At 43.5% G+C, this 59885-nt stretch overlaps 3 protein-coding genes across 3 annotated transcripts; all 3 read right to left on the reverse strand.

Moving 5' to 3' along the window:
• Positions 1-12342: 12342 nt before the first annotated feature.
• Positions 12343-17962, reverse strand: LOC144616988 (keratin, type II cytoskeletal 6A-like). The gene is made up of 9 exons (XM_078450525.2): positions 17373-17962; positions 15965-16179; positions 15558-15618; positions 15305-15400; positions 15019-15183; positions 14397-14522; positions 13321-13541; positions 13066-13100; positions 12343-12954 (listed from the first exon to the last, which is right to left on the reverse strand). The coding sequence occupies exons 1-9, from the start codon at positions 17910-17912 to the stop codon at positions 12701-12703; spliced, it is 1713 nt and encodes a 570-aa protein (XP_078306651.1). The 5' UTR covers positions 17913-17962; the 3' UTR covers positions 12343-12700.
• A 14253-nt stretch (positions 17963-32215) lies between these two features.
• Positions 32216-34298, reverse strand: LOC144616816 (keratin, type II cytoskeletal 6A). The gene is made up of 2 exons (XM_078449185.2): positions 33709-34298; positions 32216-32515 (listed from the first exon to the last, which is right to left on the reverse strand). Exons 1-2 carry the CDS (start codon positions 34246-34248, stop codon positions 32297-32299), a joined length of 759 nt encoding a protein of 252 aa, XP_078305311.2. The 5' UTR covers positions 34249-34298; the 3' UTR covers positions 32216-32296.
• A 14290-nt stretch (positions 34299-48588) lies between these two features.
• KRT5 (keratin 5) lies at positions 48589-54965 on the reverse strand. The gene is made up of 9 exons (XM_060657524.3): positions 54308-54965; positions 53512-53726; positions 52657-52717; positions 52451-52546; positions 51710-51874; positions 51195-51320; positions 50743-50963; positions 49733-49767; positions 48589-49268 (listed from the first exon to the last, which is right to left on the reverse strand). Exons 1-9 carry the CDS (start codon positions 54857-54859, stop codon positions 48958-48960), a joined length of 1782 nt encoding a protein of 593 aa, XP_060513507.2. The 5' UTR covers positions 54860-54965; the 3' UTR covers positions 48589-48957.
• Between the last annotated feature and the right edge of the window lie 4920 nt (positions 54966-59885).

A 59885-nucleotide genomic window follows, 5' to 3' on the forward strand; every position in this document is an offset into this window, starting at 1 on the left:
CTGATTGTTGCAAACAAGGGATTCTTGGATGTGCACCTGATGAAGTGTCCTTTACAGGGACTTAGCAGCAGTGCAGTGAGTCAACAGTGTCTGGCACGTAGGAAAACCTGTGTTGGCTTTGTTTGGTGTTCCTTCGTGGTTATTGAGTTGTTTGGTTTGGATTTGTTGGTGTTGAGTGTTCTTCCCTGAGATTTGCAACTGTGGGCATCTTCTCTCTGAGTTTCTGAACAACTGTCTTGCATTTTTCTATGTCTGTGAGAATATTCTTCTATTTCTTTTAAGGTTTATATATTTTGAGAGGGTGCAAGAGGGGGAGGGGCAGAGGGGGAAGGGGACAAGGGATCCAAAGTTGGCTCTGGGCTGCAGCAAGACCCATGTGGGGCTCAAACTCACAAACCATATCATGACCTGAGCAGAAATCAGATGCTCAACCGACTAAGCCACCCAGGTGCTCCTTTTTTTTTTTTTTTTTAATGGATTTTAGATTGTTTCATGTTGGTTGAAGGTGGAGTTTGGTTTTATGTTTCTTGTTCTTCTTGTTTTGGGATAATTTTTGAGAAAGTGCACAAATTAAAAGAAATACAACTTGAAATAACCAATATTGTTTTAGCATATGTCCTTCATTTATTTCTCTCTGTCTCTGTCTCTCTCTTTCTCTAACTTAGTTGTTGTATAATTTTGTTTACAAATTTGGTATTAGTTAAAAATATGGCTGTCACTTTAAGCCCCACACCTTAAGCAGTTTTTGTCATAAACTTTTCATTTCAGAACAGTTTTAGATTTACAAACAGTTTCTAAAAGTAGTACAGAGAGGTCCTGTAGACCTCACACAATTTCTCTCTTATTAATACCTCATGTTAGTATGGTACATCTGGCACAATGAAGGAACCAATACAAATATATTAGTAATAGTTGTGTTTATTTGGATTTCTTTACCTTTTACCAATGTTCTTTTTTTTTTTTTCTTCCTGTTCTAGGCTCTCATCCAGGATACTACATTACGTTTAGTCATTATGTCTCCTTAACTCTTGTTTCCTGAGGCTGGTTGTCAGGTTTTGTTTTGATGACCTTGAAAATTTCGAGAGCAGTGGACTGATATTTTCCAGAATTTCAGATTTCGGCCTTATCTGATGATTTCTCAAGATAAGACTGAGTTACAGGGTTTTGAAAGGAAGACCACAGAGGTAACATTCCATTCTCATCACATCGTATCAAGGGTACATGCTTTGATGTGTCTTATTACTATTGTTGTTAACCTTGATCACCTGGCTGAGGGAGTGTTTGTCAGATTTTTGGAAAGTTATTATAAAGTTATTCTTTTACCCTTTTTCCTCCATACTCTTTGGGTTTTTTTAGTATGAAATGTATTGTCAAATTGGTTTCCATACAACACCCAGTGCTCATCCCAACAGTTGCCCTCCTCAATACCCATCACCCACCCACCCCTCCATCCCAACCCCCATAAACCCTCAGTTTGTTCTCAGTTTTTAGGAGTCTCTTATGTTTTGGCTCCCTCCCTCTCTAACCATTTTTTCCCTTCCCCTCCCCCATGGTCTTCTGTTAAGTTTCTCAGGATCCACATAGGAGTGAAAACGTATGGAATCTGTCCTTCTCTGTATGACTTATTTCACTTAGCATAACACTCTCCAGTTTCATCCACGTTGCTACAAAAGGCCATATTTCTTTCTCATTTCACGTAGTATTCCATTGTGTATATAAACCACAATTTCTTTATCAATTCGTCAGTTCATGGACATTTAGGTTCTTTCCATTATTTAGCTATTGTTGAGAGTGCTGCTAGAAACATTGGGGTACAAGTGCCCTTATGCATCAGTACTCCTGTATCCCTTGGGTAAATTCCTAGCAGTGCTACTGCTGGGTCATAGGGTAGGTCTATTTTTAATTCTTTGAGGAACCTCCACACTGTTTTCCAGAGCGGCTGCACCAGTTTGCATTCCTACCAGCAGTGCAAGAGGGTTCCCATTTCTCCACATCCTCTCCAGCATCTATAGTCTCCTGATTTGTTCATTTTAGCCACTCTGACTGGCGTGAGGTGATATCTGAGTGTGGTTTTGATTTGTATTTCCCTGATGAGGAGCGACGTTGAGCATCTTTTCATGTGCCTGTTGGCCATCCGGATGTATTCTTTAGAGAAGTGTCTATTCATGTTTTCTGCCCATTTCTTCACTGGATTATTTGTTTTTCGGGTGTGGAGTTTGGTGAGCTCTTTATAGATTTTGGATACTAGTCCTTTGTCTGATATGTCATTTGAAAATATCTTTTCCCATTCCGTTGGTTGCCTTTTAGTTTTGTTGATTGTTTCCTTTGCTGTGCAGAAGCTTTTTATCTTCATGAGGTCCCAATAGTTCATTTTTGCTTTTAATTCCCTTGCCTTTGGGGATGTGTCAAGTAAGAAATTGCTGCGGCTGAGGTCAGAGAGGTTTTTCCCCTAAAGAGATGTCCTTTATCCATTTTGGGTTTGTTTTTGTGAACGGTGTAAGAAAGTGGTCTAGTTTCATCCTTCTGCATGTTGCTGTCCAGTTCTCCCAGCATCATTTGTTAAAGAGACTGTCTTTTTTCCATTGGATATTCTTTCCTGCTTTGTGAAAGATTAGTTGGCCATACTTTTGTGGGTCTAGTTCTGGTGTTTCTATTCTATTCCATTGGTCTATGTGTCTGTTTTTATGCCAATACCATGCTATCTTGATGATTACAGCTTTGTAGTAGAGGCTAAAGTGTGGGATTGTGATACCTCCTGCTCTGGTGTTCTTCAAAATTACTTTGGCGATTCGGGGCCTTTTGTGGTTCCATACAAATTTTAGGATTGCTTGTTCTAGATTCGAGAAGAATGCTGGTGCAATTTTGATTGGGATTGCATTGAATGTGTAGATAGCTTTGGGTAGTATTGACATTTTAACAATATTTATTCTTCCAATCCATGAGCATGGAATGTTTTTCCACTTCTTTATATCTTCTTCAGTTTCCTTCATAAGCTTTCTATAGTTTTCAGCATACAGATCTTTTACATCTTTGGTTAGGTTTATTCCTAGGTATTTTATGCTTCTTGGTGCAATTGTGAATGGGATCAGTTTCTTTATTTGTCTTTCTGTTGCTTCATTAGTAGTGTATAAGAATGCAATTGATTTCTGTACATTGATTTTGTATCCTACGACTTTGCTGAATTCATGCATCAGTTCTAGCAGACTTTTGGTGGAGTGTATCGGGTTTTCCATGTATAATATCATGTCATCTGCAAAAAGTGAAAGCTTAACTTCATCTTTGCCAATTTTGATGCCTTTGATTTCCTTTTGTTGTCTGATTGCTGATGCTAGAACTTCCAACACTATGTTAAACAACAGCAGTGAGAGTGGACATCTCTGTCCTGTTCCTGATCTCAGGGAGAAAGCTCTCAGTTTTTCCCCATAGAGGATGATATTAGCTGTGGGCTTTTCATAAATGGCTTTCATGATGTTTAAGTATGTTCCTTCTATCCCGACTTTCTCGAGGGTTTTTATTAAGAAAGGATGCTGAATTTTGTCAAATGCTTTTTCTGCATTGATTGAAAGGATCATATGGTTCTCATCTTTTCTTTTATTAATGTGATGGATGTATCATATTGATTGATTTGCGAATGTTGAACCAGCCCTGCAGCCCAGGAATGAATCCCACTTGATCACGGTGAATAATTCTTTTATATGTTGCTGAATTTGATTTGCTAGTATCTTATTGAGAATTTTTGCGTCCATATTCATTAGGGATATTGGCCTGTAGTTCTCTTTTTTTACTGGGTCTCTGTCTGGTTTGGGAATCAAAGTAATGCTGGCTTCATAGAATGAGTCTGGAAGTTTTCCTTCCCTTTCTATTTCTTGGAATAGCATGAGAAGGATAGGTATTATCTCTGCTTTAAATGTCTGGTAGAATTCCCCTGGGAAGCCATCTGGTCCTGGACTCTTATTTATTGGGAGATTTTTGATAACTGATTCAATTTCTTTGCTGGTTATGGGTCTGTTCAAGCTTTCTATTTCTTCCTGTTTGAGTTTTGGAAGGGTGTGGGTGTTTAGGAATTTGCCCATTTCTTCCAGGTTGTCCAGTTTGTTTGCATATAATTTTTCATAGTATTCCCTGGTAATTGCTTGTATTTCTGAGGGATTGGTTGTAATAATTCCATTTTCATTCATGATTTTATCTATTTGGGTCATCTCCCTTTTCTTTTTGAGAAGCCTGGCTAGAGGTTTATCAATTTTGTTTATTTTTTCAAAAAAACCAACTCTTGGTTTCGTTGATCTGCTCTACAGTTTTTTTAGATTCTATATTGTTTATTTCTGCTCTGATCTTTATTATTTCTCTTCTTCTGCTGGGTTTGGGGTGTCTTTGTTGTTCTGCTTCTATTTCCTTTAGGTGCGCTCTTAGAGTTTGTATTTGGGATTTTTCTTGTTTCTTGAGATAGGCCTGGACTGTATTTTCCTCTCAGGACTGCCTTCGCTGCATCCCAAAGCGTTTGGATTGTTGTATTTTCATTTTCATTTGTTTCCATATGTTTTTTAATTTCTTCTCTAATTGCCTGGTTGACCCATTCATTCTTTAGTAGGGTGTTCTTTAACCTCCATGCTTTTGGAGGTTTTCCAGATGTTTTCCTGTGATTGATTTCAAGCTTCATCGCATTGTGGTCTGAAAGTATGCATGGTATGATCTCAATTCTTGTATACTTATGAAGGGCTGTTTTGTGACCCAGTATGTGGCCTATCTTGGAGATGTTCCATGTGCACTTGAGAAGAAAGTATATTCTGTTGTTTTGGGATGCAGAGTTCTAAATATATCTGTCAAGTCCATCTGATCTAGTGTATCATTCAGGACCCTTGTTTCTTTATTGACCAAGTGTCTAGATGATCTATCCAATATTGTAAGTGGCGTATTAAAGCCCCCTGCAATTACCACATTCTTATCAATAAGGTTGCTTATGTTTGTGAGTAATTGTTTTATATATTTGGGGGCTCCTATATTTGGCACATAGACATTTATAATTGTTAGCTCTTCCTGATGGATAGACCCTGTGATTATTATATAATGCCCTTCTTCATCTCTTGTTACAGCCTTTAATTTAAAGTCTAGTTTGTCTGATATAAGTATGGCCACTCCAGCTTTCTTTTGACTTCCAGTAACATGATAGATGGTTCTCCATCCCCTCACTTTCAATCTGAAGGTGTCCTCAGGTCTAAAATGAGTCTCTTGTAGACAGCAAATAGATGGGTCTTGTTTTTTTAATCCATTCTGATACCCTGTGTCTTTTGATTGGAGCATTTAGTCCATTTACATTCAGTGTTATAGAAAGATATGGGTTTAGAGTCAGTGTGATATCAGTAGGTTTCATGCTTGTAGTGATGTCTCTGGTACTTTGTCTCACAGGATCCCCCTTAGATCTCTTGTAGGGCTGGTTTAGTGGTGATGAATTCCTTCAGTTTTTGTTTGTTTGGGAAGACCTTTATCTCTCCTTCTATTCTAGATGACAGACTTGCTGGATAAAGGATTCTAGGCTGCATTTTTTTTCCTGTTCATCACATTGAAGATTTCCTGCCATTCCTTCCTGGCCTGCCAAGTTTCAGTAGAGAGATCCGTCACTAGCCTTATCATTCTCCCTTTATATGTTAGAGCACGTTTATCCCTAGCTGCTTTCAGAATTCTCTCTTTATCCTTGTATTTTGCTAGTTTCACTATGATATGTCGTGCAGAAGATCGATTCAAGTTATGTCTGAACGGAGTTCTCTGTGCCTCTTGGATTTCAATGCCTTTTTCCTTCCCCAGTTCAGGGAAGTTCTCAGCTATGATTTCTTCAAGTACACCTTCAGCACCTTTCCCTCTCTCTTCCTCCTCTGGAATCCCAATTATGCATATATTATTTCGTTTAATTATGTCACTTAGTTCTCTAAGTCTCCCCTCATACTCCTGGATTTTTTTTTTATCTCTCTTTTTCTCAACCTCTTCTTTTTCCATGATTTTATCTTCTAATTCACCTATTCTCTCTTCTGCCTCTTCAATCCAAGCTGTGGTCGCCTCCATTTTATTTTGCAGCTCATTTATAGCATTTTTTTAGCTCCTCCTGGCTGTTTCTTAGTCCCTTGACCTCTGTAGTAATAGATTCTCTGCTGTCCTCTATACTTTTTTCAAGCCCAGCAATTAATTTTATGACTAATATTTTAAATTCACTTTCTGCTATATTGCTTAAACCATTTTTGATCAGTTCATTAGCTGTCGCTACTTCCTGGAGTTTCTTTTGAGGAGAATTCTTCCGTTTTGTCATTTTGGATAATCCCTGGAGTGGCGGGGGAACTGCAGGGCTCTTCACCTGTGCTGTTTGGAGTAACTTGCGTTGGTGGGCGGGGCCGCAGTCAGACCTGATGTCTGTCCCCAGCCCACCGCTGGGGCCACAGCCAGACTGGTGTGTACCTTATCTTACCCTCTCCCAGGGGCAGGACTCACTGTGGAGTGGTGTGGCCTCTGTCTGGGCTACTTACACACTGCCAGGCTTGTGGCGCTGCTTCGATGGGATCTGGCGTATTAGCCGGGTGGAACCACGAGGTGCACAGGGGCAGGAGGCACAGGCTAAGCTCGCTTTGCCTTTGGTGGTGCGCTTTGGGAGGGGCCCTGTGGCACTGGGAGGGAGGCAGACCCGTCAGAGGGATGTATCCACAGAAGCACAGCATTGGGTGTTTGCGCGGTGCAAGCAAGTTCGTGAGGGGAACTGGTTCCCTTTGGGATTTTGGCTGGGGGATGGGCAAGGGAGATGGCACTTCCCAGTGCCTTTGTTCCCTGCCAAGCTGAGCTCTGTCTTCCGGGGCTCAACAACTCTCCCTCCCGTTGTCCTTTAGCCCTCCTGCTCTCCGAGCAGAGCTGTTGACTTACAACATTCCAGATGTTAAGTCCCACTGGCTGTCAGAACACACTCCGTCCGGCCCCTCCGCTTTTGCAAGCCAGACTTGGGGGCTCTGCCTTGCCAGGTGGGCTGGCTGCCCCTCCACCACCCTGGCTCCCTCCCGCCAGTCTGTGTAGCGCACACTGCCTCTCCACCCTTCCTACCCTCTTCCGTGGGCCTCTCGTCTATGCTTTGCTCTGGAGAGTGCATTCTGCTAGTCTTCTGGTGGTTTTCTGGGTAAATTAGGCAGATGTGGGTGGAATCTAAGCAATCAGCAGGATGCGGTGAGCCCAGCATCCTCCTACGCCGCCATCTTCCTCCACCCATTTCCTCCTCTATACTCTTTGGAACAAAGTTATTATGCCCAGTCTCCACTTGGGAGGGGAGGAGTTATTCACTACCTGCTGGAGGGTGGACCATGTAGGAAAATAATTGGGAATTCTTCTGCATAAGAGTAGTCTAGCTTCCTTCACTAATAAATCTAATCATTGATTCATATCAGTATGGGCTTATGAATATTTATTTTATATTTTGCATTACAACCCAGTCTCCCTCCCTTCCTCCCTTCTTTCCTTCTTCTGTCCCTCCCTCTTTCCTTCCTTCCTTCCTTCCTACTGGCATAAATTGTTCCAGTTTGGCCACTGGAACTCTTTCAGTGAGCTTCTTGATTATTTCCTAAATTTGGCCCTGAATGATGCAGTAGGGTTATCTTGTATATTTTCCACCCCAGTCCTACAATCAGTTATTTCTCCAGGAAGACTTCTTCGTTCCTAATTGTATTACTTGGGGTTTTCCAAAGAAAAAGTACCAAGGAGACAAGAAAATATATTTATATGCACATATATGTGCATATATATATATATATATATATATATATATATATTTATATATATATAAACATCCATGGATTTATAATATATACAATATATAATAGCATATAAATACATAATAATTATATATAATAAATCTATAATAAATAAATAGTTTTATATATATGATATACAATCAGGTGAGCCAATTACTTATGATAAATCTTCTAATACATAAACATTCCTTATAATAAATATGAATATTTATAATAAATAACTGTATATATATATTTCCTTTGTATGCATGTATATATATACAAAAAACAATTTATTTTAAGGCATTGGCTTGTGTGATTATGGAGGCTGGCAAGTCCAAAATCTGCATAGCTGTGTTCCAGTTCAAGTCTGAGGGCAGCCAGGCTGTTGCAGAGCCAGGAAGTGCCAATGTCCCACTTCAAAGGCCATCAAAACAAGAGAATTGCTTATTTAGGGAAGGGTCAGCCTTTTGTTCTCTGCAGGTCTTCAACGGATTGGGTGAGGACCACCCACAATATGGAGGGCAATCTACTTTACACAAAGGACCAATGTAAATGATAATCTCATCTGAAGTCCTGACAGAAACACACAGAATAATTTTTGCCCAAATACTGGCTACCTTGTGGCCTAGGCAAGTTGACACATAAAATTAACCATCACACTAATATTGGGTCACGGTATTAGAAACCAAGATCTGGGTGCTAGATGTGCTCACTGCTCCTGGAGTGTCATTGTTTCTAGGTGCCCTTAGGTGATAGAGCAAAAAACCAATGTATATATTCTAGCCCCTCCCTGTGTATACACACATCTTTAAATGTGACCATATGTAAAACCATCTGTATCTATCCTAAACTAGCCATAAGCTCATGTTGATGTCTACGGTTCCAATTCAATATCACAAGGACCTTTTTAACTTTTGCTTATATGTAAACTTGCACCAACAGTGAGAAACCAGGCTCCAACCATCTGCCATCCATTTACTTGATTTTCCAATCACTGTATATGTGTATAGTGGTATCCCAAGTATTACACCATACCTCTGTGGGAATCAACCTTATCAACTACAATGTTTGTGTACAGTTCCTGTTGCCTTTAGTCTTACAGATTCCACTCATTTCCAAAGTTACTTCGGTCAGCCTTTTTTATCCCCATTCCTTTCCATGAGGTTGTTTCATACATTTGTAATACAGTAGTTTTTTTTTAAATTCTACCTTCCAACCTAGGATTCCTCAATCTTAAGAATTATTCATTTTTAATTTCACATATTAAGGTTCAGTCTTATGCTACAAAATTCTGTGAGATTTGACAAATTCAGAGTTTCATGAACACACCATTGCAGTATCAAACAGGACTAAAGTCCTTCTGTGTACACTTACTTAACCTTGCAAAAGTCTTTTGCCTTTCCCTATAAACTTTGGAATCAACTTGTTGAAAATCTAAAAAACAGGTTGCTAAAATTTCAGTTGAGATTGTGTTGAATCAATAAGGCAAAATTGGAAAAATTGACATCTTAATAATATCAAATCTTCTAACTCATGAATATGCAGTATCTTTCATAAATATCAATATTTTATAATTTTCCACAAATAGGTTCTCGTCACATTTTATTAGATTGATGCTTAAGTATATTTAATATTTTGGTACTACTTATAAATGATAATTTTTTAAAATTTCAACATTAAGGGAAAAGATATTTACAAATAACATATCAGATAAAGGGCTAGCATCCAAAAATCTATAAAGAACTTACCAAACTCAACACCCAAAAAACAAATAATCCAGTGAAGAAAAGGGCAGAAAACAAGAATAGACACTTTTCCAAAGAAGACATCCAGATGGCCAACAGACACACGAAAAGATGTTCAATGTCACTCATCATCAGGGAAATACAATTCAAAGCCACACTGAGATGCCACCTCACACCAGTCAGAGTGGCTAAAATGAACAAATCAGGAAACTACAGATGCTGGCAAGGATGTGGAGAAATGGAAACACTCTTGAACTCTTGGTGGGAATGCACACTGGTGCAGCTGCTCTTGAAAACAGTGTGGAGGTTCCTCAAAAAATTAAAAATAGATCTACCCTATGACCCAGTAATAGCACTGCTAAGAATTTACCCAAGGGATATGGAGTGCTGATGCATAGGGGCACGTGTACCCCAATGTTTATAGCAGCACTTTCAACAATAGCCAAATTATGGAAAGAGTCTAAATGTCCATCAACTGAAGAATGGATAAAGAAGATGTGGTTTATATATACAATGGAATACTACTTGGCAATGAGAAAGAATGAAATCATGCCATTTGCAGCAACATGGGTAGAACTGGAAGGTATTATGCTGAGTGAAATAAGTCAGTCAGAAAAGGACAGATATCATATGTTTTCACTCATATGTGGATCTTGGGAAACTTAACAGAAGACCATGGGGGAAAGGAAGGGGAAAAAATTAGTTACAAACAGAGAGGTAAGGAGCCAAACCACAAGAGACTCTTAAATACAGAAACCAAGGGTGTGTGGGGTTTGGGGGAGATGGGAAGATGAGTGACGGGCATGGAGGAGGGCACTTATTGGGATGAGCACTGGGTGTTGTATGTAAACCAATTTGACAATAAATTATATTAAAACAAAACAAAACAAAAATAAAAAAGCAAATGACTTTTTAAGTAGTAATCTTGTGTACTACAACTTTGCTATACTGGCTTATTTGAAGAGGTTTTCAGATTTTCTACATAGACTGTCATGTCATTTGAGAATAAAGACAGCTTTATTTCTTCACTTCTAATTTGTATAACTTATATTGCTTTTTCTCATCTTATTGTGTAGTTAGAAATTCTAGTACACTGTTCAATAAAAGTGGAGAGAAGAACACATGCTAATCTTATTCTTGACCTCAGAACTAAAGGGTCCAGGGGCGCCTAGGTGGCTCAGTTGGTGAAGTGTCTAACTTCAGCTCAGGTCATGATCTCAGGGTTCGTGGATTGGAGCCCCATTTCGGGTTCTGTGATGACAGCTCAGAGCCTGGAACCTACTTTGGAATATGTGTCTTCCTCTCTCTATGTGCCTCCCCTACTCATGCTCACTCTCTCTCTCTCTCACACACAAAAATAAATAAACATAAACAAAAAGAAGTGAAGTGTCCAGTCTCTCATCAGTAAGTGTGATGTTAGCTACATGTTTTTTAAAAAATATTATTCTCAAATATGAGGAATTTGCCTCTATTCATTGTTTGGTGAGTTTTTCACTTAATCATGAATGGATATTGGATCATGTTATTTAATTTTTTTCTGCATAAACTATTACAATCATATGATTTTTTCTTCTTTAGCCATTTGAAATTGTGGATTAAATTGATTGATATTGAATGTTGAATTAGCCTCGCTTATATGCATTAAATCTCATTGATTGTGGTGTAGAACTCTTTTTATACACTGTAGGATTCAATTTGATGATACTTTGGTGCCCTTCATATCCATGATCTGGGATCACATATCCGATATTAAATAAATTCTGTGTAGTAAGTTAGTGCCAAAATGGAAGGCTGACACTGTTCCTTCCGGGAATGGTTACAAGTGAACACAGCAGGGTACTGATATAGTAGGATCCAGAAACATCTTTATAAATTAGCCAATCCATGAGAATTTCCCTTGTGCTGAGTTGGGGCTAGGGGCATGGGGAAAACAGGGACTGAAAACGGTGACTGGTGGTTGGGAAGCAGAAGTTAACAGACCATCCTTGCACTGTATCCTGAGTTTTCCCTTAACCATTCTTAGAAACCAGAGCAGGCCAGGGCACAGCTAGAGGGGATGCAAGATCATCTCATCGGGGCACAGAACTTGACTTCTTTGAGCCTCTGTTAAGAGGTCTAGGAGGTAAGGAATAGGGAGATTCCATTCTTGTTTTGTCTTCAGACTTCAAGAGGTCAGCATCTAAGATTTGTGCCTGAGTTTGTAGATCCTTAATTTGCTCAGATCTAGTGTTTTCAAGTTTTTCGTGTTGTGAAGATTATTGGAATTCACATCCGTGTACATATAACCTCCTGCATTTGTACTAGTTTCTTAAGATACATTTCTAGAAGTATACTTCCGGTTCAGCAGTATACACATATTAATTGCTATTGTCAGGCACGTTTCTGGGTCATGAAGGCAATTGCAAGTCAAATTTAATCTCTTATTCTCTTGTCGCTATTCTTTGGCTCTAACTGGACAGTACTATATTTCTCTGGGAATTATGGGTGGCTGCTGGGGCAGGTGGCAGAGAATCTTACAGACCAAGTCAAAGAGGCTAAGATGCTACTCCCAAATACAGGCAGTGCAAACACTTTACATTGATGGTAGACCAGATGCCTGCCACTCCACTTGACAAGCATTTACATGGAATCTAATCTGGCAAGGAATCCTGCACATCAGGATGCGAGACTGAGGTTTGATGAAGCAGTCTAGAGGATGGGAGTAAGTACTGGGGATTGGGAGTATTTTTCACATGATAAGGCATTTGGCTGATGAAAACACTCAGGACCCAAAGGTAATGAAGCAAGTCACTACTCCACCATGAATTATATTATAAATCTGCTTTATTGCATTGGAAGAGAGCAAGGAGAAGAACACATGACAGGGACACAAACCCTGTTTATCACAGAGCTGATCACTTATGCTTTCACAAGCACTGTGAGGGAAGGCCTCACTACTTGAGAGATGGGGAATTCATGGGCCCGTGGAAGCAAGAAGAAGTTGCTGTGTCCTGGAGTAGGACCCAGGCAGTGACCTTTGGATGGTGAGCAGTGGAAGCTCAGGTGGAGCAGGTATAGGCAGTGATGAGAAATGAAGGCACTCAGCAGTTTCTGCTCAGAGTCAGAGAGTAAGAAACCAGAGACGGGAGAGGAGAAGCAGCCTGAGAGAGGGCAATCCAGTTGCAGATGGGACAACGTGGGGCCAAGAGCTGATGGCAGGACTTAGTGCTTGTAGCTCTTCCTGCTGGAGGATGAGGTGGTGGTGTATTTGATGGTGGAACTGCTGCCCCCAGAGGAGCTGAAGCCACCCCCAATGCCTCTGCCGCTGCTGGAACTGAAGCCAGCTCCCAGGCTGTGGCCGCTGCCATAGGAGTAGCCGCTGCCTCCGCCCAGGCCTGCACCACTGCCCACACCGCTGGCACTGCCATAGCCGCCAGCGCTGCCATAGCCTCCGGAGACAGTGGACTGCACCACAGCTGTGAAGGGGAGGGAGACAAGGACACACAGGACACAGTGAGCTCATTCTGCCAGTCTGGGTCTCGTCAGAAGGGCTAAGGGCAAGGGAGAGGGGCAAGCCAAGTACTTACAGATGTTCACTTGTCCAACACCTTCCCCACTCAGCCTAGGAAGGGAGAAAACACAGGGACCGTGAGACCTCAGACAGCCACCACTGGACCAGAGTGGGAAGCCTCGATGTGAGGATAACCCATGAGCAAACTGCCTTTTAAGATTCTCTGAGAGTCATGATTGTGGCCATAACTAGAATGCCTTCAACTTGTGCTCATGGCCAGACATCATGGACATGTATTCAGAGGTTTGAGGAGCTTGTGTGAGTTACTCACCTGCACTCCTCGCCCTCCAGCAGCTTCCTGTAGGTGGCAATCTCCACGTCCAGGGCTAGCTTGACATTCATCAGCTCCTGGTACTCCTTCAGCAGCCGGGCCATGTCCTGCTTGGCCTTCTGCAGAGCATCCTCCAGATCAGCCAGCTTGTTCTTGGCATCCTTGAGGGCCATCTCCCCACGCTGTTCAGCATCAGCAATAGCGGACTGCAAGTTGGCACACTAGAGCAAGAAGATAGGCAGAAGGAACTCGTAATGTAGTTCTCCAGGAGAGTAGCCATACTTCTTTCTAGTGAGGAACAGTTCCAGAGCCCAGATACGATGGTAAGGGACTTCTACCACATTTTTTCCCAGTCTTTGTCTGTTCTGCACAATTTATCTAGTCTGGGAGGCACATGAGGACATATATGCCTTTTTTAAACCACCTTCTCTGAGGGCTGGGTGGGAGACCCTATACTGGACCAAATACCAGCATAGTTGAAAAATGGACCCACTCAGTTTGTTTTGAGTGCTGTCTCCAAAGCCAGACCAGAACCTTTTCTCATGATTCATGGGGATGCCCCCTAATTTATACAAAATTACCAACATCTTCACTTAAGGCTATGAGTTTCATTTCTGGCCATTGGGATCTTGTCCTCCTCACTCCTAAGGTCTTCTAACATGCTTGGGCAACACCGATCTTCATCCTGGGTCACTGCTCAACTTGTGTTTCAATTCGATGTTGAGCAGATTTAGAACAATCTTGCCCCCCCCCCTTTGGACCTCCCCTTTTCTTTCCCCACTTGTTTCTTGTATTCCTAAACCAAGCATTCTCCTTAAGTAATCTCTTTCAAAAGTCCCTGGATGATCTTTCTACACTCTGACTAATTGAGATTGCTCTTGTCATGCGGTTGTGTCATTCTGTAGGGTTAGCACTCATCTGTCCTCATATGTGGAAACTCACTGAGGGTGGGAGCCACATGCACCCCTCTCTTTGCTCTTCCCCCAATTCCCAGCATTTCCCAAATGGTGGCTGATGGCTGCCTGGTGGTTGAGTGAGGAAGCGATGCTTGTCTTCTCCAGAAGCCCCCACCGTACCTGCTTCTTGACATGGTCGATCTCGGATCTCAGCCTCTGGATCATGCGGTTGATCTCAGCAATCTCCTGCTTGGTGTTGCGCAGATCATCCCCGTGTCTACCTGCGGTGACCTGCAGCTCTTCATACTGGAGTCCAGAGGGAGAGAAGGTGGTGCATGTGGGTTTTCACATGCTAATGGTGACCTGACTTCTCAATCTGGCATTTAACACACCCAGAGCTAGTGACTTCTCACCAAGGCATTTTAGAGAAAGTTGACAGGGCAAGGTCACTGAATACTGTACACTGATCACAGCCCCTCTTTTTCATGCAATGCTGGCTGCCTAGTTCAGTTGGAGGCCCTCAATGTTCTGTATTATGTTTCCAAGGGAGCCGACTCAGGGTGAAGACAAAAGCAAGGATCACTAGATCCCTATCTATGTAGCTAGCCTCCTGCAGCGGGGTTCTTTGACTTACTCAAAAAGCACATAAATTCTGTGAATGCCTGCTCTGTGAGTGCAGGGTTCACACCTGTGAGAAATCATCAGCTTCCTTGAGGTGATTTTCCCAGCGAAGGGGGTAGGCTTGCTGGTGTCTAGGAAGAGGACACAGGCAATCCTGGGCACCTGTCAACTCAAGGCTCACCTTGCTCTGGTACCAAGACTCAGCCTCAGCCCGGCTCTTCTGAGCGATCTCCTCATATTGGGCTTTGACTTCAGCGATGATGCTGTCCAGGTCCAGGTTACGGTTGTTGTCCATGGACAGGACCACGGAAGTGTCTGAGATGTGGGTTTGCATCTGAGCCAGTTCCTGCAGAGCATAAGATCATCAGATCATCTTTCCCTTGGCCTTACAGACGTACCCCACTCCAGGATCCTCCACCCTTGGCAGAGCCCCATCACAACAAAAAAAGAGGAGTGGGGATGCTTACTGCTTCATACAAGGCTCTGGTGAAGTTGATCTCATCCATGAGAGCATCTACCTTGGCTTGCAATTCAACCTTATTCATGTAGGCAGCATCCACATCCTGGGGAACAAGCCAACACCTTGGAGTCAGCTGAGCCTTCCTTCCCAGTCTGAACACCTTTTAGTCTCCCCATCTACTCCCCTCTTGGATGTGTGCAGGGGCCAAGAGTCCTTTCTTTCTAGAAAGGAACATGAACCCCTGATCTTCAGCAGCTCACCTTCTTTAGAGTCACAAATTCATTCTCTGCTGCTGTGCGCTTGTTGATTTCATCTTCGTATCTAGACACAGAAGAGGGTAAGACATAATTGAGCCAGTGGCAAGGATGATACAGAAAAAGTGTCCTGGAATCCCAACTTTCCATAAAAGAGATATACCCAAAAAGAGCTTCCTGCCAGTGAGCCACAAAAATGATTTTTGGGGGTCCCTAAATTGTTTTTATCTTTTTCTCTCCCCATGCACCTCTATGGCCTTTTTGCTATTTTGGGTTGTTTTCGGCAACAATTGTGAGTTTCATTTCCATGCACATGTTTTGCTATGGAATCAGGCCCACATCTTGACCTAGTCACCCAATAGTCTTGATGTGTGCACTTCAGGGAATGGAGCCCTTTCTGTCCTTGTGCTCACTTGTTCTTGAAGTCCTCCACCATGTCCTGCATGCCCCTGAGCTCTGTGTCCAGGCGGCCCCTCTCCCCCAGGATGCTGTCTAGCTGTCTCCTGAGGTTGTTGATGTACTGCTCAAACAAAGGCTCCAGGTTCTGCCTCACGGTCTTGGTGCCCTGCTCCTGGAGCAGAGTCCACTTGGTGTCCAGGACCTTGTTCTGTTGTTCCAGGAATCGCACCTGGAAGAAGACAAGATTGTTATTTGCCAGAGAAAGCCAGGGAGAAAGAGATGTAACCTGACAGGTGCCCACGCACTTTGGGTAGTCGCCCAGGTTGGGCTATTACAGACCACGTACAGAGGGTCAGGCTGATAGTGTTGCACCCCCAACCCTATTTCGTTCCAACCTCACTGGTCTTAGTGTGAAATTCTTCCATGGACCTGTGACATCTTCTCACCAACTAAGCTATTTGGCCTATCAGCGTCTTTCAACATTTCTTCCCTTTTTATTGAAAAGCACAACCACACATCTAGTGAAAAATATTTCTGGGGTGCCTGGGTGGCTCATTCAGTTAAGCTTCTGATTTTTGATTTTGGCTCAGGTCATCATCTCAGTGTTGTGAGATCTAGCCCCTGTCAGGCTCTGTGCTGTCTCTCTACCTGTAACCCTCTCCTGTTCTCTTTTTCAGTTTCTCTCTCTCTCTCTCTCTCTCTCAAAATACTTAAATAGACATTTAAAAACATAGTATTTCTCTGTTACAAAGTGGAAAGTTATATTTAAATTGTACCTCAGGTAAAGGACTGTTAAATGTGCAGAAACTAGCGATTTAATCCAATTCAGTTAATTACTGGATTCCATTAACTTCTGCTTTAGTGCATGATTGCCCTGTATAACAAATGCCCTAATGGTCATGCTCTAGTTCTACACATTTTGCATTTCTATATTTATGTAAATGTTTGTGAGACTTTTTTCTAATTCAGCCAGAAATCTTTTTCTTATTTCTATCTTTATGTAAATATTTCTGACCCTTTTTTTTAATTCATTCAGAAATCTTTTTCTTTTCTTTCACCTTTTTCCTCATGTCCAGAGCCCTAGAACAGTTTTCCACTGGAATTATTATTTAATCTCTTAGAATGTTCAGCAGGTAAAGCTGACCGATTCTATTCTCTCATTGCCTTATTTTGCTTCATGGATAACACAAGTTGAGTATTGTTCCCTGGCTGGGATGAAGGACAATTAAGAGACCCAGTGGTTTCAAGTGATTTCCATCGCCTTCTGCCTGTTGTCAACATGGAGGCCATCTGACATCCCAGGGGAGAGCTCCTCTGAGTCCCCTTCTCCCTCCCTCCTGAATCTCACCCCAGTAGGACATTCACTGATTGTCTAGTCTGGGGAGCCTGCCATCCCAGTGGAGGCAGGTCTTCCTGGCTCACCTTGTCGATGAAGGAGGCGAACTTGTTGTTGAGGGTCTTGATCTGCTCCCGCTCCTCAGTCCTCACCCGCTGGATGGTGGGGTCGATTTGCAGGTTCAGAGGAGTGAGGAGGTTCTGGTTGATGGTGACCTCTTGGATGCCTCCAGGGGGGCACACAGGGAAGCCAGAGCCCCCATAGCCACCAGCAAAACCAGCTCCACCACCGAGCCCAAAGCCACCACCAGCTGCGGCACCAAAACCAAATCCACTGGCAGCTCCACCTCCATAGCCAAAGCCACCTCCAACTCGGCCACCATATCCGCCACTGATGGCACAGCTGCCCCCTCCGATGGAGATCCTCTTGGAGCCGCCCAGGCTATAGAGGCTCCTGCTCCCAAAGCCAGCTCCTCCACACACTCCACCGAGGCCACCAGTGCCCCTGGAGCGGGACACAGAGACACTGCTGAAGCCAGAGCGGCAGACCCCTGGGACTCTGGCTGAGCTGGTGCTGAAGCCACGGTGGCTGACGCTTTGGCTCCTCACGGTGGATTTGCTAGACATGATTCCTGAAGAGGGAAGGCTGAAGAAAGCGTGAGAGGCTGGAGGGTAGAGCTGAGAGGAGCAGATCTGTGAGATGAGCCTCCCGGCAGCAGTTTATATATGGTGAAAATGGGCTGGGCTCTGTCCTGGAAGGTGAGCTTGCAGATTGGGAAGGGTTGGGCTTTACAAACAGTGATGTCACATCTGGATTATTAGAAAAGTTATGAAATAAGAAGATTGCATTTTTGGCTTCCTTTAGTCAGGGAAAATATCTCCTGTCTTCCAGCTTTGACTTGATCTCAATACAATGAGACTATTCTCAATTCACTGAGCTAGGAGTTAGTCACTGTCTCAAACAAAGGATCTGCATGTTATGCATGTGTATCAGAAGTTAAGTGCTCTCCTCTCCACTTATGTTGTACCCAGCAGAGATAGGAGACTGAAATAATCTATTTCATATGCCTTCATAGTAACATTCTCATTCTTTTTCTTTATTACAATAGTTAAATATGACTTTTTTTGCTTTTACTTGAAATATCACCCACATAAAGGAGTAACATAACAACATAATCAGTCCCTATATTCTTATCACTCAGCTATATAAACAGCATTATCTCACGACCAATATGATAGCTTCCATATTCCTACTCTATTCCATAACGACTGTAAATTATCGGAAAATAAATGTCAGAGATCATGTTGTCTCATTTGTATATAATTTTGTATTTATGTCTGAACGAGAGACTCAAAAATATAACCAAAATATCATTTTCTTATCTTGAAAATTTACATATATTCATTAATGTCACCAAGTGTCTATTCCATTTTCAAATATACCTGTTGGTGTTATTTTTTATATTTTGGTTGTCCAAATCAGGATCCAAATAAGCTCAATCCATATTATATGTGTGTGCAATGTCTTTTAAATCTTGTAAGTCAGTATATCCTCCTTCATATTTTCCATACAATTTATTTGTTAAAGAGACTGGGTTCTTTGTCAGGTGCAGTGTTTCATTCCTTGGATTTTTCTAGTTGCATGTTCATGGTGCCTCATTGAACATCTTACTGTGTCCTTTGTATATCCTGTAAAGTGATAGGTAAAGCTAGAAACTTAATGTGCTATCTGTTTAAACATTCCAGATGTACATGTATAGACTGCCTACTATATATTGAATATTGTTACTTATACACTTTCTTCAATGTTTAGATGTTGAAGGAGAACGTTGAAGACATTCAAGGAACAAAATGCATGTTCAAGGGCATTCCCCAGGCAGCCAATTCCTATACATGGAGGCAAGCAGTGTTCTCAGTTCCTGTGCATCTTTGTAGTATCCTTATTTGGGTGTTTCTGTGTTTTTCCTGGGGTATGTGGTGTGTGTGTGTGTGTGTGTGTGTGTGTGTGTGTGTGAGAGAGAGAGGGAGAGAGAGAAGAAAGAGGTAGAGAGAGATATTGGGGCGAGTGTATATGTACAGAGGGTGCCCATATTGTTAAAAAGTATATATTTTATGCATATCCATGTTTGTATAATATCCACCTTTATATTCTCTTTTCAGTTACGCCTGTGTTGTATTTCTTATGTGTTTTCTCCTCGTCCTCCTTTAATGTTCAGTGATGGCTGTTTCATGCCTGCAGGCTCTTCTCCCCCTCTGTCTACCTCCCTTTCCATGTCCATTACTGCCCATTCAGCAATGCCTTCACCTCCCTGTCTGCTTTCAGCGTGGCCTTCATTTCTAGTGTGGTTTTGTCTTGTTTCTTGGCTCCTTTTCTGAGCTCCTCCAGTTCATTTTCTCCTTTATTATCTCATTCAATTGCCCCATTTGTTCTCTGATTTTATCATGGTGTCTATTTCATTGAATTTTGGGAAATATACTATTGGAATTTTTTTCTGTTGAGTGTTTTTCACATGCCTCTTGTTTGTCCCTGTGTTACTTAATGGAAGGTGCCTATTGTGATCCTGGAATGCTTCCTTTATCTCTGCCTTTGTTTTTTAATGAGTGTTAATTTATTTTTGAGAGAGAAGAGAGAGAGAGAAGAAGAAGCAGGGGAGGAGCGGAGAGAGAGGGGGAGACACAGAATCTGAGGCAGAGAATCCAAAGAAGTTTCCAGGCTCTGAGCTGTCAGCACAGACCCCAACACGGGGCTGGAACCCATGAACCGTGAGATCATGACCTGAGCTGACGTTGGACGCTTAACCAACTGAGCCACCCAGGCTCCCTGGAATGGTTCCTTTCTGACCAGTGCTCATCTGTGAATGAAGCAAGCCCTTTCTGGCCCTGCCATTTGCAGGAGGTATTCTGGGAGGGGGTCAGGGCCATATCCAGGCGAATAGGATTTCTCATTATGACACAGGGCTGTGTGAATAATTCCTCTAAGCTTTAACTCTGACAAGCCAACAAAGGTCACCACAGAGTGGCTCACAATTTCGTCTCTGCTTTCTTTGCTTCACCAACAAAATGCTGCCAATAAGCCTGGACGGATTCCTTATTCAGCCCAGCCTTCACAGGTTTGTGAAACTTCATGACAAATGGGGTCCTGCCTCCAGCCCACACACCCAGTTCTGATTGTTGCAAACAAGGGATTCTTGGATGTGCACCTGATGAAGTGTCCTTTACAGGGACTTAGCAGCAGTGCAGTGAGTCAACAGTGTCTGGCACGTAGGAAAACCTGTGTTGGCTTTGTTTGGTGTTCCTTCGTGGTTATTGAGTTGTTTGGTTTGGATTTGTTGGTGTTGAGTGTTCTTCCCTGAGATTTGCAACTGTGGGCATCTTCTCTCTGAGTTTCTGAACAACTGTCTTGCATTTTTCTATGTCTGTGAGAATATTCTTCTATTTCTTTTAAGGTTTATATATTTTGAGAGGGTGCAAGAGGGGGAGGGGCAGAGGGGGAAGGGGACAAGGGATCCAAAGTGGGCTCTGGGCTGCAGCAAGACCCATGTGGGGCTCAAACTCACAAACCATATCATGACCTGAGCAGAAATCAGTTGCTCAACTGAGTGAGCCACCCACATGCTCCTTTTTTTTAATGGATTTTAGATTGTTTCATGTTGGTTGAAGGTGGAGTTTACTTTTTTGTTTCTTCTTCTTCTTCTTCTTCTTCTTCTTCTTCTTCTTCTTCTTCTTCTCATTTTTGGGTATTTGAGAAGGAGGAAGTGCTTCCCATTTGTCTCTACAATTAAGTTCAGAAGGCTCCCATTCACACATTTATATTTAAAATATCATACAAACTAAAATATCAAGCTAATCAATTTAAAATATTATTTTTTCCTCTCTCACACTTAATGAAAACAATTTTATTCTAAGCGGATGTCCTCGTCCTAAGGGCCTCTCTACCCTAGAGCCATGCTGGGAGTCATCTGAAAGCTTTCTGGAAGACATCACATTTACTGTCAGTAGAAATGTAATCCTCAATTAAATGCTCTCCTCGGTGTGATGATTTACTTAATACTTTAAACAAAATTTGTATCCTTGAACATTTCAAGTGGATACAATTGCAGAGAATAGCATATAAACCACCATGTACCAATCACCCAGATTAAACATTTATTAACATTTTCTCATGATTGTTTCATCTAATCCCTTACTTCTTATATCTAAATCCTCTACTACTCTTGTTGAAGTGACTTAAAGGAAACCCAGACAGCAAGTCATTTCACTTGTAAATATTTGCAGGTGTGTCTAAGCAATAATGACTTTTTAATCCAACTGCATAACACTACTATAGCTTTCCTAAGAAACAGCTTTTTTTTTTAATGATATCTAATACCCACTTGTATTTGAATTTCTCAGGTCATCTCAAAGATGTTTTTTTAATCCTGGTTTGCTTGATGCAATATCCTAACTAGGTTCACATATTGCATTTAACAGGTATGTCTCTTAAGATTCTTCTATTTGATAACAAACTCCTTCCTTTTCTATGTGTCACTTATTTGTGGAAAACTTATTTTTTCTACAGAATGTCTACCTCCAGGCTGTGTCTCATTGTGTCCCATCAGCATCACATAACTTCTTCCATCCTTGGTTTTCTGTGTACTAGAGTTTGTATTGAGTTGATTAGATTTACTTCCATTATTTCAGGCAAGAGGCATTCTGGCTGTGCTCTGTACTCCTGAGTGCATTGTATCACGATGTACGTAATGCTAGTTGTCTAATTCTTAGTGATGTTAAGACAGATCAGGGGACTTTTGTGGTTCAGCCCCACCCCTCCACTGAAAGGTACAGGATAAAATTTCATCTAAGATTGTAATATTCATTGAGCACTTCCTAGACTCACTATTTCATTAGGGGTTGCAAAATGGCACCTTTCCAATTTTATCATCCTGTGTCTGCATTTGTTAGTCAGTACTCATCTATAAAGAAGGAATCTTAATGTTTACTTTTTAGGTAACCTAATACTAACTTCATTCAGGAGAGTCAAACAAAGTTCTTGATCCTTCCCTGTTTTTTTTTTTAATGTTTATTTATTTTTGAGAGAGAGAAAGACAGAGCACAAGTAGGGGGGAGAGGCAGAAAGAGAGGGAGACACCAAATCTGAATCAGGCTTCAGGCTCTGAGTTGTCAGCACCGAGCCCAACTCGGGACTGAAACCCACGAACCCCAAGATCATGACCTGAGTTGAAGTTGGACACAACCAACTGAGCCACCCAGTGGCCCCCATCCTTTCCCCTTTTAAATCACTTTTTAGAGTAACGGATTCAGAGTTTAGCAATTAGAAATGTAATCAAGATTTTTAGTTTGGTCATTTGTTTTGTTTGAATTTTTGGTATAATTATAAACTCACAGTTTAAAATATCTATGTATTTGATATGTTTTTGTCCATTGCAGCCATTAGTTCTTTAGGTGCTTAAATTGTCCCATCTTAAGCCAATGGGAGTTCTTCAGATTGGCTTCTGTGTTCTTTCGACAGGACCCATTCAGCTTCTACAGCTTCCTTGTTTTCTGAGACGATCTGTCTCCAGCTTACCTTGTACTTACCTTGTCACTGACATGGGACCAACCATTCTGCCAAATAGCTCCAGTTCCTTATATTGGGAAATAATATTCATAAAGTACAATTTGGATGAAAAGAGTACTCACTTTTACTGGGTTGTCTTTGCTTTGATGTCGTTGCAATGGTCAGAACTAGGAAAGATGTTAAGAATATATTTAAAAACAAATCAGAAGCTGGGGCGCCTGGGTGGCTCAGTCGATTGAGCTTCCAACTTCGGCTCAGGTCATGATCTCATGGTTTGTGGGTTCTAGCCCCACGTCCGGCTCCATGCTGTCCATCTCTGTGTTGTCTGGCTCCATGCTGACAGCTCAGAGCCTGGAGACTCCCTCAGATTCAGTCTCTCTCTCTCTCTCTGCCCCCCCCCCCTCGCACTCTGTCTCTTTGCGTCAAAAATAAACATTAAAAAATATTAAAAAAACCAATCAGAAGTTATGCTAATATTTTCAATTTAAAAAGAATGCTACAGAATGGTTTTATACCTTATTTATTATTTCTCACACTGAAATCTTGGCCCTGAATGACATAAATATATTACGTATTTGCTTTATCCTGCAATATACCTATGGTAGTATCAAAAGAACAAAATCAATGTTAGTATTAAAACTAAGTCTACTGAATACAGGTTAAGATTTCTTTGTGACTACTTTCTCCAAGTGCTGTGAAGAAAAACAAGTTAGGCAAAGGGCATGGAGAGAAAGTGGTGAAAGAAAACTTTCATGAGCATTCAGATAAATTCTAGGCTGGCAGTTTCAGACAGAAGCAGAACACAAGGGCCTCCGTTATCACAATGGATGGAGCTGAGTCTCTTAAGTGGAAGGAATACAGATACAGATGACAGCGGCCTTACAGAAGGGGCTGCTAAAGGGGCATGAGGAGAGTGGGGACTGCAACAGTGTTGGGGGAAATGGAGCCTCTGAGTGGAGCCTCCAAGACCAAAAGAGGATGGTGTTCCTGCCCCGTGACTACTTTTTAGTGTCAAAGGGAGTCCAGTAAGTGAAAGCATTGAGAAGGAACTGCCCAACAGGAGTCATGGTCAAAGAGGGATACAGCTACTTCCAGAGATGGACACCTCAAACTCTTTGTCCTCTCATCCTTGGATCTACTGCCAGTTTTTCATAAGGCCAAATACAATGACTAGTTAGCAAGCAAGGAAGTCTGTAGGGATTGCTTCCTGGGGCATGGAGCAGAGCAGAGAAGAGCAGCATGCTCTTAACCCCTCTCTGAAACATTCCCTCCCCTGACTGTGCTGCACCCCTGCCTCACCATGAGATGTGATTCCATGCATTGGGACATGCTCAGGATTCCATGTTTCCTCTCTTCCTTCCTTCCCTCTTTCCTTCCTTCCTTCCTTCCTTCCTTCCTTCCTTCCCTCTGTCTTTCCTTCGTGGTACAAATTATTCCAATTTTGCCACTGGGAGCTCTTTCAGTGGGCTTTTTGATTATTTCCTAAATTTTTGTCACTGAAAGATGCTATAGCATTATCTTGTGTATTTCCCATCCCAGTCCTACCATCAGTCACTTCTCCAGGGAGCCTTCTTAATTCCTAATGGTATTAGTCAGGGTTTTCCAAAGAAATAGAACCAAGGAGACAGAAAAAATATATACACACACACACACATGTATATACATATGTGTACAAAAAATCATTGTAGACTTATGATATATACAATACCTATAATTAAATACATACATATAATTACATAGATCATAAATCTATAATAAATAAATAAATGTTTTATTATTTAATGTATATAATCACATGAGCCTTAAAATAAATCTTTTTTGTATATACATGTGTGACTTTTGTATGCACATATGTATACATATATATATATACAAAAAGAAACTAATTTTTATTTTTTTAATGTTTGTTTATTTTTTGAGAGAGAGAGACAATGTGCATGTGGGGGAGGGGCACAGAGAGAGGGAGACACAGAATCCGAAGCAAGTTCCAGGCTCTGAGCTGTCAGCACAGAGCCTGACGTGGGGCTTGAACCCAGGAGCCGTGAGATCATGACCTGAGCTGAAGTTGGACGCCCAACTGCATGAGCCACCCAGATGCCCCAAAGCTTGCTAAAATTTCAATTGAGATTATGTTGAATCTATATAGCAAAATGGGAAGAAATGACATCTTAATAATATCAAATCTTCTAATCCATGAATATGCAATATATATCCATATATTTACACTTTTGACTTCTTTCATCAATATCAATATTTTATGATTTTGCACACATAGATCCTCTTCACATTTTATTAGATGGATGCCCAAGTAAATTTAATATTTTGATACTATTATAAATGATACTTTAAAAATTTTCAACATTCAGTTCTTTACTACTGGTCTATAAAAAAGCAAATGATTTTTAGGTAGTGATCTTGTGTACCACAACTTTGCTATACTGACTTGTTTATTTGAGGAGGTTTTTAGATTTTCTACATAGACTATCATCTCATCTGAGAATAAAGAGCTTTATTTATTCACTTCTAATCTGTATCACTTATATTGCTTTCTCTCATCTTATTGCACTAGTTAGAGCTTCCAGTACACTGTTGCATAAAAATGGAGAGAGAATACATGCTTATCTTATTCTTGACCTCAGAAGAAAAGGGTCCAGTATCTCACCAGTAAGTGTGATGACAGCTATAGGATTTTTTTTTTATTAAAAATTTTTTTTAATGTTTATTTTTTTAGAGAGAAACAGAGAGGCAGAGAGAGACAGAGTGCAAGCTGGGGAGGGGCAGAGAGAGAGGAAGACACAGAATTCAAAGCAGGCTCCAGGCTCTGAGCTGTCAGCACAGAGCCTGATGCGGGGCTCGAACTCACCAACTGTGAGATCATTACTTGAGCAGAAGTCAGACACTTAGCTGACTGAGCCACCCAGGCACCTCTATAGGATTTTTTTTAAATGTTTTTTTTTTTTTTAAAGTTTTTTAAAATGTTTATTTATTTTTGAGACAGAGCTTGAGTGGGGGAGGGATAGGGAGAGAAAGGGAGACACAGAATCTGAAGCAGGCTCCAGGCTCTGAACTGTCAGTACAGAACCTGACGTGGGGCTCAAACTCGTGAACTGCAAGATCATGACCTGAGATCATGATCTGAAGTCTGCCACTTAACTGACTGAGCCACCCAGGCTCTTCAACTTAATGTTCTTTTCTAAGATGAGGAACTTGTCCTCTATTCTTTGTTTGGTGAGAGTCTTTTCCTTTTTTTTTAAATCATGAATGGATGTTGGATTGCATTATATAATTTTTTCTGCTTTAACTAATACAATCATATGATTTTTCTCCTTCAAAATTTTGATATGGCGAATTACATTGAATGATTTTGAATGTTGAATCAGCTTTGCGTATCTGCAATAAATCCCATTCATTGTGGTGTATAACTCTTTATACATCGTAGGATTCAATTTGATGATATTTTGTTGAGCACTTTCGTATCCATGGTCATAAGAGATCATAGAGTTTCTCTATCTGGTTTTAGTATTAGAGTAATGCTGTCCTCATAGAATGAGTTAGAAAGTGTTCCTCCTGCTTCTATTTTTTATAATAGATTGTCAAGAATTGGTACCATTTCTTTTTTAATTGTTTGGTAGAATTAACCAATGCAAATATCCAGGACTTGTGCTTTTTAAAAATTTTTTTAAAAAGTTTACTTATTTTTGAGAGAGACAGAGACAGAGAGAGAGAAAGAGAGAATGAGTGGAGGAGGGGCAGAGAGAGAGGGAGACACAGAATCTGACACAGGCTCCAGGCTCTGAGCTGTCAGCACAGAGCCCAATGCAGGGCTGGAACCCATGAACTGTCAGATCATGACCTGAGCTGAAGACTGGAGCTTAACCAACTGAGCCACCCAAGCACCCCTAACTTGTGCTTTCTTTTTTGGAGGCTTATATATTATTCATTCAATTTCTTTAATAGATTCAAGGCTATACTGATTATAAATTTCTCCTTGTGTAAGCTTCAGCACTTTTCTGTATTTCTATTTTGGCCCATTTCATCTAAATTATCAAATTTATGGGGCACCTGGGTGACTCATTTGGTTAAGTGTCTTACTTCAGCTCAGGTCATGATCTCACAGTTCTTGAGTTCAAGCCCTGCATCAGGCTCTGTGCTAACAGCTCAGAGCCTGGAGTCTGCTTCCGATTCTGTGTCTCCCTCTCTCTCTCTGCCGCTCCCTGCTTTTGCTCTGTCTCTACTATCTCAAAAATAAATAAACATATAAAATTTTTTTAATTATCAAATTTGTAAGTATACAGTTTGTTGGAGTTTTTCTTGATTATAATTTTGATGTCCAGGCATCAGAAAATTTTAATTTAAATCCATATAGTTTTTTAGTGTCCTTTTAAAAAGAATTTTTTTTTAACTTTATTTATTTATTTTGAGAGAGACAGAGACAATGCTAGTGCGGAGGGGCAAAGAGAGAGGGAGACAGAGAATCCCAAGCAAGCTCTGTGCTGACAGTGCAGAACCTGACACTGGGCTTGAACGCATGAATCCTTGAGATCATGATCTGAGCCGAAACCAAGTGTCAGACATTTAACCAACTGAGCCACCCAGGAACCCCTTTATCCTCTTTTTGTGTATTGCTGTATCCTAGATAAATTTCTTTGTCAATTATTTTACTTTCCATTATTCCACATGGGAATATTAGTATGTGTGGTGAGTGGGATTAGATTTTGGAAAGCAATCATCACATATCCGGTATTAAATAAATTCTGGGCAGGGAGTTATGTCAAAATGAAAGGCTGACATTGTTCCTTGCAGGAATGGTTACAAGTGAACAGAGCAGGGTACTGATATAGTAGGATCCAGAAACATCTTTATAAATTAGCCAATCCATGAGAATTTCCCTTGTGCTGAGTTGGGGCTAGGGGCATGGGGAAAACAGGGACTGAAAACGGTGACTGGTGGTTGGGAAGCAGAAGTTAACAGACCATCCTTGCACTGTATCCTGAGTTTTCCCTTAACCATTCTTAGAAACCAGAGCAGGCCAGGGCACAGCTAGAGGGGATGCAAGATCATCTCATCGGGGCACAGAACTTGACTTCTTTGAGCCTCTGTTAAGAGGTCTAGGAGGTAAGGAATAGGGAGATTCCATTCTTGTTTTGTCTTCAGACTTCAAGAGGTCAGCATCTAAGATTTGTGCCTGAGTTTGTAGATCCTTAATTTGCTCAGATCTAGTGTTTTCAAGTTTTTCATGTTGTGAAGATTATTGGAATTCACATCCGTGTACATATAACCTCCTGCATTTGTACTAGTTTCTTAAGATACATTTCTAGAAGTATACTTCCGGTTCAGCAGTATACACATATTAATTGCTATTGTCAGGCACGTTTCTGGGTCATGAAGGCAATTGCAGGTCAAATTTAATCTCTTATTCTCTTGTCGCTATTCTTTGGCTCTAACTGGACAGTACTATATTTCTCTGGGAATTATGGGTGGCTGCTGGGGCAGGTGGCAGAGAATCTTACAGACCAAGTCAAAGAGGCTAAGATGCTACTCCCAAATACAGGCAGTGCAAACACTTTACATTGATGGTAGACCAGATGCCTGCCACTCCACTTGACAAGCATTTACATGGAATCTAATCTGGCAAGGAATCCTGCACATCAGGATGCGAGACTGAGGTTTGATGAAGCAGTCTAGAGGATGGGAGTAAGTACTGGGGATTGGGAGTATTTTTCACATGATAAGGCATTTGGCTGATGAAAACACTCAGGACCCAAAGGTAATGAAGCAAGTCACTACTCCACCATGAATTATATTATAAATCTGCTTTATTGCATTGGAAGAGAGCAAGGAGAAGAACACATGACAGGGACACAAACCCTGTTTATCACAGAGCTGATCACTTATGCTTTCACAAGCACTGTGAGGGAAGGCCTCACTACTTGAGAGATGGGGAATTCATGGGCCCGTGGAAGCAAGAAGAAGTTGCTGTGTCCTGGAGTAGGACCCAGGCAGTGACCTTTGGATGGTGAGCAGTGGAAGCTCAGGTGGAGCAGGTATAGGCAGTGATGAGAAATGAAGGCACTCAGCAGTTTCTGCTCAGAGTCAGAGAGTAAGAAACCAGAGACGGGAGAGGAGAAGCAGCCTGAGAGAGGGCAATCCAGTTGCAGATGGGACAACGTGGGGCCAAGAGCTGATGGCAGGACTTAGTGCTTGTAGCTCTTCCTGCTGGAGGATGAGGTGGTGGTGTATTTGATGGTGGAACTGCTGCCCCCAGAGGAGCTGAAGCCACCCCCAATGCCTCTGCCGCTGCTGGAACTGAAGCCAGCTCCCAGGCTGTGGCCGCTGCCATAGGAGTAGCCGCTGCCTCCGCCCAGGCCTGCACCACTGCCCACACCGCTGGCACTGCCATAGCCGCCAGCGCTGCCATAGCCTCCGGAGACAGTGGACTGCACCACAGCTGTGAAGGGGAGGGAGACAAGGACACACAGGACACAGTGAGCTCATTCTGCCAGTCTGAGTCTCGTCAGAAGGGCTAAGGGCAAGGGAGAGGGGCAAGCCAAGTACTTACAGATGTTCACTTGTCCAACACCTTCCCCACTCAGCCTAGGAAGGGAGAAAACACAGGGACCGTGAGACCTCAGACAGCCACCACTGGACCAGAGTGGGAAGCCTCGATGTGAGGATAACCCATGAGCAAACTGCCTTTTAAGATTCTCTGAGAGTCATGATTGTGGCGATAACTAGAATGCCTTCAACTTGTGCTCATGGCCAGACATCATGGACATGTATTCAGAGGTTTGAGGAGCTTGTGTGAGTTACTCACCTGCACTCCTCGCCCTCCAGCAGCTTCCTGTAGGTGGCAATCTCCACGTCCAGGGCTAGCTTGACATTCATCAGCTCCTGGTACTCCTTCAGCAGCCGGGCCATGTCCTGCTTGGCCTTCTGCAGAGCATCCTCCAGATCAGCCAGCTTGTTCTTGGCATCCTTGAGGGCCATCTCCCCACGCTGTTCAGCATCAGCAATAGCGGACTGCAAGTTGGCACACTAGAGCAAGAAGATAGGCAGAAGGAACTCGTAATGTAGTTCTCCAGGAGAGTAGCCATACTTCTTTCTAGTGAGGAACAGTTCCAGAGCCCAGATACGATGGTAAGGGACTTCTACCACATTTTTTCCCAGTCTTTGTCTGTTCTGCACAATTTATCTAGTCTGGGAGGCACATGAGGACATATATGCCTTTTTTAAACCACCTTCTCTGAGGGCTGGGTGGGAGACCCTATACTGGACCAAATACCAGCATAGTTGAAAAATGGACCCACTCAGTTTGTTTTGAGTGCTGTCTCCAAAGCCAGACCAGAACCTTTTCTCATGATTCATGGGGATGCCCCCTAATTTATACAAAATTACCAACATCTTCACTTAAGGCTATGAGTTTCATTTCTGGCCATTGGGATCTTGTCCTCCTCACTCCTAAGGTCTTCTAACATGCTTGGGCAACACCGATCTTCATCCTGGGTCACTGCTCAACTTGTGTTTCAATTCGATGTTGAGCAGATTTAGAACAATCTTGCCCCCCCCCCTTTGGACCTCCCCTTTTCTTTCCCCACTTGTTTCTTGTATTCCTAAACCAAGCATTCTCCTTAAGTAATCTCTTTCAAAAGTCCCTGGATGATCTTTCTACACTCTGACTAATTGAGATTGCTCTTGTCATGCGGTTGTGTCATTCTGTAGGGTTAGCACTCATCTGTCCTCATATGTGGAAACTCACTGAGGGTGGGAGCCACATGCACCCCTCTCTTTGCTCTTCCCCCAATTCCCAGCATTTCCCAAATGGTGGCTGATGGCTGCCTGGTGGTTGAGTGAGGAAGCGATGCTTGTCTTCTCCAGAAGCCCCCACCGTACCTGCTTCTTGACATGGTCGATCTCGGATCTCAGCCTCTGGATCATGCGGTTGATCTCAGCAATCTCCTGCTTGGTGTTGCGCAGATCATCCCCGTGTCTACCTGCGGTGACCTGCAGCTCTTCATACTGGAGTCCAGAGGGAGAGAAGGTGGTGCATGTGGGTTTTCACATGCTAATGGTGACCTGACTTCTCAATCTGGCATTTAACACACCCAGAGCTAGTGACTTCTCACCAAGGCATTTTAGAGAAAGTTGACAGGGCAAGGTCACTGAATACTGTACACTGATCACAGCCCCTCTTTTTCATGCAATGCTGGCTGCCTAGTTCAGTTGGAGGCCCTCAATGTTCTGTATTATGTTTCCAAGGGAGCCGACTCAGGGTGAAGACAAAAGCAAGGATCACTAGATCCCTATCTATGTAGCTAGCCTCCTGCAGCGGGGTTCTTTGACTTACTCAAAAAGCACATAAATTCTGTGAATGCCTGCTCTGTGAGTGCAGGGTTCACACCTGTGAGAAATCATCAGCTTCCTTGAGGTGATTTTCCCAGCGAAGGGGGTAGGCTTGCTGGTGTCTAGGAAGAGGACACAGGCAATCCTGGGCACCTGTCAACTCAAGGCTCACCTTGCTCTGGTACCAAGACTCAGCCTCAGCCCGGCTCTTCTGAGCGATCTCCTCATATTGGGCTTTGACTTCAGCGATGATGCTGTCCAGGTCCAGGTTACGGTTGTTGTCCATGGACAGGACCACGGAAGTGTCTGAGATGTGGGTTTGCATCTGAGCCAGTTCCTGCAGAGCATAAGATCACCAGATCATCTTTCCCTTGGCCTTACAGACGTACCCCACTCCAGGATCCTCCACCCTTGGCAGAGCCCCATCACAACAAAAAAAGAGGAGTGGGGATGCTTACTGCTTCATACAAGGCTCTGGTGAAGTTGATCTCATCCATGAGAGCATCTACCTTGGCTTGCAATTCAACCTTATTCATGTAGGCAGCATCCACATCCTGGGGAACAAGCCAACACCTTGGAGTCAGCTGAGCCTTCCTTCCCAGTCTGAACACCTTTTAGTCTCCCCATCTACTCCCCTCTTGGATGTGTGCAGGGGCCAAGAGTCCTTTCTTTCTAGAAAGGAACATGAACCCCTGATCTTCAGCAGCTCACCTTCTTTAGAGTCACAAATTCATTCTCTGCTGCTGTGCGCTTGTTGATTTCATCTTCGTATCTAGACACAGAAGAGGGTAAGACATAATTGAGCCAGTGGCAAGGATGATACAGAAAAAGTGTCCTGGAATCCCAACTTTCCATAAAAGAGATATACCCAAAAAGAGCTTCCTGCCAGTGAGCCACAAAAATGATTTTTGGGGGTCCCTAAATTGTTTTTATCTTTTTCTCTCCCCATGCACCTCTATGGCCTTTTTGCTATTTTGGGTTGTTTTCGGCAACAATTGTGAGTTTCATTTCCATGCACATGTTTTGCTATGGAATCAGGCCCACATCTTGACCTAGTCACCCAATAGTCTTGATGTGTGCACTTCAGGGAATGGAGCCCTTTCTGTCCTTGTGCTCACTTGTTCTTGAAGTCCTCCACCATGTCCTGCATGCCCCTGAGCTCTGTGTCCAGGCGGCCCCTCTCCCCCAGGATGCTGTCTAGCTGTCTCCTGAGGTTGTTGATGTACTGCTCAAACAAAGGCTCCAGGTTCTGCCTCACGGTCTTGGTGCCCTGCTCCTGGAGCAGAGTCCACTTGGTGTCCAGGACCTTGTTCTGTTGTTCCAGGAATCGCACCTGGAAGAAGACAAGATTGTTATTTGCCAGAGAAAGCCAGGGAGAAAGAGATGTAACCTGACAGGTGCCCACGCACTTTGGGTAGTCGCCCAGGTTGGGCTATTACAGACCACGTACAGAGGGTCAGGCTGATAGTGTTGCACCCCCAACCCTATTTCGTTCCAACCTCACTGGTCTTAGTGTGAAATTCTTCCATGGACCTGTGACATCTTCTCACCAACTAAGCTATTTGGCCTATCAGCGTCTTTCAACATTTCTTCCCTTTTTATTGAAAAGCACAACCACACATCTAGTGAAAAATATTTCTGGGGTGCCTGGGTGGCTCATTCAGTTAAGCTTCTGATTTTTGATTTTGGCTCAGGTCATCATCTCAGTGTTGTGAGATCTAGCCCCTGTCAGGCTCTGTGCTGTCTCTCTACCTGTAACCCTCTCCTGTTCTCTTTTTCAGTTTCTCTCTCTCTCTCTCTCTCTCTCAAAATACTTAAATAGACATTTAAAAACATAGTATTTCTCTGTTACAAAGTGGAAAGTTATATTTAAATTGTACCTCAGGTAAAGGACTGTTAAATGTGCAGAAACTAGCGATTTAATCCAATTCAGTTAATTACTGGATTCCATTAACTTCTGCTTTAGTGCATGATTGCCCTGTATAACAAATGCCCTAATGGTCATGCTCTAGTTCTACACATTTTGCATTTCTATATTTATGTAAATGTTTGTGAGACTTTTTTCTAATTCAGCCAGAAATCTTTTTCTTATTTCTATCTTTATGTAAATATTTCTGACCCTTTTTTTTAATTCATTCAGAAATCTTTTTCTTTTCTTTCACCTTTTTCCTCATGTCCAGAGCCCTAGAACAGTTTTCCACTGGAATTATTATTTAATCTCTTAGAATGTTCAGCAGGTAAAGCTGACCGATTCTATTCTCTCATTGCCTTATTTTGCTTCATGGATAACACAAGTTGAGTATTGTTCCCTGGCTGGGATGAAGGACAATTAAGAGACCCAGTGGTTTCAAGTGATTTCCATCGCCTTCTGCCTGTTGTCAACATGGAGGCCATCTGACATCCCAGGGGAGAGCTCCTCTGAGTCCCCTTCTCCCTCCCTCCTGAATCTCACCCCAGTAGGACATTCACTGATTGTCTAGTCTGGGGAGCCTGCCATCCCAGTGGAGGCAGGTCTTCCTGGCTCACCTTGTCGATGAAGGAGGCGAACTTGTTGTTGAGGGTCTTGATCTGCTCCCGCTCCTCAGTCCTCACCCGCTGGATGGTGGGGTCGATTTGCAGGTTCAGAGGAGTGAGGAGGTTCTGGTTGATGGTGACCTCTTGGATGCCTCCAGGGGGGCACACAGGGAAGCCAGAGCCCCCATAGCCACCAGCAAAACCAGCTCCACCACCGAGCCCAAAGCCACCACCAGCTGCGGCACCAAAACCAAATCCACTGGCAGCTCCACCTCCATAGCCAAAGCCACCTCCAACTCGGCCACCATATCCGCCACTGATGGCACAGCTGCCCCCTCCGATGGAGATCCTCTTGGAGCCGCCCAGGCTATAGAGGCTCCTGCTCCCAAAGCCAGCTCCTCCACACACTCCACCGAGGCCACCAGTGCCCCTGGAGCGGGACACAGAGACACTGCTGAAGCCAGAGCGGCAGACCCCTGGGACTCTGGCTGAGCTGGTGCTGAAGCCACGGTGGCTGACGCTTTGGCTCCTCACGGTGGATTTGCTAGACATGATTCCTGAAGAGGGAAGGCTGAAGAAAGCGTGAGAGGCTGGAGGGTAGAGCTGAGAGGAGCAGATCTGTGAGATGAGCCTCCCGGCAGCAGTTTATATATGGTGAAAATGGGCTGGGCTCCGTCCTGGAAGGTGAGCTTGCAGATTGGGAAGGGCTGATCTTTACAAATAGTGAGATCACTCCCAGCCTCTTAAAGGTATGAAATATGAAGATTGCTTCTTTGGCTTCCTTTAGTCATGGAGAAATTCTCCTGCCTTCCAGCCTTGATGATCCCAACACAATAAGGCTGCGTATGAATTCACTGAAGTCAGGAATTAGTCATGTTCTCAAACAAAGGAGACAAGGAGCTGATCTGTGATAATTGTCCCTTCCTTCTGCTTACTCAGACACTCCTCTGTGTGCCCCCTTCCCACACAGGTTTTCTCCTCTACCAGCAACACCCTTCCCATCAGGTTGCGACTGTCTGAGTTCTTATAGGCATTTGCCCAGAGGCCTGAGCAAGAAGTGGCCTGCAGTGTTTTTTCACCATGTTTGTACCTGTCTCTCTGGAGCTTCTGGCTGTTCCTCCTGATGGCCTGGGCATGGAAATGGTGGCTATATTGGGGACATAACTCCCTTTGAAAGGCAAAGGAACTGGAGAGTTGAGTTTTTACACTGCCAGATGAGCATTTTGTCTCTGTCCTGTGTGATAAGCTGCCCAACTGGCAGTTTCCTGAAAGGACAGAAGACATCACCAAGGGCCACTCTGCCCAGAGGCCTGACCTCTGCACCCGTCTCCCCAATGCTTGGTCTTCCACTGATCTGATTATTATGCAAAATTTTCTCTCCAACTAGAATCCATAGACACCTTTTCTGTCCTGTTTTGAAATGTTCACTTAGAGCTTAACTTAAGGAATTGAAAGTGAGTAAGGACAAAAATCATTGAGGAATCACTGAATTTTGATTCCAACAGACTTTGACGTTTCTTAGGAATCAAGAGGCAGACTCCTTAATGGGGTGTGTACAGAAAGTTGAGGGGCATATAGAAACAGTGAATCATACAAATGTGTCCTTACATGTGTGATGATGTCACAAGTAAATTCAAAATTTATATTTCTTTTTTTTTTCTTTCAAAATTTATATTTCTAATCTCAGCACTTGCAGTCTAAACTGGCTACACACCTCAGAGGGAAATAAGGCTGTGAAATGAGTGTGGTATTTGGTCTGGAGAGGAATGAGGTCCACAGAGTAAGCACTGAGCACAAGGAGTGTTGAGAGCAATTGCGGGCATTCTGTGAGAAACACAGGGTGAAATGGCAACCAGCAGAGAAAGGAGAAACTCACACATTGAGATGACCTGAGTAAATCTCCTGGTGCTATCTTATAAATGTCCCATCTCCCCAGTGTTTTGGGGTGCACAATATCAAAGGAGGTGCTATCTGAGCATCTTTCAGGAAAGAGATACCTTCTCAAGATGATGGAAATGGCTTCCTTCTCTCCACCCTGGTTGCACAATGGCTGACCAAGAAATGTGCTTCCACCCAGTTCTGGGAAAGATGTGTTCCTTCCCATGGTGCAGTGTTCTGATCTGCTCTACTCTCTTGGGATAAAGGCTTTAGGCTTGGCATAGATGATGCCAGGAAGGGTAGGAAGGGTTGGCAAGTCAGGTGGCAGTAGCATGCATTTTGCCCAATATTTATGTCTAGAGCTGCTTTCACACTGTAATGGTGTAGTTGGGTTGTTGCCACTGAGAATGTATGGCTTGCAAATACTAAAAGATCTACTTTTTAGTAGTACTAATAGTAGATCTATTTGGCCCTTTAAAGAAAAAGTTGTTCAACCCCTGGTTAAGAGCATGGGCTCTAGGGGTGCCTGGGTGGCTCCGTCATTTAAGCGTCTGACTTTGGCTCAGGTCATGATCTCATGGTTTGTGAGTTCAAGCCCCACACCAGGCTCTATGCTGATAGCTCAGAGCCTGGAGTATGCTTCAGATTCTGTGTCTCCCTTTCTCTCTGCCCCTCTGCACTTTGTCTATCTCTCAAAAATGAATAAACATTAAAATTTTTTTTTTAAAAAAGAGCATGAGCTCTGGAGACAGAGTGCTCAGGTTCATAACTAGGTTCCTATGTGTTTTTGAAAACTTTCATTTTTCAGCTGTAACCTGGGGGCGAACATAGTACCTACTTCACAGTGTTGTGAGGATTATAGGAAGTAACATAAAGGCGTTAGCACAGTGCCTGCACAGAATTTCTCAATGAAGATGAGCTAATACCATTATTATAATGGAAGTATGAAGAAGCTTGATGAGTTCAGGAACTCATGAGAATCTTCAAGAACTGAAACACAGATGCAGCTGTGTGTGTGGCAGAGGGGGCGGGGATAAAAAAAATGATAACAGCAGTGCAGATTTGTCATATTGGTAAGGATCTGGAAGTCACAGGTGGAGTTTGCACTTCTTCCTAGAAGCCACTCAGAGCCATGGAAACCAGAAGAGCAACAGTAGCAGAAGTATGATTTACAAGCTTGTTGGTACTCAGAGCAGCAGGACAGGGGAAAGCTCTGCTCGAGGGTGGAAGCAGCTCCTTACCCAAATGGCTGGAAGGAAACTGTGGCCAGAGAAAAAGAGGATCTGGGTCTTTGGTGGGAGCCCAGCAAGCTGCCTTCTCTGTCCTATGGAGTCAGTCTCCTCTGAGCCACCTGCTGTTGGGTCGGTCCTCTTCTGTCCTCAGGGTTGTGAACGCAGGGACAGGCTGCTATCAAGCAGCACATGTGACCAGATCAGTGCCTCCTTTGGTACTGACTATATAGCTTTTCCAGCGTAGGAGCAGACTCATCTCTGAATATGGGGTATAATTCAATTGCAGCAGGAACTTTACATTCAACTATTTAGCCTGTCAGAGGATGGTTTAACTTGAACATATTATCAACTTCCCAGCTTGCCATGTGCACCAGATAGCACCAGCAGTATAAAGTACTATGTTTCATTTCCCAACACAAGTATTTCTCCTATTTACAGATTGATAAGACATTCTATATTATATTATATTATATTATATTATATTATATTATATTATATTCTCTCTAATATATCTAAAGATCTCTTTCCCAAAAATTGTCATCACTACCTGCCAGGGAATAATGCCCCGGGAATCAATTCTGGTGACCCTGACCATGAGTGATGTCAGCTAGAGAAAGATTCATGAGAGCTGCCACAAGTTCCTATGACAGTGAGGTGGGCGAGTTAGACAGAAGGGACCCCATGGTGAGTCCCCTTGTGATTTTACTCTTTTCTTATCCCACCACACTCAAAATGTCAAGTTTGTACTTGATTCATTTGCCCTGGATTCTTTATATCTTTGGTTGCAGGGAGGCGTCCTGTGTTCTGGAACCCACTTTTAGACTGCCGCCCTGGGTCTAAGCTGTGCTTTTTTTCTCCTCTAGAGTCCTGTCCTCTGCCCTCTCCTCTTGCTTCCACTCTCAGGAGAGGGCTGTGTTCATAGGTAGTGGGGACCCACAGGGTGGTTAGAAATGGATTTCTTCAATGAAACCTCCCCAGTGTTCCTGAATCATGTCCCATGGTGAAGCTCAGGGGAGTTATATTTTCCCAGAGAAGCAGGGTGGAGAAGGCCAGACCTTCATAACAAGAGTCAAACAAAGGGTGATAGTTCACGCAACTATGTGAGAGAAATTAAAGCAAGCAACCTGAGTAACGCCGATGACAGTCAGCCTCCTCCCCAGCAGGCTGCTGAACCCAGCCTCTTCTTTCTGCCAGGACAGCCTCCCTTCCGTGGTGCCTTCTGATCATCATGGAATGAAGAAGGCCTTTGTTCTGGGGCCCAGGGGTTAACTTGTACTCCTTGCATTTTTCCCAGCATGGAGGAAGGCAAGAGGGAAGTCCTGGAGATGGAGCCCATGCAAAGTCTGCCTTGTCTTTCTGACTCCTTGGGTGGAAAGCTGGCAGATGAGACTGAGAGATACAATATTGTCATAATCCATCAGAAGTTTAATACTAAGTGCCTAATCCTGCAAGCCTCAGTGCAGAATGATGCTGTTCAGAGGGAATCCCACAGACCCAGTCCCATACCTACAGAGGACCCACTGAAAAAAACACATGCAGCCACATGCATAAAGATTGTAGGCAGTAGCACCAAAGTTGGAGTAGAGAGTGCAGCCTTCTAGGATATACACAGAGGTTCAGACAGTATTGAAACTTTCAAAATTGTATTACTTAGTTACTAGGCTGTTGTGAACATACAGTATGCACTAAACTGTAGGACTTCCCTTGTATTTCTCAAGGTTTATACACACGATTTTGGCAAAGAACACAGTGACAGGATCATATATCAGCAAAGGCAGAATGTCTAGTTAATGATGAATACATTGGGTAATTAATTTATCCCCAATTCAGGATAATTTGGAGTAATTCTGACCCAAAAAACTCATCTCAAAATCAGCCGAGTCTTAGTGTGAATATGCTAGAGAGCAAACATAGCTCAAACGTTCTCCTCTGAGATTTCTTGGCATTTAGTGGCAACTTCATCTGTTAATCCTTTGTAATCTCACTTTAAGCCTAGGGTTGGGATTAGTGACAGATCAATATTCTGGCACAAGTCCATGGAATTTATGAGGCAAAGGAGACCTCAAGGGGATCTGATAAATTTAACTTCCTTCCCATTTTCCTCTGCCCTTTCCTCAGCTGCTTCCAGAAACAGCCTGGATTTTTCCAAAAGGACAAAGAAGAACATTCAATATGAAATGCTTGGACCCTGTGGCAGAAACTGTTGATTGGGTAAATTAGATTCCATTCCCAATTCCCTTCTTTCTCTCCCATATCCACTATAGAAAACTTGAAGGGTGGAATATTCTTTCTTGTAAAATGTTTTTAAATTAATTGAGGCATAATTTACATACAGTGAAATGCACTGATCTTAAGTGTGGAGTTCAATCAAATTTGACAAATTCATGCACTTTCATAATCCATACAATATCAAGATAGAGAACATTTCCATTATTCTAGGACATTCCCTTGTGTCCTTTTTCCTATAATCCCGCTGTCCTGGGCAATCACTATTTTTAGATTTTTTCCACCTTGGATTAATGTGTTTATTTTAGAACTTTATATAAATGGAACCAAACAGTATACACTTTAAAAATACATATATTTATTTGTTATTATTTTATATATTTATATGTCATTTATATGTGTGCGTCTGGATTTTTTAATCAGCAAAATGTTTCTGAGATTCATCCACGTTGTTGTGATAGTTCATTGCTAATTAATAGTTCGTTCTTTTTTATTGCTGAGTGATGCGCCATTGTATGAATATACCACAGTTTCTTTAGCCATTCTGACTGATAGGTTCCTAAACTATTTCCAGTTTATTACCATCTATAAAACAGTTAGCAACATACTCATGAGGCTTTGTGTGGACATATGTTTTCATTTTACATAAATAAATGGCTACAAATAGAATTGCTGCATCAAGAGGGAATGTACAGCCAGCCCAGCCAGGCACATCTCACATGTACCCTTCCCCTACTCCTTCCCCCCTGACATGGTAAATACATTTTAGTTTTCCAAAATGATTGTACCATTCTTAAAAATATACTGTAATTTTTTAGAGGAGTTTTAGGTTCACAGCAAAATTGAGCAGAAAGTACAGAGTTCCCATGTACTCCCTGAGCCCTCGCAGACTTAGCCTCCCTCACTATCAACATCCTTCACCAGAGGGGTACGTTTGCTACAGCTGGTGAATCTATGCTGCTATAAACATTAAGTGCAGGTTTTTGTATGGACATAAATTTTCAGCTCATTTGGGTAAGTACTGTAGAGGGTGATTGTTGGATAATACAGTTAAGAGTGTGTTTAATTTTGTAAGAAACCGCCAAACTGTCTCCAACATGGCTGTATCATTTTGTATTCCCGTTAACAATGAATGGAATTCTTGTTGCTCCACATCCTCCTCAGCATTTGGTGTTGTCAGAGTATTGAATTTTCACTATTCTAAAAGGTGCGTGGTGGTATCTCATTGTTTTAATTTGCATTTCCTTAATGACATACGGTAGGGGCATCTTTTCATATGCTTATTTACCATTTGTGTATCTTATTTACCATCTGTATCTGAGCTGTCTGTTAAGATCTTTAGTTTATTTTTTAATTGGTTATTAGTTTTCTTATTGTTGGGTTTTAAGAGCTCTTTATATTTCAGACAACAGTCTTTTTTTTTATTGGATACGTCTTTTGCAAATATTTTCTCACAATCTGTGGCTTGACTTCTCATTCTCTTGTCAGTGTCTTTGCAGAGCAATAGTTTTTAATTTTAATGAAGTCCAATTGATCAATTCTTGCTTTCATGAATCATGCCTTTGGTGTTGTATCTAAAAAGTCATTGCCAAGATTATCTAGATTTTCTCCTATTTTATCTTTTAGGGTTTTATAGTTTTGCATTTACATTTTAGTTTATGATGCATTTTGAGTTCATTTTTGTGAAAAACATAAGGTCTATATCTAGATTCACTTTTTGCTTATGGATGTCCAATTGTTCCATCACCATTTGTTGAAAAGTCTGACTCTCCATTGTATATTGCCTTTGTTGCTTTGTCGAAGACCTGTTGACTTTATTTGTACAAGTATACTTCTGGGATCTTTGTTCTATTCTGTTGATCTATTTATCTATTCCTTCACCAATAACACATGGTCTTCATTACCATAGCTTTATAGTAAGTCTTAAAGTTGGATGGTGTCCGTCCTCCAACTTTGTTTTTCTCCTTCAATATTATGTTGACAACTCCAGTTCTTTTGCCTCTTCATGTAAACTTTAGAATCAGTTTGTCAATATCCAAAAATGACTTGTGATTTTGATTGAGATTTCATTGAATCTATACATTAGGTTAGGAAGAACTGATACCTTGAAATTTTTGAGTCTTTCTATTCATGAACATGGAATGTCTCTTCATTTATTTAGTTTTTTGACTTTGTTCATTAGAATTTTGTAGTTTTCCTCATATAGATCTTGTATACATTTTGCTAGATATATTCCTAAGTAGTTCAGTTTTGGAGGTGCTAATGTAAATGGAGTTTGGTTTTTCATTTCAAATTTCAGTTATTCATTGCATATCCTGCAATCTTTCTATAATCACTTATTAATTCCAGGATTATTTTTTGTCAGCTCATTTGAATTTTCACATAAACAATTAAGTCTCCTGTGAACAAAGATAGTTTCATTTCTTCCTAGTCTATATACCTTTTATTTGCTTTTCTTGTCTTATTACATTAGCTAGGAACTCCAGTGCAATGTTGAAAAGGAGTGGTGAGAAGGGACATCTTTGCCTTGTTCCTGATCTTAGTGGAAAAGCTTCTAGTTTCTCACCATTAACTGTGATGTTAGTTGTAGATTTTTTGTAGATGTTCTTTATCAAGTTAAGGAAGTTACTCTCTATTTCTAGCTTGCTGAGAGTTTTTAATCTTAAATGGTGGAGGATTCTGTCAAATGCTTTTTCTGCATCTACTGACATTATCATGTGATTTTCTTCTATAGTCTGTTGATGTGATGAATTACAGTCCTTGATTTTTGGATAATTATCCAGCCTTACATATCTAGAATAAGTCCCACTTGCTTATGGTCTATAATTCTTTTTGTTATAATCCAACTTTTTAATATTTTTCTGAGGATTTTTGAATCCATGTTTATGAGAGATTTTGATTTATAGTTTTCCTATTTTGTAATGTCTTTGTCTGGTTTTGATATGAAGACAATGCTGGCCTCATAGAATGAGTTAGGAAGTATTATTTCTGCTTCTTTCTACTGGAAGACACTGTGGAGAATTGGTATAATTTCTTCCTTAAAAGTTTCATAGAATTCACTAGTGAACCCATCTGGGCCTGATGTTTTTATTTTGGAAGATTATGAATTGTTGATTCAGTTACTTTAATAGGTAGATGCTTATTGACATTGTCTATTTCTTCTTATGTGAATTTTGGCAGGTTGTGTCTTTCAAGAAATTGGTCCATTTCATCTGGGTTATAAAATTTGTGGACATAGGGTTGTTCATAGTATTCTTTTATTATCTTTTTAATGTCCATGGGATCCATAGTGATGTCCACTCATTCATTTCTGATATTAGTAACTTGTGTCTTTTCTCTTTTTTTTCTCCTTAGTTAGGCTGGCTGGAGCATATTAATTTTATTGAACTTTTCAAAGAACGAGATTTTGGTTTCATTGAGTTTTTTTGTATTAATTTGTTGCTTTTACTTCATTTATTTCTGCTATAGTTTTTATTATTTATTTTCTTCTGCTTATTTTGAAATTAATTTGCTCTTCTTTTTCTACTTTCTACAGGTAGAAGCTTAGATTATTGATTTTTAGATGGTTCTTCTTTTCTAACGTATGCATTCAGTTCTATAGATTTCTTTCTATGCACTGCTTTTGCAGCATCCCACAAATTTGGTAAGTTGTATTTTTATTTTCACTTAGTTCAAATTATTTTTAAAATTTCTCCTGATATTTCTTCTTTGACTTTTGTGTTATTTAGAAGTGCGTTGTTTAATTTCCTCATAATTGGGGATTTTTCAGTTATTTTTCTGTCATTCATTTCTGATTTACTTCCACTGTGGTTTGAAAGCATAGATTATATGATTTCTATTCTTTCTATCCTGCCAATGTTTCATGTAAGCTTGAGAAGAATGTGTATTCTGCTGCTGTTGGATGAAGTATTTGATAGATGTCAATTATATCCAGATGACTGATGGTGCTATTGAGTTCAATTATGTCCTTACTGATTTTCTGCCTACTAGATCTCTCAATTAATAATAGAGGGTTGTTAAAGTCAACAACTACAATAGTAGAGTCATCTGTTTCTCTGTGTCATTTATCAGTTTTTGCTTCATGTATTTTGATGCTCTGTTGTTGGGTGCATACACATTAAGGATTGTAATATCTTCTTGGGGAATTTATCCCTTTATCTCCTCTTCTCTCTGCCCCTCTCCCTGCTTGCATTCTCCCCCCCTCAAAATAAATAAACAAACATTTTAAATAAATAAATAAATAAACAATCATTTTCTCTTTCACATATAGGACAATATAATACAGCTAAAATTGAGTTTTGTTTATGATCTGAATTAAGACTCATGATACATTTTTTTTGCCATATGGAGAGTCAACTGACTTTGTAGTATTTGTTGTGCAAAACCACTCTTTCCTGATTGCACTGCAATGGCAACATTGTCCTAAATCAAGTGAGTCCCTATGTGGTTTGTTTCTAGATTCCATATATTGTTCCACTGGTCCATTTTTCAGTCATTTTCACAACACTACACTCTTATTTAGTCTATTTTTATAAAAGTCTCAATATCTGGAACTATAAGAATTTTGTCTTTTTCAGGTTTTTTTTTTTTACTATTTTAGATTTTTTCATTTCCATACAAATTTTAGAATAGGTTTATCAATTTCCCCAAAATACCAGCTGAAATTTGATTGAAATTGCTTTGTTTTTTGTTTGTTTGTTTTATTTAAATTCAAGTTAGTTAACATACAGTGTAGTCTTGGTTTCAGGAGTAGAACCCAGTGATTCATCTCTTACATACGAAACCCAGTGCTCATCCCCAAAAGTGCCCTCCTTAGTGCCCATCACCCATTTAACCCATCCCTCTACCCACCTTCCTTCCAGAAACCCTCAGTTTGTTTTCTGTATTTAAGAGTCTTTTATGGTTTGCCTCCCTCTCTGTTTTTATCTTATTTTCCTTTGCATTCCCATTTGTTCATCTGTTGTGTTTCTCAAATTCCACATATGAGTGAAGTCATAAGATATCTGTCTTTCTCTGAATGACTTATTTCTCTTAGCATAATACCCTCTAGTTCTATCCATGTTGTTGCAAATGGCAAGATTTCATTCTTTTTCATTGCTGAGTAGTATTCCATTGCGCGCGCACGCGCGCGCACACACACACACACACACATATATATATCTCACATCTTCTTTATCCATTCATCAGTTGATGGACATTTGTGCTCTTTCCATAATTTCACTGTTGTTGATTTTGAATCCATAGTTAAATTAGGGTAAATTGACACATTTACAATAATGAGTTTTCCAATCCATGAATACTGTATATACCTTGCTTTATTAGTTTTTAGTCATTTTCAATAAGGTTTTGTAGTTTTCTGTGTATAAGTTTTGCATATCTTTATTCTTATGTAACAGATATTTTTGATGCTACTAAAAATGGGATCTTCTAAATTTTGTTTTCTAATTGTTTCTTGCTAATATATAGAAATACAATTGATTTTATATTAATTTTCTGGTAACCTTGATAAATTCACTCATTAATTCTAATAGCTTGAAGAATCTTTTGATTTTCTGCATATATAACCATGTAATATGCGAATAAGTGCAGTGTTGGTGTTAGTGTTGTTTTTGTTGTTGTTTTTCACTCCAATATTTAAGATGTTTATTTCCTTGTCTTGCCTTATTGCACTGGCTATGATCACCAGTATAATGTTGAATAATTGTGGTGATCATAGCTATCCTTGTCTCCTTCCTAGTGTCAATGAGAAAGTTTTGATCATTCAGTATTAAGTATAACATTTGCTGTCTGTTTTGTATATGTTCATGGGGCAAAGGAGACCATTTGATTTCTCTTTTTATTCTGTTAATGTTAATGTTATACATTATATAATTGTGGTGGGTTTTTTAAATGTTGAGCCACCCTTACTATAATGACCTTTGACAGCTTCTAAGCCCCCTATACATCCCTCTTCCCCTTTTCCCACATCTGAGAAAACTGATAAGAAAGAAGTCTTGATGTTCCTTCCCTTTTTTGTGACTAGTGGGAACTTCAAGCCATATGTGGGAATCCTCAGCCTGGCATAACGCTTAGCCACCATAAAAACCCTACTCCATCTCCATTCCTTGCTCTTTCAAGCCATATTTGAGCCAGTTTAGGAAGCCTTCCCTTCTCTCCCTCAGAAAGCCTTATTATGTGAGTAATATATTTTCATGCCATCCTGGTGTGTATGTGTATTGTCATAAGTATCAATAGTTGAATCAAATTTTGAGTGGAGATCCATCCTGCCTCGGTAGGGTGGCTATAATAATTGGTACTGTGAGCAGGATGTCTAGATGATGACTGTTACCACTGAGGTCCTTCTTTTCTTGCTTTGTCTCGCAGTATAGCTCTGCCATCTACTTGTAACCATACAGTTTGAGCTATTGCATTTTATCTAGTGGTTCTTTGAGTTGTGTTGCTGCCTGTTTTCAGACTTGCACTTTGAGCTGTATTGCTTTGTGTTACATCTACTGAGTTCTAGGCATCTGTTATAGACTTAACTGACCTATGAAGAAGTTTCAATAATCATCATTTAAAGACAGGAGTATGGGACTGGGGATGACCTCCTTAAAATGGCATTAGGTCATGCACTCAGCTCAGACTTATCTGTGTGTCTCATATTGAATTGTGTTCTCAATTCTCCCATAAACAATGACTGACACTAACATTAAGGGAATGACTCTTACCCTGTGATCATTAGTGTGTGTCTCAAGCAGGTATTAGTCTCCATTCTGTGAAGTGCTCAAGGGAAAGATCAATATATGGTCCCATCAAGGACCTGTGCAATATATGGTCCCATCAGGTGATCACCCATGTGGAGAAAGAACAGTTACTATATGGCATGCTGAGGCCAGACTCTGAAAGGCAGATGGTTTACTAGGACCCTGCAAAATGCCTTTGTTGCTGTTGCTGCTTCCCATGACCTTATTGCCAAAAAAGGTCCTCATCCTTAGGTCCATATAGGGGTACACACATATGTTATAGCTGTGACACAACTGTGATTCAACTATTTCCATGAGGGAATCCCCTCTGGAGGAATAAATTTATAGACATGAGGAAGGTAGAGAAAAAATCCCTCTCCCCCAAGTACATCGAATAAGCACAGTGAAGAAAAAGAGAGAGAGAGAATGGGAGGGAGAAAGAAAAAGAAGGAGGAAAGGAGGGAGGGAGGGAAGGAAGGAAGGAAGGCAGGAAGGAAGGGAGGGAGGGAGGAAGGAAGGGAGGGAGGGAAGGAGGGAGGGAGGGAGAGAGAGAAGAAGAAGAAAAAGCAAAAGAAGTAGAAGATGAAAGAAAGAATGGAATGTAAGAAAGAAATCTGGAAACAGGGAAGAAACAAAGAACTGAAACACAATCTGATGCCATTGGAAATTCAAAACTTACTAAGAGAATTTATGCATCAAAAAGATTTTTTTAATTAAAAAAAAATTTTTTTTTCAATATACGAAATTTATTGTCAAATTGGTTTCCATACAACACCCAGTGCTCATCCCAAGAGGTGCCCTCCTCAATACCTATCACCCACCCTCCCCTCCCTCCCACCCCCCATCAACCCTCAGTTTGTTCTCAGTTTTTAAGAGTCTCTTATGCTTTGGCTCTCTCCCACTCTAACCTCTTTTTTTTTTCCTTCCCCTCCCCCATGGGTTTCTGTTAAGTTTCTCAGGATCCACACAAGAGTGAAAACATATGGTATCTGTCTTTCTCTGTATGGCTTATTTCACTTAGCATGACACTCTCCAGTTCCATCCACGTTGCTACAAAGGGCCATATTTCATTCTTTCTCATTGCCACGTAGTACTCCATTGTGTATATAAACCACAATTTATCCATTCATCAGTTGATGGACATTTAGGCTCTTTCCATAATCTGGCTATTGTTGAGAGTGCTGCTATAAACATTGGGGTACAAGTGCCCCTATGCATCAGTACTCCTATATCCCTTGGGTAAATTCCTAGCAGTGCTACTGCTGGGTCATAGGGTAGGTCTATTTTTAATTTTTTGATTAATTTTTTCTGTTTTTATGTTTTCCAGAGTGGCTGCACCAATTTGCATTCCCACCAACAGTGCAAGAGGATTCCCAAAAAAGATTTTTAAAAAGGGCATGGATTGGCTTTGTGCCTCTATCATGTAGGTTCTAAATTAGCTTTAACATCTGAAATACACTAATTGGCAAATCTTCATGACCTTAATCCATACTGGAAGTCAAATTACACTTATGCCTCATATCTCACTAAATTTAAACAAGGTACCCCTGTAATCATGGGAGAGTTATTGAACCCAAAATAGAGAACAGATAGGCATGCCTCACGTTAATTAATCAGAGCTACTGACTTGCCTAAATTTCATCTATAGCCCCCTAAAACATCTCACAGTGGTCATGCACATTCAAACAAACTAAAATTAAATTAAGCCCTTGACACTTACACATTGGCTTGACAAAATGGGGCTCCATAGACCTTCCCCTCTATGCTCCAATGTAAATTAGAACAAGTCCTTCAAAGAGTGAAAACCATTATATGGGATCTGTTTAGAGAAGAGGGATTATGCTTACTCGTTCTCCATTCAAAAATCCAATTTGGCTTGGTTTTAAAGTTGGAAAGAATAAAGTTACCCCATAGTGGATTACCACAACCTTAATGTCATGGCCACACCCATTAAGGCCCCCTACTAATATTAATGAAATTGCTGACTCTATCCAATCAGCAACTGGTAAAGACTTTGCTTTCATGGATTTGGCCAACAATATTCTGTTCAATACCCATTCCCACAGCCTTTCATTCACAGTTTGCCTTCACCCCTGAAGGGGGACAATACATCTTTAACTCAGATGCTCAGGGAATGCCTCTTTAACCCTGCATTGCACACAATCTTTGCAGGCAAGACCTTAAATGTATGTGACTTTCTCTAGGAGCACAAGTATGATATTACACTGATGAATCCTCCTCTGAAAAAATCACTGGACACAGGCATTCAGGACATGCAAATACGAAGCAGCTCACAAAAAAAAAGAGGATGGGCCACTGCTCCACACATAGTGCAAGTTCCTGCCATCTCAGTTAAATACTTCAAATTATCTGGTAATACAAAGGCCACATGGACACTGTCAAGAAATAGCTATTGACCCTTTTAGCACCTACAATACTAGAACAGGCCTAATGTCTTTTAGGCTTTTTTGAGTTCTGAAGGCAACATATTCCTTATTTACAAATCTCACTTAAGCCCATTTCTGCTATTACTTACAAATCAGCCCACCCTGAATCAGGCCCCTCCCAACAAAAGGCTCTAAAATCTGTCCAAATTGCAATACAATGGACATTACCATTTATGCCCTTCAGAGACTCCTTCATTTTAGAGGCTTTAGCAACCTCCTCTTCTGCCTCTTGCAGTCTCTGGACCACTCATGATGGCCACTTTGCCTTCAAGGTCATTCCATTCTCCCCATGAATCATCAGAGGAGCCAATCACATCTGGACAGACTGCCCCTCATGGGGTCTCTAAGCTGGTTGTAAGCCTTGAAAAAACAATTCTGCACGACAGCTTATATTATAAAAGCATTTTTTATTTGAACACACTCTGGAGGTAGTCAGAACAAGAACAAAATTTGGGCTTAGGATGGGGACCCTGTTCTGAAAGATTTAGATACCAGAAAACTTTGGATTCTTCTCACATCAAGGACCATGCTATAGAGACCTAGAGGCTGATTTGAAGCAGAACATAGAATCATGACATGGGAGACTAGAGACTGGGGAGTGGACCCTTCCAGAAACCAAAGAATGCAGTTCTGCAATATGCTTGCTCTAGACTACGCTCCAGAAAAAGAAAAATTTTGGCTTGGCAACCACCTGGAAGAGGCGGTCACCACAGGTCTGGTGGCTGCACTTGAGAGGCAGTGACTTGCGGCAGGCTCTTAGCTCTTGAAGCTCTTCCGGGAAGAAGAGGTGGTGGAGACAAACTTGACACTGGAGCTGCTGCCCCCACCACTGCCAAAGCCCACCCCCAGGCTTCGGCCACTGCCTGCACTGAAGCCAGAGCCCCCCACACTGAGCCCACCACCGAGGCCAACGCCTCCACTGCTGCTGGAGTAGTAGCTCCCACTGCCACCTCCTCCAAGACCACCGCCAAGACCACTGCCAAGACCACCACCAAGACCTCCACCAAGGCCACTGCCAAAGCCACTGCCGCCTCCGTAGCCAGAGGACACGCTGTTTGTGATGACAGCTGCAGAGAAAGGGGAGAGAACTTGGTAAGACCAGCTGGCTTGATTGATCCTACACGTCCAAATTATTTGATACTGCTAATGTTAGCACTGTACCTGGCCCCTTTCACAAAGTAGCAAATGAAGGCCCAGAACTAATCCATTTAGTTAAGTCCCTAACAGACAGTTGGTGAGCATAGAAGGCAAGGGATGGTGCTAAGTCTTCAGCAGGTAAGGACAACAACAGGGAAAGGTTACAAGATGTGTAGGATATAGGGCCATACCCTTTAAGAAACAAGACATGCGCCATGTTGGTTCATGTCTCAGTCTGTGTTCTTTCCCCTCTACCACCTGCTTCCCACTAAGTGTATTAAATACATCATATATTGGGATGGGAGTTACTAGTATCTAGAAATAGTAGGATTTTGACTTGGTGCAAAATACCCCACGTTATCATCATTGTTAATGTCTGTTCAACTTTACTTACAGATGTTGACTGGTCCAACTCCTTCTCCACTCAGTCTAAAAGGAGAAAAATTAAAGTCAGAGTTTAAAACTCCCCAAAAGACAGTAGTAGTCCATGTGGATAATTCCCATAGTCATGTTTAGAGCTTGTTTTACAAACAAGGAGACTGCATGCCCAAAAGCTGCTTAAATCAGAGAAAGAGATAGCCCTCTAGAGTGACTTCCAATGAAGAGGTGTTGACCTAAAAACAGGTTATGGGAGGAAGATTGTAATTCACATTCTCCTCCACCCATTATACAGAAACTATGAGTAAGAGGCTGTGGGAAATATGAATATATATGAAGCAGTTTTGGCCTGGTAGGAGCTGACATTCTCTGAGGGGACTTGGCATGGACAGAAATACTTCTAACAGGAAGGACACAGTGGATAGTGTCCGAAGATTGCAGAAAACGGGGTAGTTTGAGAATCCAAATGCAAGTGAATTCAAGTCAGCTGGAGTAATCATGAAACGCTTCCTGAAGAAAAGATACTTGAAGAATGAGGAAGATATTTGTTGAGTTGCTTAGCTGTTTGAAAGAGAGGAATCAGGGGCGCCTGGGTGGCTCAGTCGGTTAAGCGTCCGACTTCAGCTCAGGTCACGATCTCGCGGTCCGTGAGTTCGAGCCCCGCGTCAGGCTCTGGGCTGATGGCTCAGAGCCTGGAGCCTGCTTCTGATTCTGTGTCTCCCTCTCTCTCTGCCCCTCCCCCGTTCATGCTCTGTCTCTCTCTGTCTCAAAAATAAATAAACGTTAAAAAAAATAAAAAAAAAAAGAAAGAGAGGAATCTGATGCTGGGAACAGGGTCAGAAACATTGTATAGGTCAGCTGTATGCCTCGGTGTCAGATTGAAACTGGATTAGTGAAGAATAATTATCATGCACAAGACAGTGGTCACTTGTTTGTGTGATTTACACCCCGTAGTGGAGGAGAAGCTTCATATTATCAAATGTGAGGCCATCCTGAGCTTGTGAAGTGAGTCATTATGTTGCCCACCTGCACTCCTCGCCCTCCAGCAGCTTCCTGTAGGTGGCAATCTCCACATCCAGGGCCAGCTTGGTGTTCATGAGCTCCTGGTACTCCCTGAGCAGCCGGGCCATGTCCTGCTTGGCCTTTTGCAGAGCATCCTCCAGCTCAGCCAGCTTGTGCTTGGCGTCCTTGAGGGCCAGCTCCCCACGTTGCTCAGCATCAGCAATGGCGTTCTGCAGATTGGCACACTACGGAGGGAAAGAAGAGAGTGGGGACTCTTTAGTAGCTGAGCTAGGCCTGAGGTATCTCATTCTGAGATTCCAGGGAGAAGCCAGTACATTTGTCCTGGTCATTGTGGATTGTAGAACATTGAAATGCTGGTACTTGTCCCAGTTCTGTGTGCGTGTGTGTGTGTGTGTGTGTGTGTGTTTATAAAAAGTAAAACAAAACCAAACAGAGGTCTCCCAACCTCTCCCTACCTGCTTCTTGACATTGTCAATCTCAGCTCTAAGCCTCTGGATCATCCGGTTCATCTCAGAGATCTCTTGCTTGGTGTTGCGGAGATCATCCCCGTGCCGGCCTGCTGTCTGCTGCAGCTCTTCATACTGATGCCACCAGAAAAGAGGAAAGATCCCAATCATATGAGGGCGGAAACATTTTCCCAAAGCTCACAGGCAGGAGCTACCAAGGTGGCAAGTAGTGTAGTTGTCTGGGGCCTGGTGCTAGTTTCAGCTTTGTCCAGGTGGACCTGGTCTTAGATCATTTTCCCTTTAGCGCCTTTGCTTTCATAGAGACATAGGTGTGGGATTCAGAATGAGATTCTCCTTAAGGTTCTTGAATTTATATGGAAAATACATGCATAATTGTTCCCATAAGTCATCCAAAGAAGCCTCAGCAGGTTTCAGAAGCCCCACCCTTAGCATTTTGTCAATGACCTGGAATCCTAGACATGTGTCCATCCCCTCACTCAGGATATATTCACCACAGCACCCACCTTGGTCTGGTACCAGGACTCAGCTTCTGTCCGACTGCGGTTAGCAATCTCCTCATATTGGGCTTTGACCTCAGAGATGATGCTGTCCAGGTCCAGGTTCCGGTTGTTGTCCATGGACAGGACCACAGAAGTGTCTGAGACATGCGTCTGCATCTGGGACAGCTCCTGTGGGGAGATTTGAAGTCAGCATTAATATCAGGTCCATTCAAATCTTCCATTCATTGTGGTATGTCAGCTTGAGAAAAGAAATAAAACACCTACATCAAAAATTTAGATAAGTTAATAAACAATCCAAATCATTACTCCATCTACTTAAAAAAAAACTTTAACAACTCTGAACCTCCAATAAACCCGCATCATGTAACTTCTCAGACTCACATCTTCTTGGGTCATACTTTATTTTAAAAGAATCTAGCTGTGTGGTCTGCATGCTGGGAGAAAACAGAGAGGGGGTGGCACTCCTGCAAGGGGAGGTGGCCAGAAAAAGAATACTTGTACCTCTAATAACTCACTCTAAACCTCACTCTGCAAAATGACTGTTGAAGAGGTCTTTTGCTTTAAATTTGACTTTCTTTTTTTAAAGTGTTGGCTTCATAAGTAACAAAGTGTGAGTAGTACCAAGGGGGAAGGAGAGACAGAGATGTGTCCACAGCCTAGGAATCACTGAGGTCAATCCTGGAGCCCCTAATTTTTGGTGATGTCCCCCATGTCTCTGGGTCCCAAATAGGGGGCATTTCCTACCGCCTCAAAGAACATCTTCATGAAGTTGATCTCGTCCATTAGGGCATCGACCTTGGCCTCTAGCTCCACCTTATTCATGTAGGCAGCATCCACATCCTAGAGAAACAGGGATGGTTGGCACCACACCCGATTTTTACCCTGACATAAATGAATGACACCATAAGACAGCATAGCCATAGGCTATAGGCTGTCTTCTACCCACGCACCTTCTTCAGCATCACAAACTCATTCTCAGCAGTGGTACGCTTGTTGATTTCATCTTCATACCTGGTGGTAAAAAGGATGGGAAGTGCTGATCAGGAGATGAGGGACAGGTAAGGCCTGGGGTCTTTACTGCATGAAGACAACTGTGAGCCTGCCTTCCCTCTAGGAAGGGTCTTCTCGCATCATGAGGGCAGAGAGTGGGGGAGCACTGGTAGTCTGAACCCCTGGGCAAGGTCCTCACCCATAAGGATATCGGTTTTTCTGTAACTGCCTACCAGATAATCTTTATATTATTGCTACAATTCAGTGGTATCAGGAATATTCCTGGAAAGAAGCTGTGCTGTTTCTCCCCAACTCCACCTCTAGTCAATTTCCCTACTGCTTTTTTTTTTTTTTTTTCAGCTTTCATGGCCTTGTGAAAAAACAAACCAAAAACTACCAACCCAGCTGCTTGTTCACAAGGACTAAAGAAATTATTTGAGCCACTTATGTTGGGTTATGTCCTCAGTTCCTGCTTTGGGGGCCACCCATCAGAAAGCCCATGTTGTATCCTTCCAGTGTCCTGGGAAGAAAAGCCCCAAAGAGCAAGGATTACATGATGTTTATTTCGCCAGGTGGTACCAAGGGCACTGAGCTTGCTGCTTTGGCTGGTGGCTAAGTGCCTTACCAATGGACTGAACTTGGGCCTGGTACTTTCTAAACACGGGCTGGATTTTTTCCCTAGTACTTCAGGTGTCCATAGAAAGGTATACACATCTAGCCCGTGGGGAAAGCATAAGTGGCAGGCAGTCTGGTTATGAAGTGCATCTGGTGCCAAGAAGACACCACCCGCCCCATCTCTGCTCCCCACAACCCACTTGTTCTTGAAGTCCTCCACCAGGTCCTGCATGTTCCTCAGCTCTGAGTCCAGGCGGCCCCTCTCCCCCAGGATGCTGTCTAGCTGTCTCCTGAGGTTGTTGATGTACTGCTCAAACAAGGGCTCCAGGTTCTGCCTCACGGTCTTGGTGCCCTGCTCCTGGAGCAGAGTCCACTTGGTGTCCAGGACCTTGTTCTGTTGTTCCAGGAACCGCACCTGGAGAAGGCAGAGTGTGAAGGTGGAGAAACTTGAATTTCGTGTCTTGATGGTCAATTCACCAGTTTTCCTCCCATTTCATGCTGCCCTCCCCCCCCACCTCACCAGGCACCGCCATGCCTGGCCCTGGGCCCCAGGAGGGGAGGTCCAGAGTGAGGTGCCCAACCTCACTGTTCTATGGGAGACAGGACACACAGCCTGCACCGTGGGCACAGCTGGGTGGTGCATGGCCTGGTGCAGGGGTGGCTGTGAAGGTACTCAGATGACTGCCCGATGAACTCATCTACTTTTCTATTCAATCAGCCCTGTTACGTGAGGCATAGAATTCATCTCTCTGTCCCGCAGGAATCAAGGAGCCCTTTCGGGGTAATCTCTGAAGAGCGAAGAAATAGAAGCAATAAGACCCGCTCTTCTATGCTGCCAGTCTAAGAAAATGGGCCACAAATCCAGCACACAGAAAAAACCGTAACAGACACCTATGCAGGTATTTGCACAAAGTCAGAAAACCTCCCTTCTTCCCCCTTTCTTTGGCATTTATATATACACTCATATTGTTTTTTTCAAAAAGGACCCCGGCTCACCTTGTCGATGAAGGAGGCGAACTTGTTGTTGAGGGTCTTGATCTGCTCCCGCTCCTCAGTCCTCACCCGCTGGATGGTGGGGTCGATTTGCAGGTTGAGGGGAGTCAGGAGACTCTGGTTGACGGTGACCTCTTGGATGCCTCCGGGGGGGCACACTGGGAAGCCAGGGCCACCAAAGCCACCTCCAAAGCCAGCGCCGCCACCGAGCCCAAAGCCGCCACCGGCTCCGCCGCCAAAACCAAATCCACTCCCGGCTCCACCTCCGAAGCCATAGCCGCCTCCAGCACCTGCACCAAATCGGTTCCTGAAGCTGCCACCACTAGTGCTGATGGAGATCCTCTTGGAGCCTCCCAGGTTGTAGAGGCTCCGGCTGCCATAGCCACCTGCTCCACAAGCACCCCCTAGGCTGACCCTGCCGAAGCCGCCACCGCCACCCCCGGACCGGGACACGGAGGTGAAACTGGTGCGGGAGACAGACGGGGTAATGGCAGAGGCAGCGCTAAAGCTACGGCCGCCCCCACTCCGGAAGGATACACTCGACTGGCGAGACATGATGGCTTGTTCCTGGCGGAGCAAGAGTACCGGGCACTAGGGGTCGGGAAGTGCTGACGAGAACAGAGCTCAGCAGGACGCAGAAGGCTGCTCTGTTACCCAGGAACTTCAATCCCCCCTTTTTATCCTCTAGGACTGGGTTGGGCGGGAGAACTGTCGAGCTGTGAATGATGAAGTGGGCTGGGCATGCCTGGGGGGCAGCTGTGAGCTCACCGTCACACCTGCACAGTGGTGTGGGGTGCAAACGCTTGCTTCCTGGCAGGCTGTGCTCAGTTAGGAATAACCTTGCCTTGCAGCGCTGATGTCTTGGCAGAAAGCTGGCGATGCTGCCAGCCAGTCTCTCTTCGCCATGGGGGCCCTGGGCTGTGAGCACCAAGAAGGGCACCAGAAAGTAGGAGGGCATTTGGCCGCTATCCTAAGGGGTGCTTACAGGACCAGGGATACTGTCAACCATCTCAGCACGGTGTACACAGTTCACGAACTGGAGGAAAGTGAGTCCCCACTGGCAGGGAACTGCTTTTTTTACTCTTTTAGGCAGGAGGTTGCTGCAGAGATTTGGGCAGTTGGAAGGGCATCTGTGGCCTCAGAGCTCAGCTACGTGCTGGAGGGGAAAATAGACTTCTGTCCTTTGCTGCACAATTTGCTTTCTTGGGGGAGGCCAAGTTAGCATCCCAGAGCCCACAGGGCAGGTTCTCTGGCAACGTCTGCACCAGAAAGGCTCCCCAAGCCCCAGGCTCCAGAAACAGAGAATGTAGGGTGTCCTCAGCCCCTGGTCTAGACCTCTTTGCGCCTGCAGGGGCAGGCCTGTCGCTCCATAGCTCCTCCTGATTCGAGATTTTCTGTGGCTTTGACCTTTCCCCTTGCTCTTCGGCCTGGGCAGGACCCCATGAGGGCTTAGCAAACCCAAGGGGCCCATGCAATCCCTCACAAGAGGTCCCTAGACTCAGCCTGGCAGGCACGTCTCTCTTCAGAGGGAACTGCTCTGCCCGTCCCCCTCCCCTCAGCCCCCCAGGTGTGTTCCAGCAAGCCCTCAGTTATTCCACTAGGGAAGAAATGAGTCATCGTATCTGTTGATACAGGCTGAAGGCTGCCACAAACACATACCTGCAGGAGCTTCTAATCTCATCAGGAACATGTTGAGAATCTGTCGGCCTGTTATAACGGCGAACCACCCCGTTGCAAGCAGCGGGGACTACTGTGGTTTCTCTAAGCGCCAGCCCAAAGTTTCCTTGAGGGCCAGGGGAACAGAAAATGGAATCCCACGGCTATGGATTGTCCTGCCAGATAGGCCAGGCGGAGCAGATTTGGGGTGGGGGGGGGCAGGCATAGCTGTCTGCCACAGTCACTTTAGACAGGACCCCTGCAAGCCCCCTCTGCTGTGCTTGTCCAGGGGGGCTGTGGCACCGCATGGAGCAGAGGGGGTCTGCTTAGGCTTAGCAAGTGTCTATCTTAAACCACACCCTTCCTTTTGGCCGCAGACCTGAGTGGGATCACCTCTCGGCCTCCTCCAAATAGAAGCAGGACTCTGAGTCAGCACAGCACTGGGTGATTAAGAGCTGGGGCAGGGTGGGGGGCACCCCTGGGCTGGGGCTGGAAGTCGGGGATGGACTGAGAGCCTCAGGGCTGAGGGGCTACATTCGCAGGAGTAAAGGAAGGAGGACCCAGCCCAGGCTCAAGAATCTCTAGTTCGCTACAGGGAAGCCGGAGCTGTGGGAAAATAACTCTGAGCTGCTGGGAATCAGCTAAGATGTGCTCGTTCACCAGAGGGCTGTGATGAGCAAGCAGTGGACAGGTAAATCCAGACAGACAGACCGATGGCCAGAGCTCGCCTCACAGGTCTTGGGCAATGAGGTTTGGGTTGCCTCCCCTGCCTGGAGAATTCCTGAGACTCTCAGAGATTAATTTTACTGAGCTCGCCAATTTCACACATTGTTGCCTCTTGGGGAACGGATGTGAATGTCTTGGGGACCCGGAGACATACTGGGGGACTACTCCCAGCAGCTGATAGATCAGGCCCAAGCGGACAGCGGGTGTCTAGGGAGATCACCATCAGGGTATGCACCCACTCCCACCCCCACCCCGCCCCACACAGGTTCTGGGTACAGTCTCCGCTGCCCTCAGGGCAGCCCCACCCCTCCTGAGACACTGGAGCATTCTCTTCTCCCCATCCCTCCTCCTCTGGGCTTTGTTGAGGAAAAAGAAGGCCTCGGTGGAACAGGAATGCATTCTGGCCAGTCTGAGAATCTCTAGAGTGTGCCAACCTCGGATTCAATGCCAGGGACCAAGGGTGTGTGGGTGGCGAGTAACTGTGGCAGGGAGAGTTTGGGTGCCTGACTTGGGGTGGGGGAGGGTGGGGGAAGCAGCACTTTTTGGTCCAAGCTTTGTGGGAGCCCTCCCCTAAGCAGGTAGGCAACCCCTCCTGCTGTGCCAGACCCGGAAAGCTATAAATAAGGGGGGAGCCAGGCACCAGGAGCAGCTCAGTGTGGGAGAGTCCCAGGCCGGCTAGCATTTCACCCTGGCAGGAAGAGAGGGATTACGCGGAGCTCACCAAGCTTCTCTGCTGGGCACCCACAGAGCGAGTTACCAAGTATTGGCAGCACACGTCTCTTAGCTTTTCCCATCAGCAGACGACAAATACAGGGCTAAATGTGCCGCAGTGGATGGCCCTGTTGGCCTCCCTGCAGAGGGAGGCAGAACACACTAGCCTCCATCACGGAGGTGTGAGGGGACGTCACATCTGGGCAGCATTTCCTAAACAGGACATGCCCCACAGAGCGGGCAGGGAGAAGCATAAGTCCAGGTGTCCACGGGCAAGGACTAGGCTAAATCCCACGATTCCAGCCCAGGGCCCCATCCGTGGAGCCCCACCGCAATGTGGAAGAGACATGAGGAGTAGAACATACATGGAACAGAAGATGGTTTGCACACACCCTCGAGGCCTCCCCAAGCTGGACACTCCCCAGGGTTAGGGAACACACCTGGCTCACCTTCACCTTGCCACCACACGATCTGCCCAGCCTTACACACTGGAGGTGCTCAGCAAACAGTTTTTGAATGGAACTGACAGGCATAAGGCATCTCCTCCTTCCACTCCTTCCCCAGATCTTTGTGTGAGGCTCTCCCTTGCCCCGTGCCAAGTCCCAGAGTCCTGTCCACCTGCGTCTATCCCCAGGTCCATGTTCAGAAGGTGGGTCTCTTGTCCCCTTCAGCCTCTGAGGACAGAGCTCATGACTCTTCATCCCGTAGACTTTGCTCCATTCCTGTCCCACCACCCCAGCCATGAGAGCACCTGAGCTCACTAGCAGCCCCTGTACCCTGCCCCAGCCTCCACGTCCCCCTCTGGGAGAAAGAGAAAGTTGCAGTGTCCTTCTTGCCTTTGCTTTTGCAGACTTTCTATCCCATGCCTGTTCAGCACAAAAAGTGGGGAGCCGTAGTTGGGGCATGAATCATCCTATTCACCGGGCAGTGTTTGGCAGCCCCATCTGGGAGCGCAGAACCAGATCCGGCGGGATGGGGACTTCGTGCCAGCCCCAGCACCTCCTCACAAAGCCCTGCCTCAGGGAGGAACTGAGGGAAGAATTTTCCTGCCTCCACCCAAAGTCAGCGGAATCCTGCCTGCACCCCAACTGTGGGTCCCAGCTTTGATCTCAGCTGGATTCTCAGGATTGCAGGGCCATAGAGGACTGGGGAGCCGAACAACCCACCCCTCCCTCCTGTGGCCACGTGTGCCCGCACTTCCTCATGCTGCTGCAAGGGCCACCCCACCTCTCAGGGACTGTCACCCCCCACATCTGCAAACAGACCTGGGTAGGGATGCGAATGTCCACAAGCAAGCGCTCCATCTTGGCTCAGGTGGGTTTTGGAGGTAGGGCCCTGTTGCTGTTATTTGGGTCATGGTGACGAGTGGGCCCTTGGGGTTGACTCTTCCTGTGCAAGGGTTTCACACAAATTGTGAGCTGCAGCATCGGTGGAGAAGCCTGTGCGCCCACTGTGGGCCCTGTTTTGGTCCTCAGGCAGCCCTGGAACTGCTGAGACCCTGGACATCCGGGCCCAGCCTTGCACTGCAGTTCCCCCCGCGATGCTGGGAGAAAACAGGGTCTGCACAGGCAGTAGGAAGGGGACTGCATGAGCTGGAGCTGTGATTGTGAGCTGGCTAGGGTTGGCAGGAAGGGTGGGGCAGACATGCAGGGGGCCCTGGGGAGCAGGCGATGGGCGCCTGTGGGACTGAGCTCTGAGCTGCCCTCCGACAGGCCCCTGCAAGCCTGGGGAATGCTCTTTGCTCATTTGAAGGGTGTTTTGCCAATGGCATACCAAAGCCTTTGAAAATCCCCCTGGGTTGATTGAAACTCTGGGCTGGAAATCAACAAATACTTTAATTAGTCAGAGGGACTTAAAAAGGATATACAGCAAAACGCTCTGTGCTTTGCTTTCTCATGGAGGGTGGTTTTATTTTTTATTTTTTTAAATAAACACTTCTGTAGGCCTTCCCACATGCAAGGCACTGTCCTACGAACTTGGCATCTGTACATCTGAAATGGTGAAGAAGCAAAGAAGGGCTTTCACCACTTTCTTGGCATTTGCTTTGGTCCTTACACATGGGTGTGAGTATGCCTGGTACTCTGGAAAACCGCAGTAACTTCTCTATGGAGGAGAGACAGGGACACGACTAGCTGATAGCAGGCTTCTCTCCTGACTGGGTCCGAGACTGCAAGGAGACTCTCTTGCATCCCTAACCTGCCCTGTCCCTTTTCTCCCTGCTCTTTCCCACACGCCCCCCCCCCCCTCCTCTGCCCCAACAGCTGCCAGGAGGGGAGGGAAGGCGGAGACAGAGGCTGGAGCTGTCCTCTGGAGGTTCTGCCTGGTACACTGCCTCCTCGTCCTGCCCTAGGGCAAGGCATGGGGACAGAGTCTGGTTTCCATTTGCCACCCCCACCCCCCCACCACCGCTCCCAGCTGTGACCTAGCTAGCTATAATCATATGGAGTGAGTGGGCCCAGACAATGAGGTTGGGGAAGAGGGAGAAGAA

Source organism: Panthera onca, chromosome B4 (assembly GCF_046562875.1).
Source record: "Panthera onca isolate mPanOnc1 chromosome B4, mPanOnc1 haplotype 2, whole genome shotgun sequence".
NCBI classification, from domain to species: Eukaryota; Metazoa; Chordata; class Mammalia; order Carnivora; family Felidae; genus Panthera; species Panthera onca.

What these genes read in the sequence shown, in the direction of transcription:
- LOC144616816 (XM_078449185.2), bottom strand. Translation starts at nt 34,248, where the DNA reads ATGTCTAGCAAATCCACCGTGAGGAGCCAAAGCGTCAGCCACCGTGGC. An exon ending in TCGCCTCCTTCATCGACAAG is followed by an intron (nt 32,516 to 33,708) that starts GTGAGCCAGGAA and finishes GTCTTCTTCCAG; the next exon opens with GTGCGATTCCTGGAACAACA.
- KRT5 (XM_060657524.3), bottom strand. Translation starts at nt 54,859, where the DNA reads ATGTCTCGCCAGTCGAGTGTATCCTTCCGGAGTGGGGGCGGCCGTAGC. An exon ending in AGTCCTGGTACCAGACCAAG is followed by an intron (nt 51,321 to 51,709) that starts GTGGGTGCTGTG and finishes TGGTGGCATCAG; the next exon opens with TATGAAGAGCTGCAGCAGAC. An exon ending in TTGACAATGTCAAGAAGCAG is followed by an intron (nt 50,964 to 51,194) that starts GTAGGGAGAGGT and finishes TTCCCTCCGTAG; the next exon opens with TGTGCCAATCTGCAGAACGC.
- LOC144616988 (XM_078450525.2), bottom strand. Translation starts at nt 17,912, where the DNA reads ATGTCTAGCAAATCCACCGTGAGGAGCCAAAGCGTCAGCCACCGTGGC. An exon ending in TCGCCTCCTTCATCGACAAG is followed by an intron (nt 16,180 to 17,372) that starts GTGAGCCAGGAA and finishes GTCTTCTTCCAG; the next exon opens with GTGCGATTCCTGGAACAACA. An exon ending in TGTTGGACAAGTGAACATCT is followed by an intron (nt 12,955 to 13,065) that starts GTAAGTACTTGG and finishes TCCCCTTCACAG; the next exon opens with CTGTGGTGCAGTCCACTGTC.